The sequence below is a fragment of the Ciconia boyciana genome, chromosome 35 (assembly GCF_034638445.1).
Source record: "Ciconia boyciana chromosome 35, ASM3463844v1, whole genome shotgun sequence".
Taxonomy (NCBI): Eukaryota; Metazoa; Chordata; class Aves; order Ciconiiformes; family Ciconiidae; genus Ciconia; species Ciconia boyciana.
This window is the reverse complement of record NC_132968.1, coordinates 716,305-787,154: the sequence shown is the minus strand read 5'-3', so window position 1 is coordinate 787,154 and position 70,850 is coordinate 716,305. Positions and strand designations below refer to the sequence as shown.

General features: G+C 52.3%; 1 protein-coding gene and 2 non-coding genes across 3 annotated transcripts; 2 read left to right on the top strand and 1 right to left on the bottom strand.

The window, feature by feature from the left end:
* Positions 1–23,238: 23,238 nt before the first annotated feature.
* On the top strand, positions 23,239–23,310 carry TRNAA-CGC (transfer RNA alanine (anticodon CGC)). The gene has a single exon. It is a non-coding gene; the product is annotated as a tRNA-Ala (tRNA).
* Positions 23,311–35,647: 12,337 nt separating this feature from the next.
* TRNAA-CGC (transfer RNA alanine (anticodon CGC)) lies at positions 35,648–35,719 on the bottom strand. Its single transcript has one exon. It is a non-coding gene; the product is annotated as a tRNA-Ala (tRNA).
* A 21,919-nt stretch (positions 35,720–57,638) lies between these two features.
* LOC140645596 (olfactory receptor 14A16-like) lies at positions 57,639–58,568 on the top strand. The gene has a single exon (XM_072849053.1). It carries the CDS (start codon positions 57,639–57,641, stop codon positions 58,566–58,568), a length of 930 nt encoding a protein of 309 aa, XP_072705154.1.
* The last annotated feature ends 12,282 nt before the right edge of the window (positions 58,569–70,850 follow it).

The window sequence follows — 70,850 nt, the reverse complement described above, 5'->3', positions numbered from 1 at the left end:
GTTGGCCTCTGGAGGGCACTGGCAGGTGGGATCCCATGGGGGCAGTGTCAGAGCCCTGAGATCATCCCTAGGCCTTCATGGACCCGACCAGCCTAACGTGGGGCCTGGACCCACAACTCTGTCCATGGGCCCAGGGGCCCATTGAAGCCCAAGCCTGAGCTTCAGCCCCAGCTTGAGCTATGCTGTAGGTGTACTGGTTTCCAGACCAGCCATAGACACAGCCTTGCCTGTCCATGAACCCTGTTGATTGGGGCTTGCAGTCTCACTTCCCAGCTTGGTTCTTTATGGGGTGTACAATGAAATGACACTGTGGCCCTCCAAGTGCCACACCCCAGGTGATTCACAGAGGACTAGGGCCTTTCTTTTTCCTTTCCTCCCATCACTTGGTCATGTCTGGGGAGGAGAGGAAGGAAAAGCAGGTCAGATTTCTGGGTGACATTTGTGGAAAGTGGGCAGCAGAGCCATCACAAGTGAAATGATCAAAAGTCTCTATTAGTTGAAAACTCCTTTCTTGGAGCTCCTTTCTTGGAGGCTGAAATCTTCAGCAGGAACCTGGAAGCCCTGAGATCCCTCCATCTCCCTCTCTTTCAGTAATTAAGTTGATAGTATCCAAGTCAGAGGCTTTTTTTCAATTCTTTTTACAGCCTAAAGCATGCCCTGCTCTGGAGATGTGCCAGGAAACTTGCAGAAGAATCGTACTCTTCTGCACAAGAAGGTGGATGTTCCCAGGAATCTCAGGAGGCATGGCATAGTGACAGCTGTGTTCAGGGAGCTGGTCAAATGCCTCATCTCCATTTCTGTACCTTGGGTGGCCTTGCTTGGAGCTTGGCGGGACTCGAGACTTCCTGAGCTCCCTTTTACCCTGAATTAATCTATGATGTAGAGACCCTCACCTCCAGCATAGTCTCTTCTTGGAGGGCACGTTGCAAGGCATAGGCTCATGGAAAGGGTGGTGGGGAAGAGACTGCTGGGGCTCTCTAGTCCAGCCTCCAGGCTGGCTGCGACTTTGTGGAGCTGAAACCTGAAGTGCTCCAAAGGTGGAGATCACAGCAATGCTCCTCCTAGGCCCTTATATTTTTCCTAAGGCTCAGCCTAGAGCTCCCAAGAGGCAGTTTGTGGCTGTTGCCTCTGTCATCTCATTGGCCACTGCAGAAGCGAGCATGGCTCCATCATCTCTCCAGGTAGCTGTAGGCTCTCATTAGGTTTCCCTGTGCGTCCACTTCAGCAGGCTCTAGCGAGGCCCACTTCCCTCAGACTCTCCTCACACCTCATAGTTTATGTCCCTAGCTCCTTCTTGCTAGACCTCCTCAGGACCCGCACCTCTTTATTCTCCTTTGGAATTGTGAGACCCACTGGCTCCTATGGCATCCGCTACGGTGCCCAGGCCCTTCTCCGCAGGGAACTCCTTAGCCAGTCAGGTCCCTACCAGTGCTGCTGCATGAGTTGCTGTGCAGCTTGTGGGATGAGATAAAAACAGTTTAACAGGGAGTCACCATCCCTGGAGGAATTGAAAAGATGTGTAGATGTGGTGCTTAGGGACATGGTTTAGTGGTGGATTTGGCAGTGCTAGGTTGACAGTTTGACTTGATAATCTTAAAAGTATTTTCCCACCTAAAAGATTCTGTGATTTTATGATTCCATGACTCTGTGTTGTTACTGATGGCTGAGTAGTTGCTAGGGCAAGAGTCTGCAGATGGGTTGTGCAGGTGCTTGCAAAGTCCATGGTGGTTGAGTAGCTTTTAGGGCAGGAGCATGCAGCTGGCTCATACAAGTGCTTGTGATGTCATTTCTGTTTTTGTAGCTATTAGGGTAGAAACAAGCTCCTGGGTTGTGCAGCTGCTTGTGATGTCATATTGATATTAGTATGTGATAGGGTAGGAGTAGGCCCCTGGCTTGGGCACCTGCTTGTGATGTCATAGCTGTATTAGAAGGTGACAGGGTAGAAGGAGGCACGCGGTTTGTTCAATGTGCTTTTGATGTCACATGTCCGTGAGTAGGTGACAGGGCCAGAGCAGGAACCTTCCCAGTGCAGCTGCTTGTGGTGTCCCAGGTGCCTGAGTAGGAGATAGGGCAGGAGCAGGCCCCTGGCTTGGGCAGGTGCCTGTGATGTCACTGATGACTGATCAGGTGGCAGAGCAGAAGGAGGCCCCTGGCTTGTGCAGGTGCTTTTGAGGTACCTGTTGTCTGAGTATCTGATTGGGAATGAAAGCACATGAGGCTTGTGCAGGTGCCTGTGATGTCATATTGACCTGCATATGTGATAGGGCAGGAGGAGGCACCTGGCTTGTGGAGGTGCTTGTGATGTCATAGGTGCATGAGTAAGTGATAGGGCAGGAGCTGGCCCCAGGCTTGAGCAGTTGCTTCTGATGTCACCTGATCCCAAGTAGATGATGGTTTAGGAGCAGGCCCCTGCCCTGTGCAGCTCCTCATGGTGTCACTGATGGCTCAGTAGCTGACAGGGCAGGACGATGCCACCGGCTTCTGCAGCTGCTTGTGATGTCAGTGATGGCTGATGGCTCGCTCACTCTCCCCTGGTGGGATGGGGAGAGAATCAGAAGGGTTGAAGGGAGAAAAGTCGTGGGTTGAGACAAAGACAGTTCAACAGGGAAAGCAAAAGCCACGCACGCAAGCAAAGCAAAGCAAGGAATTGATTCACTCCTTCCCATGGGCAGGCAGGGGTTCATCTCCAGGAAAGCAGGGCTCCATCATGTGGAATGGTTACTTGGGAAGACAAACGCCATCACTCTGAACGTCCCCCTTCCTTCTTCTTCCCCAGCTTTATATTGCTGAGCATGATGTCATTTGGTGTGGAATAGCCCTTTGGTCAGTAGAAGACAGCTGTCTCACCTGTGTCCCCTCCCAGCTTCTTGTGCACCCCCAGCCCACTCGCTGGTGGGGTGGGGTGAGAAGCAGAAAAGGCCTTGCCTCTGTGTAAGCACTGCTCATCAGTAACAAAATCATCCCTGTGGTATCAACACTGATTTCAGCACAAATCCAAAACACAGCACCACAGTAGCAACTATGAAGAAAATTAACTCTATCCTGGCCAAAACCAGCACAGGCAGACACCAGTGGAGATACATCTGCCGCAGCAGACACCACTGCAGATGCCACTGCAGACATAGAGACCCTTGCAGATGCGGACATCCAAGCAAATGCACAAAAATAGTTGCAAATGACACTGCAGATGCAGAATCAGATACCAAGGAGATGCCACTGCAGTTGTAGGATGTGCTGAGATACCACTGATGGTGCCATAGAAGATAGGACAGCAGATGCCATGGAAGATACCAGGCCAGAGGCAGATACCACCGCAGATACCACTGCAGATGCAGATAGCATTGCAGATACAAATGCAGATGCAGGCAGATGTCACTGCAGATGCAGATGCCACAGCAGATGCAGATAACATTGCGGAGGCACGGTGGCAGATGCTGCTGCAGGTGAAGATACCGCTGCGGATACCACTTTACCCTACAATGCCATGGCATGCACACTGCAGGTAGCATTACTGACGCCATTGCAGATGCTGACATCATAGCAGCTGCCGATACCATTACTGACGCAGATGCCATGGCAGATACCATTGCAGGTGCCATTCTAGCTGCACGTACGATTGCAGGGGCCATTGCAGGTGAACATAGGATTGCAGGTGGTGATGCCGCTGGAGATGCAGATGCCATTGCAGATACCCTTGGAGATGCCATTGCAGATGTAGAATAAACTGGAGATGCAGACACCACGGCAGATACCATGGCAGATGGCATTGCAGATTCAAATACCATTGCAGAAACCACTGCATAGACCTCTGCACTTGACCTCAAAAGCACCTGCCATTCCTGATAATGTTGAAGATGCAGGCACCAAACCGATACAATTGCAAACACAGACGCCATTTCAGGTGCTGCAGATGTGGATTCTGCTCCAGCTACAGATACCGTTGTAGAAATCGCTGCAGAGACCATTGCTGAGGAAAAGTCAGGTGCAGGTACAATAGGAGATGCGGATGCCGTTGCAGATGCAGGTATCACTGTCGATGCAGAGGCCGTGGGAGACACCCACAGCATTACCAATGCCACTGCAGAGCAGATATCTTTGCAGGTGCAGACAGCACTGCAGATGCAGAGGCCACTGCAGAGGCCATGGCAGATTTCATTGACAAAGCCATTGCGCATACACCCACAGAGAGAATACCATGAGAAAGATACCCATTCAGCTGCAGATACGGTGCCAGACGCAATGGCAGATGCCATGGCAGGTACAGACACAACACACCCACCATTTGAGATACAGGTTCCGTCACAGACAGAATTACACATACCATTAGAGACACAAGACGAGCCACAGGCACGAGTACACCTTCCATTACACCTGGAAACACAGACACTGATCTCATGCCTGAAAGGGATACCATTACAGAGAGAGGAGCCGTTCCACAGCCAGGTAGTGATGCACATGCCATTGAAGATACAGGGAGTATTGCCATCAGCACTGGTATCTGCAATGGCATCAGCATCTTCAAGGGCATCTCCATCGGCAGTTGCATCTGAAATTGTACTTGCATCTGCAATGCCGTCTGCTGTGGTATCTGCATCTGCAATGGCATCTCCAGTGGCATCGATGCGGGTATCTTCAAAGGAATCTTCAACGGCATCTGCAATAGTATCTGCATCTGCTATGGTGTCTGCGTCTGCAATGGTGTCTGACATGGCATCTCCACCTCCAGTGGTGTCTCTAATGGTATCTGCATCTGCACTGGTATCTGCCCTGGCACCTGCACCTTCAATAGCATCTCCATCGGCACTTGCATCTGCAATTCCATTTCCATCTGCAATGGCATCTGCATCTGCAATGCATTGGCAATGTTACCTGCAATGGTGTCTGCATCCGCAGGGATGTCTGCCTTGCAGAGCTGCAGCCAACAGGACAGGGGCACACACAGCCTTCCCGATGCAGGTAACTTTGCAGATGGAGTTGCAGGTTCAAATACCATGGCAGGCACCATTGCAGATGCACCTACCATTGCTGATAACCCTGCAGATGCCATTAGCACAGCAAATCTCACTGCAGGTGCGGGTGCCACTGCAGTTGACAAAACCATTGCAGATGCCACTGCAGATACTGATCCCGTTGCAGATGTTGATAACGTTACACGTACCGATACAGAGACCAATGCCTTTACCGCTGCCATCACCAATACCATTGCAGACCCCGATACCAGCACAGAGGCAGCAATATCGTTACAGGTAGTCACACCCATGGCGAGACCATGAGTGGTGCAGAGAACCATCAGAGATACCCTTGCTGATGCTATTTCAGGTAGAGAGGGAATTACATGGACACATGCACAAACCAACCACACGTGCACACACACAAACCATTGCAAGTCCATGTGCAGAGACACAGACCCCTAGCAAGGCACACACAGCTTCAGGTGCAACTACAGGCACAGACACGGATCCCAGTAGAGGCCCAGGTACTGGCACCCTCAGAAATGCAGGTACCAATACCGTCGCAGAGACTGATGTGATTGCAGACACTGATTCACACTCACTTGCAGGTACAGGCACAAAACAGGTACAAGTCCAGACACAGGTACAGTTACACTACAATGGAGGACACAAGTACAGTCACAGACACAAGAGCACTTTCCACTACACCAACAGCAGCAGACGCAGCAAGTGATGCCGTTACCCACTTGGGTTCCATGACAGCCAGAGGAACCATTACACGTAAAGGCACTGATACACACACAGCTACCCTTACACCCAGATGTGCTCTTCCAGGGAGAGGTCCAGATACATACACCGAAAACTACACAGGCAGTCCCCGATAGGGAGATGGGGGCTGATATAGATGATATGGCTACAAACACCATGACAGACACAGGTATAGTTACAGAGATGGGCACAATTACACATAGAGATACAGGCAGAGAAAGAACTACAGCTACAGACACCGAAACACACAGATACAATTGCCCATACAGATACAGTTGGAGGTACGAATACAATTGCACTTACAGACAGCGTTGCACATACAGATACCAGTACACATACCGAGAAACACAGACAAGGCGCAACTGAACATTCCAGGGAGCATTGCAGGTGGAGATGCCACAGCAGCTGCAAAAACCATTACAGGTTTCACACCAGCTGCAGATACCTCTGCAGAAGCCAACACCTCTGCAGACAGAGACACCTTGGCAGGTGCCATTGCAGCTGCAGGCGTCCTTGCAGATGCAGATGTCATTGCAGATGTCATTGCTGAAGAAGATACCATTGCAGATGCAGAACCCATCGCAGATACCATTCCAGGTGCAAAGAGCATTGCAGGTGAACATCCTATTGCAGGTGGAGATACCATTGGAGGTGCAGATGCCACTACAAATGCCTTTGCAGATGCCACTGAAGGTGTCAACAACACTGGAGATGCAGATACCATTCCAGATACCACTGCAGATGCAGGTAGCAACGCTGATGCAGGCATCATTGCAGCAGAAGGCTTCACTGCAGATGCTATGGATGATGCAGATAGCGTTGCTGATGCCACGTCAGGTGCAGATTCCATGGCAGATGGCATTGCACACTCAACTACCATTGCAAAACCCACTGCATCGACCCCTCCGATGCACCTGCTGTTCCCAGGAAGGTTGCACAGGCAGACGCCAAAGCCAATGCCACTGCAGATGCAGATCCCGTTGCAGAAACCACTGCAGATCCCGTTGCAGATGCAGTGTCAGATACAGATAGCCCAGGAGATGCAGGTGCCATTGCAGATGCAGATATCATTGCAGATGGAGACGCCATTGCAGATAGTCACACTGTTACAAACGCCATTGCGGATGCAGGCACCACTGCAGATACTGATCCCACTGCAGATATCGATAACATCACACACGACGATACGGGCACAATTACCATTACAGATGCCGTTACCATTACCATTACAGAGGCACATACCAGTACAGAGACCGCCATACCGTTACAGTCACACCCACACCAAGACCATTAGTGGTACAGATCCCATTAGTGATAGTCTTGCTGATACTATTTCAGCTGGTGAGAGAATTACTCATGCGCACACGGAAACCAAATACACAGACACCTACAGAAACCATGGCAAGTCCATGTGCAGATACAGAAACCACGACCTACAGAGGTGCAGTTACAGGTACAGTTACAAATACAGGCAGAGCTACCATTAGAGGCACAGACACTGGCACCATCACCACTACAGGTACCGGGACCATCACCGATACTGTCACATAAACCTTTCTGATTACAGACACAGGCTGACATTGAGGTTTGGATACAATTGCAGATACAGACACAGAATATGTGAAGTCTCAGACACAATGACAGATAAAGATACAACTAACCATACGAGTACAGATGCAAGTACAATCACAGACACCGTTACACATATAACTGCAGATACAATTGCAGTTACAGATTCCGTTATACATACAATTCAAGATACATTCAGAGTCCCTCAGAGGTACCATTACAGATGGAAGTACCATTACACAAAGGAACTGATACAAATACAATTGTAGATGCAGATACAGGTACCAGTACACATGCAGATACAGGTACTTTGAACTATTATTCTATTCCATTCTGTTCTATTCCATTCTGTTCTATTCTATGCTATTCTATTCTATTCTGTTCTCTTCTGTTCTGTTCTGTTCTATACATGCAGGTACTCAAATAGATAACATTAGAGACACCGATACCCATAGACAGAGACACCAATATAGAGACCTGCAATTGCATCTCAAATTGTATCTGCATCTGTCATCTCATCCTCAATGCTATCTGCATCTCCTTGTGATGGTGTGTGTTCCCCCCGAGCCCCAACCTTTATCTCCGTAACACTGCTCCAGTGATAACCACCAGTGGTGGTCATAATAGATGTGTCTGCTCATGATGGCTGCATCTGGCTCAAAGTGGATTCAGGAGACAGATATCAACACAATAGCCAAGGATTATTGTGCAATGTGCCCACCTAACCACAGCGAAGAAACTGAAATCGGTGGCAGGTATGCAAATATGAGTCCATCATCTTACCCCCATAAATAGTGAGCAGCCCAAGAGCCCTTGGAGATCTCCTGCATGGCAGTGGGCTGCACACCAGGATCTCCTCTTGAGTAAGGATGCCTCCTAAGGTTACTCCTCGAGGCTGAGACATTCCTTGCCACAACAGATCCTCAGTAAGTAACAAAGAGCATGCTGAACTTTGACATCTTCACTAAGTGATAGAAAGGATTGATTTCGCATATATAATCTTCTGGACATAGACCGTTGACCAAGTCTGGGACTAGGATTGGATCCAGTCACACGGAGACTCCTCTCTGAGGAGTTTAGAAAGCAAGGGGGTCCTTTCTGAACCTCAGGACTCAATGGGAGGGTCTCCCTGACAGTTTTCTCTGACCCTGTCCTCTATGCACTAATTAATCAAGTGCACCTTGCCCTTGAATCTTGTTAAGCCACTTTTGCACTGAACCTTGTTAACTCACTGTTTTATATCAATAAAGTCTATTTTTGCTTCTCTCTTGAGAGTGAAGTGTGCTCGCACTTGATCCATGACAAATTGGCGTAGTCAACAGGATGGCAAGTAGTATCACCGATTATTTACAGAGGCATGGAGTGAATCCAACTCAGAAGAATGGGCTCATGACTACTGGCATAATTGGGAAGCCCTTGAAGAGCTGCACATGAGGAATGCATTAGCCCTAGGCATTCCTAGAGCTGTGATTCAAGGTCAGCCTACTGGCATTATCTTGAGTCTGATTGAAGCATTCCAGAAACGAGATAATGGTGAAAGGAAGGAGCGCATTTCAACTCCTCCTGCGCCATTCCCCAGAAAGGGAGAAAACACTTTCCTCTTCCTTAGGGAGGAATTGCAGGACATGAAGTAAAAAACTGAGTAATGTCCGGAAGGCAATTGGGCCTGGCTGTCCAGAAACTGGAGGCTTTTCAGTGGATAAGTGATATTGGCCCATACATTGGAATTGCAGTTGGTCCTCAAGGATCAATCAAATCATGGTGTAACAATCATGGTGTAAAGACGAGTCAGCCATTTCCGAGCTTAAAAACATTGCCGGGTTCACTGCTGTTGTAGTTTTAAGCTCCACATCATCCTGTTCCAAGAGAGTGACCTGGTATTTGAGCATGCGGCTCGGGGACAGCCAATGCCCCCCTTTTTGCTCCAAGACAGAAATTACCATATGTGCAACATAAACTGTAATCTTCTGCCCCATGGTTAATTCCCTTGCTTCTTAGATTAAGAGTACAGTTGCTGCCATAGCTCACAAACATCCAGGCCATCCCTTGCTGACATTATCCAACTGCTTAGAAAAATACCCAACAGCTCGTTTCCAAGTTCCTAATTTTTGAGTCAACACCCCCAAAGCAAGATGTTAGTGCTCATGTACAAACGATTCAAAAGGCTTTGCTAAATCTGGGAGTCCTAATGCAGGTGCGGACATCAAAACCTTCTTCACATTTTTAAAAGCTGTCCAACCCTCAGGTGTCCACAACAGGTGATTCTCCTGGGATCCTTCCAAAGCTTCATAAAGAGGTTTTACTAACAGTCCATAATTGAGGATCCACAATCGACACCACCCGACCATACCCAAAAATGTCCGCAATTCCCGTATCGTTCTGGGCTCTAGAACTTGACAAATTCCTTCCTTTCTGCCTGCTCCCAATCTTCTTTGTCCTTGCGAAATTTCAAAGCCTAAATATATCACAGTCTCTTTCCCAGTCTGGGCCTTGCTTTTTGATACTCGGTATCCTGCTTGTCCCAAAAATTCAACAAGCTGATGGTCACTTGTTAACAGTCCTCTCGAGTCTCTGCTGCTATCAAAATGTCATCTACATACTGCAATATTATTCTTTTTTCCACACTTCCAATTCCTTTGCCAACTGATTACCAAATATTGTAGGACTATTTTTGAACCCTTGAGGTAGCACTGTCCAGGTGAGTTGTGTCTTGCATTCAGTGGTGGGGCTTTCCCATTCAAAGGCAAATATGCCTGGCTATCTTTGTCTAGAGGTATGCAGAAGAAAGCATCCTTGAGGTCAAGTACAGTAAACCACTTCTGTTTTTCTTTTAAGGATGTCGGCAAGGTATATGGGTTAGCTGCTACTGGTTGACTGTCTTAATCTGATTCATGGCTCTTAAATCGTGAGCTAACCTGTATTCCTTGTCATTCTGCTTTTTCACTAGCAATATCAGGGTATTATATTCTGATTCACACTCTATCAATAATGCATAATTCAAAAATTTTGTTATTAATTCTTCCAACTCCTTTCTAGCTTCCCACTTGATAGGATACTGTTTTGCCTTACCAGTTTAGTTCCAGATTTTAGAACAACCTTTACTGGTTCCGCCAATTTAGACCGACCTGGAATTCCACTAGCCCATACCAAGGGTGTTACTGCATCCTCTACTTCTGCAGGAATGTCTTCCTTCGGTCTTGCTGTGTGTTCTGTAACATAAAAATTCTCGCTTCCACAGCTTTTGATTCAGGTATTATTAGCTGAGTCTCCCCATTTTATAAAAAATTATTTTGTGCATTCAATTTATTCAATATATCTCTTCCTAACAAAGATGATGGACATTCTGGCATATACAAAAATTGATGAGTTACCCATTGCTTTCCCAATTTGAATGTCAAAGGTTGTAAAAACGGCCGATTTTCTTCCACCCTGCTCCCCCAACAACACTTATAGTTTTATGATTAAACCCTCCTTGGCATATATTTAATACCGAATATGTAACCCCTGTATCAACTAAAAATTCTACTTCATCATTCCTCAGCTGTAATGTAACCAGGTGTTCAGCTGGGGTTGACTCCCCTGGTCTCCTTCAGTCCTCATTATTCAAAGTCATCAGCTTCATTGCCTGTAGCGAAAGATCCAATTCTCTCACTTTGGGCCATTCCCTTTTCCAATGTTACAGGCAGAGCAACATCATCTTAAACTCTTATTCCTTCCCTGTTTTTCCAAAGTCTACACCATAAAATTTTCCTGGATAATCCCACACTGTTTTTGCCACTCCAGATGATTTCTCAAAGCAAAAATAAATACCTCATAAGCTATTTCATCTCATTTACCTTCCCTTTTGCAAAATAACATTAATTGCAAGATGGTATTATACGGCGAGGGACTATTCTTTGGCCATTTCTCCCCACCTTCCAAAGTATACATTGGCCACCAATGATTGCAATATTCAATTGATTGTTTCCGAGTCAAAGGATCACCCCCCAGATCTTTCCAGTGTTTTAAAGTACATCCCAAAGGTGTTCTTTGTGGGATGGGTTTCTTACTCGGAAATGTACCCATCTCCCAGACGACTAGTGGTTGTGATTGTGCACTATCACAAGCACTAGTCAGAGGGACCCCAACCCTTGTTGGAGCTCCCTCTGGGATTCCAGCCCCCTGCCAGAAATCCCAACCTTGGAGACCTCAACCCCCCATCGAAGACTCCCCTTTGGGCCCCGCTCCACAGGCTTTCGCCTAGCAGAGACTTACCAACCGAGGTACCTCTTAGCCCAACCCTGCATAGCTTTCGCCGCGCCTTACGAGCAGGCTTGGTGGGACTCTAACCCATGTCCTACCTTTGGTGGGACTCTAACCCACGTCCTACCTCAAGTGGGATTCTAACCCCACGTACTGCCCAGAGTGGGACTCTAACCCACGTCCTACCTAAAGTTCTGTTACCCGTTAAAAGAATGCCTTATTACCTTGTTCCAGGGGATCTTGCTCAGAATTCTTCGGTCCAGGGATCAGAGGTTCTCCCCGAGAATCCCTCGGTGCCGGCTGGAGGTCCTGCGATCCCTCGGATCTGTCAAAATTCAGAAGCAGGGTCCCATCTGGGTCACCAAAACTGTCACCAAAATCGGGAATCAAACTCCTTAACACCAATGTAGTATTAAGAAGCAGGCATTCTTTATTACGGTGCCGGATGCACGGGGGATTGTTCCACCTAGCGTGCATACCGCAGGTTACGTCAGCCGAAACTTATATTGTCCAGTTACATACATATGCATCAAATTTCCCGGAATGATCATGCATATTCATTCTATTTCCTGGAACTAATTATCATATTTGCATGGTCATTATGCATGCGTCCTTGAGCTCCGAGGGGCTTCTGTGGGGGTCTCTGGTGGTCCTTGGTGGCCGTACAGGTGTGTCCTTTAGTTGACCCCTTCTTCTGGGCATGCGCAATCCCACTTTGCTTAATGTAACTTGCTTCCCTTCTTCATGCTGCATGGTTCCTAACAATGATTTGGCACCCTTAACACAAACCAGTTATTCTAACCACCCTCGACTCGTCAAGATGGGCTGGGGCTGTACTGGGAGCATAGCAGCATGCCCGTACTACTCCTTGTCCAATTGTCTTTGGGCATAGTAGCATATCCATAGCCATAGGTGTACAAACACAATATTAAAGCATTGTCTAACCTGCTCCTATCTCTATGTTGCTTAGTTACCAAAGAACAAACTAATCATTTTGGTTACATCTGATTACAATGGGATGGGTAAAAGCTCATGCTCAAGATAATCAACCAGCCACAAAGTGGAATCAAAAGGTAGATGAGCTAACTAAAATTAGGAAAATCACCTTAAATCCTGAGTGGTATCCATTGGGAGAATGGTTACATCAAAACCTAGGCCACACAGGTAAAGAAGCACTGCACTTTGCTGCACAGAGTAAAGGCTGGCCTATAAATAGAAAAACTTGTGAAACTATTCTTACACAATGTCCTCAGTGTAGATTGAAATTACAAGCAGATCATCCTGCTAAAGCACCACCTTTACATATCAATGAAGGGAAAACTTTATGGTCTACATGGCAAATTGATTATATCGGGCCATTCAAATCCTCTGCAGGATATCGATACATCCTTACAGGAGTGGAAGTAGTCTCCATCTTGCTTATGGCGACTAAATGTCGGAAAGCCGATGGGCGAAATACAGTGCGAGGGCTATCATTTTGGTTGTCAAATCTACCTACTCCTGATGTTATCCAGAGTGGTAATGGCTCACACTTTTCATGTAAGGAAGTGCAAGATTGGGCAAAAGAAGAGGGAATTAGATGGGTATTCCACACCCCATACTACCCTCAATCAAATGGGATGGTAGAAAGATCTAATGGCTTGTTGAAAGGGAATCTCAAACCACAGGAAGCTCAATGGGATACGAGACTTCCCAAAGTAAACAATCAATCAATTAAACAATTAACATCAATTAAACAATCGATATGGGCCTACTGGAAGCCCTGTAAGCCGAGCATTCTTTGCAATAACTGAGCTTAGCGCTCCACCTACTAGGAAAAGAGAATATCCAATGACATTACAGCCAGGACAGCCTGTGATGGTCAATTTACCATCCATCGGTACTGTGCCTATGACTTTAACTAAACCTCGTGGCCCACTTGCCTGGGAAGCTACTGATAGCAGTGGTGCAAAACACAGAATTAGTTCACGATGGATTTTTCTTTCTTCTTAATGGGGTAACCTGTTTGGACTCTCCCCACCAAAACAAGTCTCTATTTTCTCTTACAGCACCCCACTGGATGTCAGACGGAAATGCGGAGTTCATGGTACTATTCCAAACCCTAACAAACTGTTGATGTTAATGCACGCATTGTACGGGAACAACAAGGATTTCTTTGTGAGAGTAACACCATCACAGCTCAAGACATCTGTCTTGACACTGAACAAAAACGTTTGTCATATCTGATGAAGCCCCTGAAACTGTACTTGTATGTGTTGGTATAAGAACCCTTTGTGATTTTATATTTGTAGATAACATTACTGTAGATACAAGTTATTGCTCAAATATTTGTGTTTGTAACTTTACTATCCATTGAGTCAAGATTTATTGCCTACCCCCATCGGAATGAATCTTACATTGGTGAAGAAACTACTACAACACGATGACCTGTGTCAACTGCTAGAACGCATATGAAACAATGGACACAAAACTCTGATCACCGTTCATCATGATGCAGAAGAGATACATCATGTCTTGGAAAGAGCGAAGAAGGATGGAGAACACCATTGGTGGTAAACTCTTCTTGGATGGTCACCGACAGCAACAGGAGTGTTTAATCTTATGCTTCACCCAGTTGTCATTATACTGACTAACATTAATGTGTCTATTGCTTATAATTATATTGTATATAAAGGTTTGGCACATGATAAAACAAATAACCCAACTCCAACCACCCAAAACATACAAATTAATGCATAGCAAATAGCAGTGCTTCACTGTCTACTTACTGTGGCTCTATAAGTGCATAAATGATCAATATACTATTTATGGCACAGAGGCAAAGGTGACCATACCACCACTCTGTGAGAATAAGATGAATTGACTATAGTCACGGGGTGGAGTGTGACGGTGTGCTTCCCCTGCCCCCGACCTTTATCTCCTGCAACCCTGCTTAGGTGATAACCACCAGTGGTGATTGTAATGGATGCATCTGGTCACGATGGCTGCATCGGCTCAAAGTGGATTCAGGAGACAGATAACAACACAATAGCCTAGGGCTATTGTGCAATGCACCCACCGAAGAAACTAAAATCTGTGGTCGGCATGCAAATATGACTATGGGTCAATCATCTTATCCCCATGAACAGTGAGCAGCCCAAGAGCCCTTTGAGCTCTCCTGCACGGCAGCGGGCTGCACGCCAGGATCTCCCCTTGAGCAGGGACGCCTCTCAAGGTTACTCCTCGAGGTTGAGAGATTCCTTGCCGCAACAGATCCTCGGTAAGTGACTAATAGCATGCTAAACTTTGAAATCTTAGCTCAGTGATATAAAGGATAGATTGCACACATATAATCCTTTAGATAGAAACAGTTGACCAAGTCTAGGACTAGGAGTGGATCTAGCCGCACCTAGACTCCTCTCTGAGAAGGAGTTTAGAAAGCAAGGGGATCTTTATCTGAACCTCATGACTCAATGGGAGGGTCTCCCTGACACTTTTGTCTGACCCTGTCCTCTATGCAGTAAATAATCAAGTGTACCTCGCCATCGAATCTTGTTAAAACACTGTCGCAGTGAACTTTGTTAACTCCCTATTCTGTATCAATAAACTCTATTTTTACTTCACTCTTACGAGTGAAGTGCACTCTCACTCCATCCGCGACACAAGCCCAGCCAGCATGGGTTCAGGAAAGGCAGGTCCTGCTTGACCAATCTGATCTCCTTCTACGACAAGGTGACCCACCTAGTAGATGAGGGAAAGGCTGTGGATGTTGTCTAGATAGACTTCAGTAAAGCCTTTGACATGGTTTCCCACAGCATTCTCCTGGAGAAACTGGCTGCTCATGGCTTGGACAGGTGTACTCTTCGCTGGGTAAAGAACGGGCTGGATGGCTGGGCCTAAAGAGTGGTGGTGAATGGAGTTTACTCCAGTTGGTGGCTGGTCACAAGTGGTGTTCCCCAGGGCTCTGTGCCAGGGCCAGTTTAATATCTGTTTAATATCTTTCTCAATGATGTGGATGAAGGGATCAAGTGCACCCTCAGTAAGTCTGCAGATGACACCAAGTTGTTTGGGAGTGTTGATCTGCTTGAGGGTAGGAAGGCTCTGCAGAGGGACCTGGACAGGCTGGATCGATGGGCCGAGGTCAATTGTATGAGGTTTAACAAGGCCAAGTGCCAGGTCCTGCACTTGGGCCAGAGCAACACCCATGCAACGCTACAGGCTTGGGGAAGAGTGGCTGGAAAGCTGCCAGGCAGAAAAGGACCTGGGGGTGTTGGTTGACTGCCGCCTGAATATGAGCCAGCAGTGTACCCAGGTGGCCAAGAAAGCCAATGGCATCCTGGCTTGTATCAAAAATAGTGTGGCCAGCAGGACTAGGGAAGTGACTGTTCCCCTGAACTCGGCACTGGTGAGGCCGCACCTCGAATACTGTGTTCAGTTTTGGGCACCTCACTACAGGAGAGACATTGAGGTGCTGGAGCATGTCCAGAGAAGGGCAACAAAGCTGGTGAACGGTCTAGAGCAGAAGTCTTATGAAGAGCGGCTGAGGGACCTGGGGTTGTTTAGCCTGGAGAAAAGGAGGCTGAGGGGAGACCTTCTCGCTCTCTACAACTACCTGAAAGGAGGTTGTAGCGAGGTGGGGGTCGGTCTCTTCTCCCAGGTAACAAGTGATAGGACAAGAGGAAATGGCCTCAAGTTGTGCCAGGGGACGTTTAGACTGGATATTAGGAAATTTTACTTCACTGAAGGGGTTATCAAGCATTGGAACAGGCTGCCCAGGGAAGTGGTTGACTCGCCATCCCTGGAAGTATTTCAAAGACGTTTGGATGAGGTGCTTAGGGACATTGTGTAGTGGTGGTCTTGGTAGTGTTAGGTTAACGGTTGGACTCAATGATCTTAAAGGTCTTTTCCAACCTATACGATTCTGTGATTCTGTGATTCTGGCTGTCAGGTAACTTACATCTAATTGCAGCCAATGTGGTCCTGACAGCTCAGCATTTGAGTTTCCATTTGAGTCCAAGTCATTCCAATTCACACTTCCTCCAGCTTCACTCTGACACTGGCTGTTGTGTGACACAAGAGACCTGGCTCTCCAGGCAGCATGGGCAAAAGCTTCATACTTGAACTGGAACTTTTCCCTTTGCTGGAAAATTGAATGCAGCAAGCTTGAGCCAAGAGGCCCAAGGAACAAAACTTCCCATAGGGCCAACTACTGAAAACCTCCCACAGGCTGTGGGACTTCACTGACAGAGAATTTGTGAGTCTAGACAATACAGCATCCCCTAGTTTCCCCTCTCTCTTGGCTCGCGGCATTTATGTACTGAATCTGCTTTGCCACTTGGAAACTGTGTCCTCGAAAAACTCACTCAGAATATATTTTAATTTCTTTCTTAGCCCAAAGGAATATGCAGCACTGAAGTGTGTTTCCATATGTGGAGCAGCCTTGCACAATGTCTGCTCAAAGAGGAGAAACATCTCAGCCTGCAATTGGAAAGGGGTGAAGCTGTGGGGGATTAATGTGTTGCTTCAGACGATATTTGGTATGCATACAATACAAAAAGGTTGTGAAGGTGAATGAGCATGAAAGAAAGAGGAAAACTGCCCATCCAATGGAGCTCTGCAGACGGAGGATGGAGCCGTACATAGCATGAGGTGATACAAGTGGGATCAGCATGAAGAGAAGGCTTTTGTAGGGAAGGCGTTGCAAGGGAGTGCCTTGACTTCACCCAGCTAAAAAACAGATTGGGCGGTGTGCTGAAGTGCCGGGCAGAAGTGCTAAAAGGCTACAAGACCTTCGTTGAGAAAAGGTTGGAGGGATTTGGGTTGCAGAGATTTGAGGTAGTCCTTTCAAGGTGTAAGCAGGCTGAGCTTTGGAGACAAGGAAAAAGAAAGAAGCTCGCAAGGATTTTTTGGCATTAGTTGTACCCTCTCTTCTCCTTGTTATCAGGTGAAGATTACAATATTGTCCTTAAGTCAGCGATGCTCCATATCTATTTACCCTCCTTTTTTGAGGAGGGGGAGGTGGAAGAGAGGAGTAGTTTCTTTTTGAAGCAAAGGTGGCCAACGGACAGATCCTGGGTTAGTGAGAAGGCACGTGGAGGAGGAGGAGGTGAGGTAGGAGGCAAGAGGAGGCAAGAGCAGAAATCTGGAGGAGGTGTCGGAGGAGGCATCAGGAGACAATAAGAGGCAAGAGGAGGCAAGAAGAGGAGGAAGCAACAGGATGCAACAGTAGGAGGAAAAAGGAAGAGGAGGCAAGAGGAAAAAAAAGGGAGCACAGGAGGCAACAGGAGGCAAGAAGAGGAGCAGGAGGAGGAGGAGAATGCAACAAGAGGCAAAAGGAGGCTGCAGGAGGAGGAGGAGGCAACAGGAGTCACCTCTTGTTTCCTTGTCCTCCTTTTGCCTCCTGTTCCCTCCTCCTACTCCTCTTGCCTCATATTTTCTCCTCCTTATAGTACCTCCTGTTGCTTCCTCCTGCTCCTCCTCCTCCTCAACCCCCTGTCACCTCCTCTTCCTCCTTCTGTTGCCTTCCCTTGCTTCCTCTTGCCTTCTTTTCCGCATCCTGTTCCTGTTGCCTATTGTTGCCCTTTGTTGCATCCTAGGCCTCTTTCTCCTTTTGGCTCCTCATGCCTCCTGTTGCCTCCTCCTCCTCTCCTCCTCTTCCTCCTCCTTTTCTTCCTCCACCTCCTCCTCCTCCACCTTCTCTTCTCCTCCTCTTCCTTTTCCCCTTCCTCCTCTTACTCTTCCTTCTCTTACTGTTGCCTCCTCTTGCCTCTTTTTGCCTCCTCCTCCTTCTCTTCCTCCTCTTCTGGCCTCCTGTTGCCCCACCATCCTCTTGCCTCCTGCTGCCTCCTCCTTCTCCTCCTCTTCTTGCCTGTTCCTCCTCATCATCCTTTTCCTCTTGCTTCTTCTTGCCTCCTCTTTCCTCCCCTTCTTCCTCCTTCTCCTCCCTGCTCTGCCTCCTTTTACCTCCCTCTCTTTCTCCTGCTGTTGCCTCCAGCAGCCTCCTTTTCCTCCTCTTGCTCTTGCCTCCTGTTGCTCATTGTTGCCTCCTCCTCTCCTCCTCCTCCTTCTCCTCCACATTCTCCTCCTCATCCTGTTGTCTCCTCTTGCCACCTGCTTTGACCTTTCCTAATTCTCCTCCTCCTCCTCCTCCTCTTTTTCCTCCTCTGCCTATTACCTTCTTTGTCTTCCTCCTCCTTTTGCCTCCTGTTGCTTCCTCCTTCTTTTCCTCCTCATCTTGCTTCCTTCTCTTGCCTCTACTTGCCTGCTTATTTTCTTGCCTCCTGTGTCCTCCTGCTACCACCTGTTGCCTCCTCCTTCCCTTCCTTCTCCTCTTCCTATTGCCTCCTCCCGCTCCTTTTGCCTTCTGTTGCCTCCTCTTCCTCCTCTTGCCTCCTGTTTCCTTTTGTTGCCTTCTCTTCTCCTGCTCCTGGTGCCTCCTCTTGCCTCTTCCTCCACCTCCTCCCCTTGTCTTCTCCTGTTCTCTGCATCTCCTTCTCCTCCTGCTTTTCCCTCCTCCTTTGTCCTCTTGCCACCTCCTCTTCCTCCTGTTGCCTTCTGTTTCCTTTTCCTCCTCCTATTGCATCTGGGTACCTTCTCTTTTTCCTCCTCCTCCTCTTGCCTCAAGTGGCCACCTCTTGCCTCCTTTTGCTTCCACCTTCTCCTCTTAACTCCATTTGCCTCCTGTTGCCTCTTCCTCCTCCTCCTCTTTCCTCCTCATTCATCCTTTACATTTTGTTATGTCCATCTCCTTTTCCCTCCTCTTGCCTCCTTTTGCCCACTCTTGCCTCTTACTGCCTCATTCTCCATTTGCATCCCATTGCCTCCTCTTCCTGTTGACTCCTCCTCCTGCTTTGCTTGTGGCCTCCTTTTGCCTCCTCCTCCTCCTGGTGCCTCCTCTTGCCTCCTCCTCTTTTTAATCCTGTTGCTTCTGTTGCGTCCTTGTCCTCCTCTTGCCTCCTCCTTCTCCTTCTCCTGCTGCCTCCTGTTGCCTCGTCCTTCTTTTGGAAGAGGCTGAGGTACTGAATGCCTTCTTCACCTCCTCTTTTACTAGCAAGACCAGCCTTCAGGAATACCAGGTGCCAGAGATGCCAAGTCTGGAGCCAGGCAGACATAGCAGCCCTGCTGGAAGAGGATCAGGTCAGGGAATTCTTACGCAAACTGGTTATCCATAAGTCCATGGGCCCTGATGGGATGCACCCATGAGTGCTGAGGGAGCTGGCAGATGTCATTGCGAGGACACTCCCAAGAATCTTTTACCAAGCATTGAGATGGGGATGTGCCCGAAGACTGGAAGAAATCAAATGTCACTGCGATTTACAAGAAGGGCAAGAAGGAGGACCTGGGGAACTCGAGGACAGTTAGTCTCTCCTCGAGCCCTGGGAAGGTGATAGAGCAGCTAATCCTGGGAAATATTTCCAGGTAGATTGTGCTGGTTTTGGCTGGGATGGAGTTTATTTTCTGCATAGCAGCCCGTATGGTGCACTGTTTGGGATTTGTGACCAGCACAGAGTTGATAATACACCAGTGTTGTAGCTATTTGTGGAAGAGTGCTTTCACAGCATCAAGGCCTTCTCTGTAGCTCTCTCTTCCTCCCCAGAAACTAGGCTGGATCTCTTGAAGAGGGAGGACCACGGGACGGCTTTTAGCAAGGCAAAGATTTACAGTGTGCATTGGTGTCCATGTCCAGGTTTTGGTAGCGAGGAGACTGCATGTGTAGCCTTTGTGAGAGAGACCAAAGGCTGCCTCCATGCCAGACAGGGCTGGGTCCAGCCAGCTCCAAAAGGGACCCACTGCTGGCCAAAACTGAGCCCAGCAACAAAGCTGGTGGAACTTGTGTGAAAATGTATTTAAGAAGGGGCACAATTGCCAGACTGGGATAGGAGCTAGGGGGAAAAAAAGTGTGAGAAACAGCCCTGCAAACACCATGGTCGGTGAAGAAGGAGGAGGAGGAGGTGCTCCAGGCACCAGAGCAGATATTCCCCTGCAGCCCATGGAGAATACCACAGCAGAGCAGGTATTTTCCTGCAGCCTATGGAGAAGACCATGGTGGTCAATGGAAGCCCTGCAGTCCGTGGAGGATACAATGCTGGAGAAGTTGGGTAATTCCTGAAAGAACTGTGGCCTGTGGAGAGCCCAGAGTGGAGCAGGCTCATCTTGAAGGACTGTAGCCTGTAGGAGGGACCCCATGGGAAAAGTGTGAGAAGGAAGGAGCAGCAGGAGGGAAGTGTTCTGGACTGACCACAACCCCCATTCCCCATGGCCTAGCACTGCTCAGAGGGGAGGAGGTAGAAGAGTTGGGAATAAAGGAGTGAAGTTGAGCTGGGGAAAAAAGGGTGGGGAGGAGGCCTTCCATGGGGAAGGAGATAAGGTCTTCCAACAGCCCCATACTTCTTCCACCCTCAGCCTTTGCCGTTACACGTGTCTGGCCGGCGCACCTGCTTGACCACTGTCATGTTTCTACTAAAGTCCCACACACATTTTGGCATGCCCAGTGTAAGCTGGCCTCCACCCAAATCTGGAGCCCACCTGGCCATGGAGGCAGGGAGAGGACGGGTCCCTCTGCCCAGGGCTGAGAATGGCTCTTCCCTGGGAACCTCCCCGAGGAATGCTCCTCATGTGTGTCAGCCTGTGGCCTGGCAGGGGTGGAATTGGGACAAGGGCTGAAGCAGCTCAGCTGGCAGAGCATTAGACTGAAGATCTAAAGGTCCCTGGTTCAGCCCCGGGCTTCTAAAGCAGATTCCTCCCTTAGTCTTTTGCAGAGCCTGTCTGCCTTCTTCCAGCCTACCCTGGCCCTCCTTGCTCCTTCACCTCTTGCCAGGGCACTGCCCCTGCACTGTAGCTGCAGATCTGCGGGTTGGAAGGAGCCTTCCTCTTGCTCCACAAGTCCCCAGCCTTTCCCTCAACAGGACTCTCCATTCAGTGCTTCTTTGAGGTGGTCTCCATCTGTCCCTCCTTCCCTGCTCCACAGCAATTGGGACCTTTCTTTTGTGGGGTGTCTGCAAAGACCTTGTCTCTCTCCTCTTTGTCATTCTTGATGGTGCACAGACTGCTCCCAACCTCACACACATCCTTCACCTGGACCTCAGCTTCCAGACCAGAGCATACAGCCCGTGGAGGAGGCCACTGTCCCCCCAGACCCAGGGAGAGGCACTCCCTGGAGCTGAGGCCTGAATGGCAGCATCCTCCCTCCAGAGGTCTGTCACAGCGAAACCTCTGATGTGCCAAGGTCAGCTGACAAAGCCATGCCCAAATAGACTCACCCACCAGACTGCACTGTCTAGACCAGCTGCAGCCCCTCACAGCCATCAGTCCCTGCACAGAGGAAGAAAGACCTGCTCATGAGCTCCAACAAGCTGCTGGGCTCCCTCTTGCAACCTCTTGCTGCTACAGAACCCTGCTCGCCCCTCAGGAACACAGTGACAGCTGTGACCCAGGACATCTCCCTCTGTCTCCAGTATCAGCCTCTCCCCAGTCAGGCCAAGGAATGGCACATACTGGACTACAGTCGCACAGCAACGTGCATGTTCTAACCCTGTGCAGTTCTGCTGCCTCATCACTGGCTCCTCAGGGATGCACCTCCAGAGAAGTCTGGCTTTTGTTGTGACTGAGCGCAAGTAAGAGGCAGTGAGAGGGAGAGACCTTCCAAGCACAGTTGCTGTCTTGTCAGCTTTGAGCACGACCTTGAACATGCTTGGCTGCAGGGGTAGTGCCTGCAGGATTATCACTGCTCCAGAAGAGTCCTTCTAGGCCTTTCTTGAGCAAGAATGGGAGAGTGGTTGCTGAGGATGGGGTTTGGGGCAATGTGTGCAAAGCAGAAGAGGTGAGCAGTCCATCCCCTTAACTCCACTCAACCACTCCAGAAGTTCACAGGGACTGTGGTCTGGTGTTGCTTCCCCCAAACACTCTATGCCAGGCAGAGGCTCAGCAGGGAAAAATCTATGGCATTGGGCAACACAATTGTCCCAGCTGTGCCACCATGAGGACACCATCCCTGCATGTGGTCAAACCATCAGCCTTTGAGTTAGCAGCTGAACACACTCACCCACCCTGCCACAGAGACCCCAGCCAGGGCTGTCCCAGGGCACTGCTTTGCTGCCAGGACAGTCATCAGTGCTGAAGGAATGGGAAGGTCCCTGAGCCCAACCCACATGCCCAGCCCCATGGAGATGGAAGCCTGCTCTTCAAGTCACCTCCAGGGATGCTGGGGAACAGAGGGCTGCAGGGGGAGGCCTGTGCCTGGAGAAGGGGATATAAGATTTCTGCCACCACGTCCCCTCCACAGCATGCCCTGGGATGCCATCGGAGCCTGCGGGCACCTCACACCAGGCAGGGCATTTCCCTCACCCTGTTGCACTGCTCCTGCTGTGGAGTTGGGGACAGATGTGGCACAGAGGGGTGTTGCCCTGGGTGGCAGAGGAGGCTCAGGCGAAGGGGGTTTCTCCTCTCCATCGACCCACCCTGGAGTGGGCCAGAGCGTGGGAGCAGCACCTGCAGCAAGAGCCTCCTTCTGCCCCATTGCCCTACAGAGGCGTTGAAGGGGCAGCACTCTGCAGTGCAGCCCTGTGCCAGGATCAGGCCCCAGCACAGAGGCAGTCCCAGCTTCCCCATCTCAGAAGGGTTCAAGTGCTCTTTTCTGCAGAGGGTCCCTGGGCACGCAGTGGACAACAGGACCGTGCTTGTCATAGACACATCATGGGAGGAGAGTGTCTCTCCTGCTGGCAGGTGCCAAGGGGATGTAGCTCAGCGGCAGAGCGCCTGCTTCGCATGTGGGAGGTCCTGGGTTCAATGCCCAGCATCTCCAGGGGTGCTTTTGCCCTCACTCTGCTTTTGCCTTCCAGCCTGCAGCAGAGGAGCCTTTCAGGGAAGGTCCAGAGGGATGTAGAGACCCACCAGTGGGAGCAGCGAGGGTAATTTGGGCTCCACATCCTGCCCAAGTGTCAAACCCTTCTCACGGCCTGGCTCCTGTGTAAGAGGTTTTTCTGCCCATGGCTCCTGGGGCTTGTGAAAGCCCTGGCCAAGGGAGAGGGACCGGAGCTCCGCTCCTGTCAGCACCTGTTTTAAGGGAGGGACACAAAATCTTCTCTGCCATAGAAACGTGCCCACATGAGCATCCTCCTGTATGGGTTCTTCTCCAGGCCATGGCTTTTGGCTGCCGCACACGTCGTGTGGGGCTTCTATCTCCATTCCCCTGGCCCTCCAAAAGCACTGAGGGAAAGGTGCCCTCATCCCCCCTGCTCCTATCCCTCCTGTACCTCACACTGCCCTGACACAAACCCAAACTGAGAGCCCTGGGGAAGCAGCAGGAGGGCAGGGCTGGGGGCTGAAGGGGAGCACGAGCAGGGGGGTCCCAGGGCTGCCGTGGGGCCTTACAGCCCCTGCTCAGGAAGAAGGCAGCTCTGTGTCTGTGACAAGACTGCTCAGGGTCTGCGAAGGCCCAAGGAGTGGGAAGAGCCCATGGAGACTGGGGTCCTGGCAGAGCATGAGGACAGGCAATCTCAGCGCGTGTGTCCCAGAAAGTGGCTCTGCACCCTGTGCTGGTGCAGGGGGGAGCAGAGCTGCATCCTAACCATTGTGGGAGATAATCCGTGGGCCATGATACCCCCTGGGGATGGCTGGGGTGTTCAGGGGACTCAGCCACCTTAGGGCTCACTTCTGTGGGGCCACAGCCCAGGACTGACCCTGACATAGCAGCTCTGGCAGGGCCTCTGCACTGGGGGACCAGCGTGGCCCAGGCAGGGCATGGGAGAAAGAGCAGCTGGAAACCCGAGGGTGAGGAAATGGATGTTCCCGCTGGGGTGCACCACGACACCTACCAGAGCGCCATTTTGACTAGAAACTGCCCATGGCCAGCAGCATGGAAATGTCTCTGTCAGCAGGATTATATCCCAGGGACCATGGGCTCTCACAGCCCCACAGCCTGACCCCGAGCATGCTGTCCCTGAGATGCGCCCCTTGCCTACCACGGTGTCATCGTTCTCTGTGCCCTGTGATCAGCCTCAGGGAGGTGACCCAACACCTGGGCAGGCAAGCCCCAGCTCTGGCTCAAAGCCCTCAGAGTCTTTTAATAAGAACCAATATGGACACACAGTGTAAAAGTGGGAATAAAAACAGAGGAAACTCCAGGCGGTTTCTGCTGCCGGTGGTAAAGGGAGATATTTCCCTGGTGCTCACAGCTCTCCCAGCTGCACAGAGCTCTTCTCCCTCCTGGCTGCACCCAGCTGCACAGCAGGGATGGGCTCTCCTGGCCTGGGGCTCAGGGACTGTTGTGCACCAAGCTGCGGTGTCACAGCCTTTGTGTCTTCATAGGGATGTGCCACAGACACCTCTTCAGCATCATCATAGCCCATGCTCCCCAGGGACAGGGACGAGGTGTCTCCTTCAGCTCCAGGGACCCCAGCACTTCTCCGGGAGCGCAGGCTGCCCCTGCAAGCAGCAAGGCAGGACATTGCAGTTCACCCCATGGGGTCTGTACATCACCTTCCTCCCTGCTCCTCACCACATTCGGCTCCTTCTCCCACCCACAGTCCCTATAAGGAAAGCTCCCACAGCAGTTTCCCCCTTCCCAGGAGGTTTGGGTGTCAGGACGGTAGTGACATGGGTGGCACCAGGGATGGCACCCCAGGAACCAGCAGCGCTATCTTTCCCTCTCACCTCCTAGTGCATCCCTGGGCCCTGCTCCCTCCTCTGGCACCCTGGGCATTTCCCAAGCTCCCTGCTCATGTTCAGCACCCTCCTCAAAGTCAGGAACCTCCTTGACATCATCATAGCCATCTGCTGGGTCGTCTCCAGGCACAACAAGAACATCTGAAAGGAGAGGGAAGTTGGTTACAGTGAGAAGTTATGTCCTGCAGAGCAGAGGATGGGACGATGCACATGGAAACACAGGGCTGAGACACTGGTGTTGGCAGCACCACAGGAGACCCCCATGTCCTCCCCATCTCTGATGGTGACACTCCGTGACACCTCTGTCCATCACATGTCTACAGGGAGACCATTCCCTTCCTGCATCCGTTACCTGGTGCTGATCCCAGACCATCCTTCTCCTCGGTGTCCCCAGGGTAGGGCTGCAGCTGGGTCAGGGACTCCTCTGCATAGGAGCCTGGAGAGATGCACAGCAGGTGTTATGGAGCGAGCCCCACTGACCTGTCTCATGGTCAGCACTGCTGGGGAAGGGGGACCCACAGAGCTGGGGCTGCATGAGGAGGAGGGCGGGGAATTTACCAGGCTCCCCCAGGACAAACACTGTCTCAAAGGTGCTCCCCGAGCTGTGCTAGGACAGCCCCTTCCCTCACTCCTCAGGTGTCACATGGGGTGCAGGGGCAGGAACAGAGGGGCTGGGCAGCTGGGACGGGAAAAGCTCCTCTCCTGGACACACACCCTGGATGCTCTCCCCACAGACAACACGGCCCCAGCGCTGCAGGGACCACAGTGTGGGGGGCTCCAGTGGATCATCTCTGGGTTGGGCCAAGGGAAAGGGTCCTGCAGATGTTCCTCCAGGGAGGACCCACACCCACCTGAGCGACCAAACCTTGCCTGCTTCTCCCACACTGGGCTGTAACCGATCTCCTCGTACACGGCCTCGGGAAAGAGCTCCTGAGCTCTCCGGGAGCCTGGGGACAGAGGCAGGGCTGGCCCAGGGAGAGGCAGAGGGGTGATGGGATCCCACTGTGCTCCCCCAGACCTGTTGCTTGGGCCAGCCCAGGACTGCTCTGACAGTGCAGCCCCACTGCACTGTCCAGGCACGGCTGCTGCATCCGCAGTGAGGGCAACGTTGCTGTGGAGATCATCATGGGCAGCATGACCCTCGCATCATCCTTTCAGAGACAGCGCTCATGGTCCTCTGGCCCCTGGGTCATGCCCCCCTTGTCTGACCCTGGAGCAGCTCCCATGTTTCCTCTCCACCTGGAGCTGCTCCCTATCTGCCCCATGGGTCTACAGCAGGGCCCCTGCCCTGCCATGTGGTGGGCAGGGCTGGGCAGAGGGACAGGCTGGGGACCTGACACCACGGAGATGGACCCTACTGCCCCACAAACCTCCTGTCATCTGTGCTACCCCAGAGCCCCTTCCAGCACTACCCAGAGCACTTCCAGCCTTGGCCATCCCCAGTCTGCCATTTCTCTCCTTGCCCCAGTGCTAGCCCCCCATGCCTCTGAGCTCTCTCTAACCCTTGCTGCTGGTGCCCCACGGCCAGGCAGTCAATGGGGCGGTGCATGGGACAGGTGGCAGCACACAGTCTCATCCTCCAGCTCTGCCTGTGCCCCTCACGGACACCCCACAGCACCCCACAGCCCTTCCAGGAGGCATCTCCCCCTGGGACTGCTGTGGAAGGACCCACCTCTGCGTCCCGACCTGGCCCTTAGCACTTGCCCGGCCAGGAGAGCCAGGAGCAGGCAGAGGAGGGCCCCCAGGATGATGCAGATGATGATGGGCATGGAGACTCTCCCGCTGCTGGTCAAACGGCCCCGCATGGGACCTGTGTGGGCAAGAACATTGCAGGGGCAGCACCAGGCCTGGGAAAGGAGGGGGCAGCACCAGCCCTGACTTCAATCACACAAGGCAGCAGGGGGTGGAGGGCCCCAGGGGGGACTCATGGGCAAGCTTCCACCCTGCTGAGTAAATTGCAACCCTCCCTGACACCACCACCACCTCCCCAGTGCCTCCACCTGGGAGTTTCCCACCCCAGCAAGCAGCCCCTTCCATCCAGCTGTGGGTCACAGCCTGGCCCCAGGGATACCCAGCCTCAGGCAGGAGGACAAGTTACCTGCTCGGGTTGGGGATGCTGCTGTCCTGGGTGTAGCTGCAGAGGAGGAAAAGGAGAGCTGGGCTGAGAGGGTGGGTGTGCAGGTATCGGGGAGCCTCCTCCCCAACACACCGCGTGTGTGTCTGTAGATGTCCCTGACACATCCCACCCAAAGTGCCCCTCCAGTAGTGCCAGAAAGGGTGACCGGGACAGGGCCCAGGGCCTCTGCTCTGGGCAGCAGGCAGGATGGCACAGGCAGCCCAGGGGATAGCCCTGGGGCTGCAGGGCCCCATGGGCAGTGCCCAGAGGACACCCAGTTCCACCGAGGCTGCTCCCTGCCTGGCACCAGGCTCCTGCACTCTGCAGGAACAGTCTTGCTCGCGGGAGGTCAGGGGCCATGCCAGGACCAAGGGGGTGAAAGGCCTTCCCCAGCTCCCCGCCAATACTCCAGCAAGGGGTCCCAGCCCTGCCCCTCACCTGAGCAGCGCACGGCAGCGTCTTCCTTATGCCGGCAAGCACCGCCATCCCCGGGCCGGGCCCAGCAGTCCTGCAGGGATGGCTCCGTCCCGCGGCACTCCACCTGCTCCAGCCAGATGGGGCCTTGCCCCATCCCAAATGCAGCCTCATTCAGGGCAGACACCGCAGGACCACAGCCCAGCTGCCTGCACGCCATCTCGGCATCCCGCATGTCCCAGGAGTCGTCGCACACCGTCCCCCAGGAGCCACGGTGCCACACCTCCACTCTGCCCGAGCACCCGTCCTCGCCTCCCACGGCACGAATCTTCTCCCTGTCTGGAGAAGGCAAAGACCTCCCATGGCACTGAGACAGCAGGCAGAGCCCTGCCAGACAAGAAGGGTACACAGAGGAGCAGCTCAATACCTGTGCAGCTCGTGGAGTTGGGGCATGGGGCCAATGGCTCCGGGGATATTTCTGGGCGTGCCCCTGAAGAAAGAAACACTGAAGTGAAGGGGCTGCTGTGTGGGATCATGCAGAAGAGAGTGAGGCTGAGCTCTACTTGTGCCTCCCTGTACCATCTCGGTCATGGCAGCAACTGAAGCCCGGTCATTCAGGGGACACGCGCAGGACTGGGGGGGCCCTGATTGCTCAGCCCCTAAAGGTCCCTGGTTCACAGAGCAGCAGTAGCGTGTCTGTGGAGGGGAGTCTCTTCTGAAGCCTGTCTGGTCTCTTCTGAGACCTCCCCTGGAGATGCCTCTGCCTCCCCCAGGTGCTGCTGGCAACCTGGGTGACAACTGCTGCTGGACTTGTGTGGCTGTGGTCACGTTTGTGCCACCGGCAGCAGAAGGGTCTGACACAGAAAGGAAAAGGCCCTCTGTGTTTGGCTGTGCATACAGGGGAGCAGGAGCTGGGGTGACACTGTGCCCGAGTGGCTCAGAGTTACCATTGCAGGTGATGTGGATCTCCTCTCGCAGGTCTTCGCATGACTGTGGGTCCCAGGGAGCGGAGGGACACTGCCAGAAGGAGCTGGTTTTCTTCCCACACTGCACATTATCCAGCCACGCAGGGCCAGACACCCTGCCATAGGGCAGGCGTGTTTCCAGGGATCCTCCATCCCCACAGCCCAGCTCTTTGCATGCCAGCGACACCGTGTCAAGAGTCATCGAGTTGGAGCAAATGCTTCCCCACGTCCCGTTGTAGAAAACCTGCAGGCGCCCGGAGCAGCCGTCACTGTTCTGCAACCTCAGGGCCACGAACTCTGGGAGGAAAGGCAGGAAGGGGGAAGAGGCTGGTCTGGGGCTGTGGGAGCCAGGACACCTCTGCACTCCCCAGGCCCTCAGCCAGGCAGGGGCAGGGCCAGCACGTGCCCCTTGCACCCAGGGGCACAGAGAAGTCCCTGATGCACAGACACCCCTGCCCTTCCTGCTAACACTTGGGGATGGCTGAGCTCCCCAGGGACCCCCAGTGGGACTGAGGGTGCCCGTGCATGGGTGTCCACAGGCTCATGCCAGGGCTCAGAGGCAGCCAGGGACAGCCTTGGCCATGCCTGGCTCTCCCCACGTCCTGGCCTCCCCAGCAGCAGGCTCCCACCACAGCTGCCAGCACAGACCTGAGCAGATGACTCCCGCATCCTCTTTGTGCCCGCAGTCGTTGGGCTACCCAGTGCTGGTCCCTGGCCACTGCAGCACCCAGAGCATTTGGGATATGGCGAAATGCTCCCGGGCGCTGTTGGCTGCTGCAGCCTGCTCTGCCCCACCAAGCTCAGGGCCCAGCGTGAAGAACTCCTTGGTGCCACCAGAAATGCACACCCTTCCATGGGGGTCTTGGGCTGTTGGGGTGCTGCTGGTAGATGAGACATGTCACAGGGCAAAGGTAGTCAGGCTGTACGTGTGGTCAGTGTCTGTGCCAGCCTCCCGCTCCGGCGCCTGCCGGGAAGAAGGTCCTCAGGCATGACCAGAGTGCACTGCTGGGCACGCGTGTCCCTGGCCAACAGCCGGGCAGAGGGCGGAGAGTGGAAAGAAGAGCAACCCTGGGCTTACACGAGCTCCCAGTGCAAGGGCAGGCACAGAGGAGAGCCAGCAAAGTGCTGGCAAACCCAAAAGCGCAAGGTAGCCAGAGGCTGGGACAGACATGAGAGGCTGGGCAGTGAGGTAGCACTCCTGGACATGCTTTTGCCCCCCACGTGCTGGCCCTGCCCCTGCCTGGCTGAGGGCCTGGGGAGTGCAGAGGTGTCCTGGCTCCCACAGCCCCAGACCAGCCTCTTCCCCCTTCCTGCCTTTCCTCCCAGAGTTCGTGGCCCTGAGGTTGCAGAACAGTGACGGCTGCTCCGGGCGCCTGCAGGTTTTCTACAACGGGACGTGGGGAAGCATTTGCTCCAACTCGATGACTCTTGACACGGTGTCGCTGGCATGCAAAGAGCTGGGCTGTGGGGACGGAGGATCCCTGGAAACACGCCTGCCCTATGGCAGGGTGTCTGGCCCTGCGTGGCTGGATAATGTGCAGTGTGGGAAGAAAACCAGCTCCTTCTGGCAGTGTCCCTCCGCTCCCTGGGACCCACAGTCATGCGAAGACCTGCGAGAGGAGATCCACATCACCTGCAATGGTAACTCTGAGCCACTCGGGCACAGTGTCACCCCAGCTCCTGCTCCCCTGTATGCACAGCCAAACACAGAGGGCCTTTTCCTTTCTGTGTCAGACCCTTCTGCTGCCGGTGGCACAAACGTGACCACAGCCACACAAGTCCAGCAGCAGTTGTCACCCAGGTTGCCAGCAGCACCTGGGGGAGGCAGAGGCATCTCCAGGGGAGGTCTCAGAAGAGACCAGACAGGCTTCAGAAGAGACTCCTCCACAGACACGCTACTGCTGCTCTGTGAACCAGGGACCTTTAGGGGCTGAGCAATCAGGGCCCCCCCAGTCCTGCGCGTGTCCCCTGAATGACCGGGCTTCAGTTGCTGCCATGACCGAGATGGTACAGGGAGGCACAAGTAGAGCTCAGCCTCACTCTCTTCTGCATGATCCCACACAGCAGCCCCTTCACTTCAGTGTTTCTTTCTTCAGGGGCACGCCCAGAAATATCCCCGGAGCCATTGGCCCCATGCCCCAACTCCACGAGCTGCACAGGTATTGAGCTGCTCCTCTGTGTACCCTTCTTGTCTGGCAGGGCTCTGCCTGCTGTCTCAGTGCCATGGGAGGTCTTTGCCTTCTCCAGACAGGGAGAAGATTCGTGCCGTGGGAGGCGAGGACGGGTGCTCGGGCAGAGTGGAGGTGTGGCACCGTGGCTCCTGGGGGACGGTGTGCGACGACTCCTGGGACATGCGGGCTGCCGAGGTGGCGTGCAGGCAGCTGGGCTGTGGTCCTGCGGTGTCTGCCCTGAATGAGGCTGCATTTGGGATGGGGCAAGGCCCCATCTGGCTGGAGCAGGTGGAGTGCCGCGGGACGGAGCCATCCCTGCAGGACTGCTGGGCCCGGCCCGGGGATGGAGGTGCTTGCCGGCATAAGGAAGACGCTGCCGTGCGCTGCTCAGGTGAGGGGCAGGGCAGGGACCCCTTGCTGGAGTATTGGCAGGGAGCTGGGGAAGGCCTTTCACCCCCTTGGTCCTGGCATGGCCCCTGACCTCCCGAGAGCAAGACTGTTCCTGCAGAGTGCAGGAGCCTGGTGCCAGGCAGGGAGCAGCCTCGGTGGAACTGGGTGTCCTCTGGGCACTGCCCATGGGGCCCTGCAGCCCCAGGTCTGTCCCCTGGGCTGCCTGTGCCATCCTGCCTGTCGCCCAGAGCAGAGGCCCTGGGCCCTGTCCCGGTCACCCTTTCTGGCACTACTGGAGGAGCACTTTGGGTGGGATGTGTCAGGGACATCTACAGACACACACGCGGTGTGTTGGGGAGGAGGCTCCCCGATACCTGCACACCCACCCTCTCAGCCCAGCTCTCCTTTTCCTCCTCTGCAGCTACACCCAGGACAGCAGCATCCCCAACCCGAGCAGGTAACTTGTCCTCCTGCCTGAGGCTGTGTATCCCTGGGGCCAGGCTGTGACCCACAGCTGGATGGAAGGGGCTGCTTGCTGGGGTGGGAAACTCCTAGGAGGAGGCACTGGGGAGGTGGTGGTGGTGTCGGGGAGGGTTGCAATGTACTCAGCAGGGTGGAAGCTTGCCCATGAGTCCCCCCTGGGGCCCTCCACCCCCTGCTGCCTTGTGTGATGGGAGTCAGGGCTGGTGCTGCCCCCTCCTCTCCCAGGCCTGGTGCTGCCCCTGCCATGTTCTTGCCCATACAGGTCCCACGCGGAGCCGTTTGACCAGCAGCGGGAGAGTCTCCATGCCCATCATCATCTGCATCATCCTGGGGGCCCTCCTCTGCCTGCTCCTGGCCCTCTTGGCTGGGCAAGTGCTAAGGGCCAGGTCAGGACGCAGAGGTGGGTCCTTCCACAGCAGTCCCAGGGGGAGATGCCTCCTGGAAGGGCTGTGGGGTGCTGTGGGGTGTCCGTGAGGGGCACAGGCAGAGCTGGAGGGGATGAGACTGTGTGCTGCCACCTGTCGCATGCACCACCCCATTGACTGCCTGGCCGTGGGGCACCAGCAGCAAGGGTTAGAGAGAGCTCAGAGGCATGGGGGGCTAGCACTGGGGCAAGGAGAGAAATGGTAGACTGGGGATGGCCAAGGCTGTCAGTGCTCTGGGTAGTGCTGGAAGGGGCTCTGGGGTAAGACAGATGACAGGAGGTGTGTGGGGCAGTAGGGTCCATCTCTGTGGTGTCAGGTCCCCAGGCTGTCTCTCTGCCCAGCCCTGCCCACCCCATGGCAGGGCAGGGGGCCTGCTGTAGACCCATGGGGCAGATAGGGAGCAGCTCCAGGTGGAGAGGAAACATGGGAGCTGCTCCAGGGTCAGACAAGGGGGGCATGACCCAGGGGCCAGAGGACCATGAGCGCTGTCTCTGAAAGGATGATGCGAGGGTGATGCAGCCCTAGATGATCTCCAGAGCAACGTTGCCCTCACTGCGGATGTGGCAGTCGTGTCTGGAGAGTGCAGTGGGGCTGTGCTGTCAGAGCAGTCCTGGGCTGGCCCAAGCAACAGGTCTGGGGGAGCACAGTGGGATCCCAACACCCGTCTGCCTCTTCCTGGGCCAGCCCTGCCTCTGTCCCCAGGCTCCAGGAGAGCTCAGGAGCTCTTTCCCGAGGCCGTGTACGAGGAGATCGGTTACAGCCCAGTGTGGGAGAAGCAGGCAAGGTTTGGTCGCTCAGGTGGGTGTGGGTCCTCCCTGGAGGCACATCTGCAGGACCCTTTCCCTTGGCCCAACCCAGAGATGATCCACTGGAGCCCCCCACACTGTGGTCCCTGCAGCGCTGGGGCCATGTCGTCTGTGGGGAGAGCATCCAGGGCGTGGGTCCAGGAGAGGAGCTTTTCCCGTCCCAGCTGCACAGCCCCTCTCTTCCTGCCCCTGCACCCCATGTGACACCTGAGGAGTGAGGGAAGGGGCTGTCCTAGGGCAGCTCAGGGAGCACCTTTGAGACAGTGTTTGTCCTGGGGGAGCCCGGTAAATTCCCAGCCCTCCTCCTCATGCAGCCCTAGCTCTGTGGGTCCCCCTTCCCCAGCAGCGCTGACCATGAGACAGGTCAGTGGGGCTCGCTCCATAACACCTGCTGTGCATCTCTCCAGGCTCCTATGCAGAGGAGTCCCTGACCCAGCTGCAGCCCTACCCTGGGGACACCGAGGAGGAGGATGGTCTGGGATCTGTACCAGGTAACGGAGGCAGGAAGGGGTTGATCTCCCTGTAGACATGTGATGGACAGAGGTGTCACGGAGTGTCACCATCAGAGATGGGGAGGACATGGGGGTCTCCTGTGGTGCTGCCAACACCAGTGTCTCAGCCCTGTGTTTCCATGTGCATCGTCCCATCCTCTGCTCTGCAGGACATAACTTCTCACTGTCACCAGCTCCCCTCTCCTTTCAGATGTTCTTGTTGTGCCTGGAGGCGACCCAGCAGATGGCTATGATGATGCCAAGGAGGTTCCTGACTTTGAGGAGGGTGCTGAACGTGACCAGGGAGCTTGGGAAATGCCCAGGGTGCCAGAGGAGGGAGCAGGGCCCAGGGATGCACTAGGAGGTGAGAGGGAAAGATAGCGCTGCTGGTTCCTGGGGTGCCATCCCTGGTGCCACCCCATCACTACCATCCTGACACCCAAACCACCTGGGAAGGGGGAAACTGCTGTGGGAGCTTTCCTTATAGGGACTGTGGGTGGGAGAAGGAGCCGAATGTGGTGAGGAGCAGGGAGGAAGGTGATGTACAGACCCCATGGGGTGAGCTGCAATGTCCTGCCTTGCTGCTTGCAGGGGGCAGCCTGCGCTCCCGGAGAAGTGCTGGGGTCCCTGGAGCTGAAGGAGACACCTCGTCCCTGCCCCTGGGGAGCATGGGCTATGATGATGCTGAAGAGGTGTCTGTGGCACATCCCCATGAGGACACAAAGGCTGTGACACCGCAGCTTGGTGCACAACAGTCCCTGAGCCCCCGGCCAGGAGAGCCCATCCCTGCTGTGCAGCTGGGTGCAGCCAGGAGGGAGGAGAGCTCTGTGCAGCTGGGAGAGCTGTGAACACCAGGGAAACATCTCCCTTTACCACTGGCAGCAGAAACCGACTGCAGTTTCCTCTATTTTTATTCCCGCTTTTACACTGTGCGACCATATTTGTTCTTATTAAAAGACTCTGAGGGCTTTGAGCCAGAGCTGGGGCTTGCCTGCCCCGGTGTTGGGTCACCTCCCTGAGGCTGATCAGGGGGAGCAGAGAACGATGACACAGTGGTAGGCAAGGGGCACATCACAGGGACAGCAGGCTTGGGGTCAGGCTGTGGGGCTGCGAGAGCCCATGGTCCCTGGGGAATAATCCTGCTGCCAGAGACATTTCCATGCTGCTGGCCATGGGCAGTTTCTAGCCAAAATGGCTCTCTGGTAGGGGTCGTGGTGCACCCCAGTGGGAACATCCATTTCCTCACATTCAGGTTTCCAGCTGCTCTTTCCCACAGGCCCAGCCTGGGCCACGCTGGTCCCCCAGTGCAGAGGCCCTGCCAGAGCTGCTATGTCAGGGTCAGTCCTGGGCTGTGGCCCCACAGAAGTGAGCCCTAAGGTGGCCACAGTGCCCTGAACACCCCAGCCATCGCCAGGGGGTATCATGGCCCACGGATTATCTCCCACAATGGTTAGGATGCAGCTCTGCTCCCCACTGCCCCAGCACAGGGTGCAGAGCCACTTTCTGGGACACACGCGCTGAGATTGCCTGTCCTCATGCTCTGCCAGGACCCCAGTCTGCATGGGCTCTTCCCACTGCCTTGGGCCTTCGCAGACCCTGAGCAGTCTTGTCACAGACACAGGGCTGCCTTCTTCCTGAGCAGGGGCTGTAAGGCCCCACGGCAGCCCTGGGACCCCCCTGCTTGTGCTCCCCTCCAGCCCCCAGCCCTGCCCTCCTGCTGTCTCCCCAGGGCTCTCAATTTGGGTTTGTGTCAGGGCAGTGTGAGGTACAGGAGGGATAGGAGCAGAGGGGATGAGGGCACCTTTCCCTCAGTGCTTTTGGAGGGCCAGGGAATGGAGATAGAAGCCCCACACGACGTGTGCTGCAGCCAAAAGCCATGGCCTGGAGAAGGACCCATCCAGGAGGATGCTCATGTGGGCACGTTTCTATGGCAGAGGAGATTTTGTGTCCCTCCCTTAAAACAGGTGCTGACAGGAGTGGAGCCCCAGTCCCTCTCCCTTGGCCAGGGCTTTCACAAGCCCCAGGAGCCATGGGCAGAAAAACCTCTTACACAAGAGCCAGGCAGTGAGAAGGGTTTGAGCCTTGGGCAGGATGTGGAGCCCAAATTACCCTCCCTGCTCCCACTGGTGGGTCTCTACATCCCTCTGGACTTTCCCTGAAAGGCTCCTCTCTGCAGGCTGGAAGGCAAAAGCAGAGTCAGGGCAAAAGGACCCCTGGAGATGCTGGGCATTGAACCCAGGACCTCCCACATGCGAAGCAGGCGCTCTGCCACTGAGCTACATCCCCTTGACACCTGCCAGCAGGAGAGACACTCTCCTCCCGTGATGTGTCTATGACAAGCACGGTCCTGTTGTCCACTGCGTGCCCAGGGACCCTCTGCAGAAAAGAGCACTTGAACCCTTCTGAGATGGGGAAGCTGGGACTGCCTCTGTGCTGGGGCCTGATCCTGGCACAGGGCTGCACTGCAGAGTGCTGCCCCTTCAACGCCTCTGCAGGGCAATGGGGCAGAAGGAGGCTCTTGCTGCAGGTGCTGCTCCCACACTCTGGCCCACTCCGGGATGGGTCGATGGAGAGGAGAAACCCCCTTCCCCTGAGCCTCCTCTGCCACCCAGGGCAACACCCCTCTGTGCCACATGTGTCCCCAACTCCACAGCAGGAGCAGTGCAACAGGGTGAGGGAAATGCCCTGCCTGGGGTGAGGTGCCCGCAGGCTCCGATGGCATCCCAGGGCATGCCGTGGAGGGGACGTGGTGGCAGAAATCTTATACCCCCTTCTCCAGGCACAGGCCTCCCCCTGCAGCCCTCTGTTCCCCAGCATCCCTGGAGTGACTTGAAGAGCAGGCTTCCATCTCCATGGGGCTGGGCATGTGGGTTGGGCTCAGGGACCTTCCCATTCCTTCAGCACTGATGACTGTCCTGGCAGCAAAGCAGTGCCCTGGGACAGCCCTGGCTGGGGTCTCTGTGGCAGGGTGGGTGAGTGTGTTCAGCTGCTAACTCAAAGGCTGATGGTTTGACCACATGCAGGGATGGTGTCCTCATGGTGGCACAGCTGGGACAATTGTGTTGCCCAATGCCATAGATTTTTCCCTGCTGAGCCTCTGCCTGGCAGAGAGGGTTTGGAGGTTTCAAAAGCAGACCACAGTCCCTGTGAACTTCTGGAGTGTTTGAGTGGAGTTAAGGGGATGGACTGCTCACGTCTTCTGCTTTGCACACTTCACCCCAAAACCCATCCTCAGCAACCACTCTCCCATTCTTGCTCAAGAAAGGCCTAGAAGGACTCTTCTGGAGCAGTGATAATCCTGCAGGCACTACCCCTGCAGCCAAGCATGTTCAAGGTCATGCTCAGAGCTGACAAGACAGCAACTGTGCTTGGACAGGCAGTCTCTCCCTCTCACCACCTCTCACTTGCGCTCAGTCACAACAAAAGCCAGACTTCTCTGGAGGTGCATCCCTGAGGAGCCAGTGATGAGGCAGCAGAACTGCACAGGGTTAGAACATGCACGTTGCTGTGCGACTGTAGTCCAGTATGTGCCATTCCATAGCCTGACTGGGGAGAGGCTGAGACTGGAGACTGAGGGAGACGTCCCGGGTCACAGCTGTCACTGTGTTCCTGAGGGACGAGCAGGGTTCTGTAGCAGCAAGAAGTTTCAAGAGGGGAGCCCAGCAGCTTGTTGGAGCTCATGAGCAGGTCTTTCTTCCTCTGTGCAGGGACTGATGGCTGTGAGGGGCTGCAGCTGGTCTAGACAGTGCAGTCTGGTGGGTGAGTCTATTTGGGCATGGCTTTGTCAGCTGACCTTGGCACATCAGAGGTCTCACTGTGACAGACCTCTGGAGGGAGGATGCTGTCATTCAGGCCTCAGCTCCAGGGAGTGCCTCTCCCTGGGACTGGGGGGACAGTGGCCTCCTCCACGGGCAGTATGCTCTGGTCTGCAAACTGAGGTCCAGGTGAAGGATGTGTGTGAGGTTGGGAGCAGTCTGTGCACCATGAAGAATGACAAAGAGGAGAGAGACAAGGTCTTTGCAGACACCCCACAAAAGAAAGGTCCCAATTGCTGTGGAGCAGGGAAGGACAGACAGATGGAGACCACCTCAAAGAAGCACTGAATGGAGAGTCCTGTTGAGGGAAAGGCTGGGGACTTGTGGAGCAAGAGGAAGGCTCCTTCCAACCCGCAGATCTGCAGCTACAGTGCAGGGGCAGTGCCCTGGCAAGAGGTGAAGGAGCAAGGAGGGCCAGGGTAGGCTGGAAGAAGGCAGACAGGCTCTGCAAAAGACTAAGGGAGGATACTACTGCAGAAGCCCAGGGCTGAACCAGGGACCTTTAGATCTTCATTGTCATGTTCTGCCAGCTGAGCTGCTTCAGCCCTTGTCCCAATTCCACCCCTGCCAGGCCACAGGCTGACACACATGAGGAGCATTGCTCGGGGAGGTTCCCAGGGAAGAGCCATTCTCAGCCCTGGGCAGAGGGACCCGTCCTCTCCCTGCCTCCATGGGCAGGTGCGCTCCAGATTTGGGTGGAGGCCAGCTTACACTGGGCGTGCCAAAATGTGTGTGGGACTTTAGTAGAAACGTGACAGTGGTAAAGCAGGTGCACCGGCCAGACACGTGTAACGGCAAAGGCTGAGGGTGGAAGAAGTATGGGGCTGTTGGAAGACCTTATCTCCTTCCCCATGGAAGGCCTCCTCCCCACCCTTTTTTCCCCAGCTCAACTTCACTCCTTTATTCCCAACTCTTCTACCTCCTCCCCTCTGAGCAGCGCTAGGCCATGGGGAATGGGGGTTGTGGTCAGTCCAGAACACTTCCCTCCTGCTGCTCCTTCCTTCTCACACTTTTCCCATGGGGTCCCTCCTACAGGCTACAGTCCTTCAAGATGAACCTGCTCCACTCTGGGCTCTCCACAGGGCACAGTTCTTTCAGGAATTACCCAACTTCTCCAGCATTGTGTCCTCCATGGACTGCAGGGCTTACATTGACCACGACGGTCTTCTCCATAGGCTGCAGGAAAATACCTGCTGTGCTGTGGTATTCTCCTTGGGCTGCAGGGGAATATCTGCTCTGGTGCCTGGAGCACCTCCTCCTCCTCCTTCTTCACCGACCATGGTGTTTGCAGGGCTGTTTCTTACATTTTTTTTTCCCCTGACTCCTATCCCAGTCTAGCAGTTGTGCCCCTTCTTAAATGCATTTTCACACAAGTTCCACCAGCTTTGTTGCTGGGCTCAGTTTTGGCCAGCGGTGGGTCCATTTTGGAGCTGGCTGGACCCAGCCCTGTCTGGCATGGAGGCAGCCTTTGGTCTTCTCTCACAGAGGCCACACATGCAGCCTCCTCGCTACCAAAACCTGGACATGGACACCAATGCACACTGTAAATCTTTGCTTTGCTAAAAGACGTCCCCTGGTCCTCCCTCTTCGAGAGATCCAGCCTAGTTGCTGGGGAGGAAGAGAGAGCAACAGAGAAGGCCTTGATGCTGTGAAAGCACTCTTCCGCAAATAGCTACAACACTGGTGTGTCATCAACACTGCGTTGGTCACAAATCCCAAACAGTGCACCATACGGGCTGCTATGCAGAAAATTAACTCCGTCCCAGCCAAAACCAGTACAATCTACCTGGAAATATTTCCCAGGATTAGCTGCTCTATCACCTTCCCAGGGATCGAGGAGGCGCTGACTGGCCTCTAGTTCCCCAGGTCCTCCTTCTTGCCCTTCTTGAAAATAGCAGTGACATTTGATTTCTTCCAGTCTTCGGGCACTTCCCCCATCTCAATGCTCGGTAAAAGATTCTTGGGAGTGTCCTCGCAATGACATCTGCCAGCTCCCTCAGCACTCATGGGTGCATCCCATCAGGGCCCATGGACTTCTGTATGTCCAGTTTGCGTAAGAATTCCCTGACCTGATCCTCTTCCAGCAGGGCTGCTATGTCTGCCTGGCTCCAGACTTGGCATCTCTGGCACCTGGTATTCCTGAAGGCTGGTCTTGCTAGTAAAAGAGGAGGTGAAGAAGGCCTTCAGTACCTCAGCCTCTTCCAAAAGAAGGAAGAGGCAACAGGAGGCAGCAGGAGAAGGAGAAGGAGGAGGCAAGAGGAGGACAAGGACGCAACAGAAGCAACAGGATTAAAAAGAGAAGGAGGCAAGAGGAGGCACCAGGAGGAGGAGGAGGCAAGAGGAGGCCAGAAGCAAAGGAGGAGGAGGAGTCAACAGGAAGAGGAGGCAATGGGACGCAAATGGAGAATGAGGCAGTAAGAGGCAAGAACGGGCAAAAGGAGGCAAGAGGAGGGAAAAGGAGATGGACATAACAAGATGTAAAGGACGCAAGAGGAGGAAAGAGGAGCAGGAGGAAGACGCAACAGGAGGCAAATGGAGTTAAGAGGAGGAGGTGGAAGCAAAAGGAGGCAAGAGGCGGCCAGTTGAGGCAAGAGGAGGAGGAGGAAAAAGAGAAGGTACCCAGATGCAATAGGAGGAGGAAAAGGAACCAGAGGGCAACAGGAGGAAGAGGAGGTGGCAAGAGGACAAAGGAGGAGGGAAAAGCAGGAGGAGAAGGAGATGGAGAGAACAGGAGAAGACAAGGGGAGGAGGAGGAGGAAGAGGCAAGAGGAGGCACCAGGAGCAGGAGAAGAGAAGGCAAGAAAAGGAAACAGGAGGCAAGAGGAGGAAGAGGAGGCAACAGAAGGCAAAAGGAGCGGGAGGAGGCAATAGGAAGAGGAGAAGGAAGGGAAGGAGGAGGCAACAGGTGGTAGCAGGAGGACACAGGAGGAGGAGGCAAGAAAATAAGCAGGCAAGTAGAGGCAACAGAAGGAAGCAAGAAGAGGAGGAAAAGAAGGAGGAAGCAACAGGAGGCAAAAGGAGGAGGAAGACAAAGAAGGTAATAGGCAGAGGAGGAAAAAGAGGAGGCGGAGGAGGAGAATTAGGAAAGGTCAAAGCAGGTGGCAAGAGGAGACAACAGGATGAGGAGGAGAATGTGGAGGAGAAGGAGGAGGAGGAGAGGAGGAGGCAACAATGAGCAACAGGAGGTAAGAGCAAGAGGAGGAAAAGGAGGCTGCTGGAGGCAACAGGATGCAAAAGCAGGAGAAAGAGAGGGAGGTAAAAGGAGGCAGAGCAGGGAGGAGGAGGAGGAAGAAGGGGAGGAAAGAGGAGGCAAGAGGAAGCAAGAGGAAAAGGATGATGAGGAGGAAAAGGCAAGAAGAGGAGGAGAAGGAGGAGGCAGCAGGAGGCAACAGGATGGTGGGGCAACAGGAGGCCAGAAGAGGAGGAAGAGAAGGAGGAGGAGGCAAAAAGAGGCAAGAGGAGGCAACAGTAAGAGAAGGAAGCTTAAGAGGAGGAAGGGGAAAAGGAAGAGGAGGAGAAGAGAAGGAGGAGGAGGAGGAGGAGGTGGAGGAGGAGGAGAAGGAGGTGGAGGAGGAAGAGAAGGAGGAGGAAGAGGAGGAGAGGAGGAGGAGGCAACAGGAGGCATGAGGAGCCAAAAGGAGAAAGAGGCCTAGGATGCAACAAGGGGCAACAATAGGCAACAGGAACAGGATGCAGAAAAGAAGGGAAGAGGAAGCAAGGGAAGGCAACAGAAGGAGGAAGAGGAGGCAACAGGGGGTTGAGGAGGAGGAGGAGCAGGAGGAAGCAACAGAAGGTACCATAAGGAGGAGACAATATGAGGCAAGAGTAGGAGGCAACAGGAGGCAAAAGGAGGACAAGGAAACAAGAGGCGACTCCTGTTGCCTCCTCCTCTTCCTGCAGCCTCCTTTTGCCTCTTGTTGCATTCTCCTCCTCCTCCTGCTCCTTTTCTTGCCTCCTGTTGCCTCCTGTGCTCCCTTCTTTTTCCTCTTGCCTCCTCTTTTTGCTCCTACTGTTGCATCCTGTTGCTTCCTCCTCTTCTTGCCTCCTCTTGCCTCTTATTGTCTCCTGATGCCTCCTCCTACACCTCCTCCAGATTTCTGCTCTTGCCTCCTCCGACACCTCCTCCAGATTTCTGCTCTTGCCTCCTCTTGCCTCCTACCTCACCTCCTCCTCCTCCACGTGCCTTCTCACTAACCCAGGATCTGTCTGTTGGCCACCTTTGCTTCAAAAAGAAACTACTCCTCTCTTCCACCTCCCCCTCCTCAAAAAAGGAGGGTAAATAGATATGGAGCATAGATGACTTAAGGACAATATTGTAATCTTCACCTGATAACAAGGAGAAGAGAGGGTACAACTAATGCCAAAATATCCTTGAGAGCTTCTTTCTTTTTCCTTGTCTCCAAAGCTCAGCCTGCTTACACCTTGAAAGGACTACCTCAAATCTCTGCAACCCAAATCCCTCCAACCTTTTCTCAGCGAAGGTCTTGTAGCCTTTTAGCACTTCTGCCCAGCACTTCAGCACACCGCCCAATCTCTGTTTTTTAGCTGGGTGAAATCAAGGCACTCCTTGCAACGCCTTCCCTACAAAAGCCTTCTCTTCATGCTGATCCCACTTGTATCACCTCATGCTATGTACGGCTCCATCCTCCTTCTGCAGAGCTCCATTAGATGGGCAGTTTTCCTCTTTCTTTCATGCTCATTCACCTTCACAACCTTTTTGTATTGTATGCATACCAAATATCGTCTGAAGCAACACATTAATCCCCCACAGCTTCACCCCTTTCCAATTGCACGCTGACATATTTCTCCTCTTTGAACAGACAATGTGCAAAGCTGCTCCACATATGGAAACACACTTCATTGCTGCATATTCCTTTGGGCTAAGAAAGAAATTAAAATATATTCTGAGCTAGTTTTTCAAAGACACAGTTTCCAAGTGGCAAAGCAGATTCAATACATAAATGCCGTGAGCCAAGAGAGAGGGGAAACTAGGGGAAGCTGTATTGTCTAGACTCACAAATTCTCTGTCAGTCAAGTCCCACAGCCTGTGGGATGCTTTCAGTAGTTGGCCCTATGGGAAGTTTTGTTCCTTGGGCCTCTTGGCTCAAGCCTGCTGCATTGACATTTCCAGCCAAGGGAAAAGTTCCAGTTCAGGCATGAAGCTTTTGCCCATGCTGCCTGGAGAGCCAGGACACTTGTGTTACACAACAGCCAGTGTCAGAGTGAAGCTGGAGGAAGTGTGAATTGGAATGACTTGGACTCAAATGGAAACTCAAATGCTGAGCTGTCAGGACCACATTGGCTGCAGTTAGATGTAAATTACCTGACACCCCTGTGACTTCAGAGGATCTCTAGTTGGCAGAGTTCCTCACAGCCCTCACTGGGGGCAAGGTGTCAGGGAGAGGGGAGCACGTTTCCGTTTCCCACATCCCAGGACAGTGCCCAAACCATCCTCCCCTTGGCCTCTGGCATCTCATTTGTTGAGATGCAAATTGGCTGGGGCTTCTAGCAGTAAACCTTCAACAATCCTTCAGGTGCTTGGGTGATTTCCCTAAGACGATCAGTATCTAAAAAAGGAGAAAAAGCAACACAAAACAGCCTACAAACAACCCGCCAACATGAATCTGCCTAAATCTCAATAGCTGCAACATAGCAGTTTGCATCTGTGATAGCCACTCTGGGCAATGCCTGTTCACTCAGTAGTTGCAGTGTAAGCCAATGTAAGTTGCCAATGTAAGTTGGCAACCTGAGGCAGGGCATGCGCTTCTGTGTTTGTTGCAAAAAGGAACTGGGAAGCAGTGACTGCCAGAGACAACATGGAGGTTTTCCCTCATCTGCCTGAATTCACACTTGGTTTAGGGGCTGCATTCCTCGTGAAAGGGCAGGAACAGGTTCTTTGAGAGGGCCAAAGTACTCTTCTTACAAGAACCTCCTCTGATTAGAAAGATGAGTTGCCACAATGAGGTGCCTATTTCTGTGGAATGAAAGAGAAGGTTCATTTGCTCACATTAGATTATGATGAATGAAGTTCTTCCCAGTAGTACCTGGCATAGGTGTTAGCCAAGTCCTGCTTTCAAGCACCAGAAAGATGGGCCAGACAGGAAAGCCCCATCATGCAAAAAAGCCTTTAGGGGAACGCATCGTGCCATAGACTCTTTCTTCACACTGAGGAAGAATGGACATGAAACAGGATTAGTGGTCTCAACTCCCTGAAGCATTTGCTTTCTGATGAGCCTGTTCTGTCCCTGGACAGTGCATCTCTTTCCACTGAGCAAGAGTGGCCAGGAGTTACTAGCTTGGTAGTTGAAGGCACTGCAAAGGGTCTGTTAGACAGGAGACTTACAAGCTGATGTGAACTTGGGAGAGAAGGGCAGGGAAAAGTGAATTCCAGAGAAGAGCTACCTGAGCTGTCTAAGCCAGATGAGGAAAGGCGATGTTGCATGAGGAGGAGGCGAAAAGGACAGGGGTGATGACCGCTGGCTGAACATCTTTTCCTCCTCTCCTTCAGTTTCTGAATGCATTTGGGCTGCCTCCCTGCAGCAGCACAGCACCTGGACCTCAGTATTCCCATCTGAGTTCTCAGGGCTCCCTATTCAGCACTGCAATGAAGACAGAGTTGTGTCCCGAGGGGGAGTGGGGGCTGAGGCAGGGCAGGATCATGATCAAGCACAGGTTTCCAGTAAATGCCTGATACATGCCTGCTTGCCTGCCCAAGGAACATCTGTGGCTGAAAGAGAGAGCACTTTGCCCACGCCTCCTCTTTGGGTATTAATAACGGTCGGCTCAGACAAAACACTGTCCCGATGATTCCCTGTCTCAAACTGGATACCTTTTATAGCGACATGGAGATGGCCAAGGCAGGCACCTAGGCAGCCCAGAGAGTTCCTGGGATGGAGGAGCCCATTTACTGAGTGATCCACCCAACCTACACTGGGATGCCTTGTTCCTGAAGGTGCTTCCATGGGCAGGGTGCCTCAGATTCACTGCTCTCTGCAAATCACATGCCACGTTGATGGCTGAGAGACAACTGTGAGATAGCTGGGGGATTGAGATTGATCCCTACGATACAAGAAGATGGAGAAAGAGACAGAGAGAGATTCAGAGAGCTGAGAAAATAAGGGACATGTATTGGCACACTGGCCCCATACACTCTGCCCCAACCTCTTCACGTCCACTGAGGTGTGTGAGTGCCCACTAGCTTATGCCCCACAGCTCTGACTGTAGTGACAACCACGCTGCCGGTATCTCTGTTCAGCAGTGTCAAGGACACAGGGAGGGTCTCTAGAGGAAAGAGTGAGCTGGAATGAGAAGACATGCAGGACAGGACTGTACCAAGCCACATGGTCTCGCTTCATAGTTGCCACTGTGCAAAGAGCCACTGGCACGTTAAGCCCACCTGCCTCAGCAAATCCAGCACCTACCTGTAATCCCCAGCATGATGTGATAACCTTTCCTTGGAGGGAAATGGAGGATGAAAGGCAAGGGCTGGGTGCCATCCTCTGCCTCTTCCCCATTCCATCCTCCCCTTTCCAAGTCTGCTGCAGCCCCTGACCCGTGACTCAGCCATTGCTCTGCCCTCACACACTGTCAGCATCTCCTTCTGTGAGTCTTCAGCAGCACCTGAATGTCACCAGCTCTGCAGTGCCTGCTGGGTTTAGAGAAGAGTCTCCTGAAGGTTCCTGCTGCAGCTCAGAGTTCTCTTTGTGTCGCAGAAAGTGAGCATTGCGCAACTGAAGCCCTGTGGGGATGGAAGCCCTGAGCTACCCTCCTGTGGACCTCTGTGCTCTTAGGAAGAGGGGAAATGAGCCAGAGGAATGAGCCATGAGCTCTTCACACTCATGGAGCAGAACTCCAATGAGATTTGTGTCACAGCTTCTCCTTCCAGACTCCAGGAATGGCCAGTGGGGAGAAAGGAGGCATTTCCTCCAAGCTGAGGAGACTGGCAATGTGGGACAGGATGAATCACCCTCAGGGGTGCCAGGCTCTGCCCGTTGAGGAGAGAGGAAAGCCAAACCTCTCCCAGGGGCAAAGGTGCCTAACTTGCTGGGGGCTAAAGGGAGCTCAGCTACTGATCTAGACTGCCAGTTAGGATTCCACCCTCTTAAAGGAATGCTGCACAGGGTTCTCCTTTGCTCTGGCTTTAGGGCAAGGGGAGCAAGAGGCCATGATACCTCTCAGCTCTGTTGACTTGCACCTCATGACACGTAGACTCCCTGGTCTCTCCACTGAATGCAAAGGGAGAGAGGGACCCTGGGACGTCATCTGGGGTAAGCAACTGCCTAGAGCATGGTATCCAGTGAAGTCAGACTTGGTGGTGAGTGCTGTGTCCAGTGGGTTCTTGAAAACCTCAAAGCATGGACATTCCATAGCCTGCCTGGGCAACCTGGTCCAAGGTCTGTCTGTCCTCACGGTCAATGTTCTTCCTGTTCCAGGTCAGCATCTCCCCTCTTTCAGGTTATGACCATGTCTTTTGTCTTTCTGACGTGCACCTCTGTAAAGAGCCCAGCAGCTCTGCCTTTTCAGTAACCTCCTCTTAGGTTCTGGAAGGCTGCTGGTACATTCTCTTCAAGCTGCCTCTTCATCAAGCTAAACAAGAGCCACTTGCCTCAGCTTGTCCTCACAGCTCAGGTGCACTATGCCCCTGACCATCTAGTGGTCTCTGCTGAGTTCATGAAAGCTTCTATGTGTCTGTCTTGTACAGGGTGGTGGGGTGCTGGGTGCAGTATTCCAGATGTGATCGGATGAGTACTGGTCTAATGAGCCTGTCTATTGCCTACTCTCCTGTTGATACAACACCAAGTGCTGTTAGCCTTCCGTGCTGTCAGGACTCACTGCTGAATCCAGGCTGACCTACTGTTCACCAAGGTCTGCAGATCCTTGTCAGCAGAGTTGCTACCCAGTCAGTCCATCTGCTCTATCTGTCACCATTCTAGAGCGTTAGTCTGTGCCATGTTTCCTTCTGTCAGGATGGATGGGGACATTTCTTTTTGGTCTAGTCCTCCAGTGCCAAAGGGATTGGCATTGCTGTCTAGCTCCCTGGAAATGGCAGTCTGCCTGTTGAACACATTGACTACATCCCTCCGGTTTTGTGTCATCCAAAAACTTGACGAGGTCCATCCTGAATCCTTCTCCGGTCATAGGTAAAGCTAGTAACCAGGAGAGGTCTCAGGGCAGACTCCCAGAGAGTTCTGTTTGTAGCTGGCCTTCGGGTAGAGTGTGGACTATTCCCCATTACCCTTTGGGACCACTAATCCAGCCAGGTTTTCATCCAGTCTTGTATACCATCCAGGCCATAATGTCCCAGGTTGGAGACAAGGACTTCTGAGGACCAGAATGCTCAGAGAGACTCTTTCTCCAGGCCTGCAGACTGAGCTGACACTGGCTACTCAGGGGGTCAAAAGTGGCTTGTCTTCTTCCAAGTCTTCAGCAAAACAAACATCAGGAAACCCTTCTCTTTTATCTTCCCTCAGGCCTACTTCTCTGCTTGGCTTCATGGACTCAGTTCAACAGCTCTTGAAGTTTGGGGGTTGTCAGAGGCCTGAGGGAATTAATTAACGTCAGTGACCCTGATCAGCCTCAGCTGATGCCTTCATCCACAGTCATGGCCTAGGAGCTCTAGGCCTTAAGTCCCTACCCTACCCTGTGCTGTAGGAGTGCTGGTCTCCAGATCAGCCTCTGACTCTCCCATGCCCATGCCCATGCCCATGCCCATGCTCTCATCTGGCCACAGAGCCCTTTGATCTGGACCTCCACTGCAGACCGACTTCCTGGCTTGATCTTGGCACTGCCTTATCACTATGGGCCTGCTTGGCCATCGCTGGACCTGAACCTCATCCTAATCAATGGATTGACTTCCTGGCTTCACTGCAGGCCACCATCCCCAGGCCTGTCCTGCTTGCCTTGCTCAGATACTGTGGGGCTGGGGCCTGGCTGGAGAGGCACCTGTGCTGCCAGCCATGGTGTCTCCCTCAGCTTCCAGCTCTCCTTCCTGTAGGGAGCAGCGCCGCTCTTGCTGCTGCCTGACAGAGGAGTTCTCTTCTGTCCAGCTACAGACATCTTTATTACAACACCTGTTCCTGGCCTCATCATCTAGCCTCACTTCTGATTCAGCAGGAAGAAAATACCCCCACAATACCCCCAAAGCTATTCAGGAAGTAGAACTCATCCCACTTCATGTGGACAGCTGCAATCACTCTTGAATCATTTGTTTCTCTGCAGGGACCATCTTTCTTCCTCCAGATGAACACATGGTCCTCTTGGCCAATGGAAAAAAGATTAGAAAGCAGGTCACTTATCAGATGAATCTGAAAGCAATAGTCTAAATTAAGTTAAAAATCTCAGGTCTGAACTCACTCTATATTAAGATGTAAGCTCACATCTGGTCTCTAAATTCAGCATGTGATGTGAGGCCCTTTTCTGTGGTCACTGGAGAGGGATCCGTTAAGTGCTGAGCATATAGTCACCCACCTTAGGACGTGATGAATCACAAAAGGGAAATTTTTCTCTTCCCATGGGTAGCAGAAGGAAGCAAGAGGAGTATCTCAGAAAAGGTGATCTGGGAGGGGTTCATCTCAGATAGTTGTAAATGTCTCCACAGAAGCCATTTGCAATGAGTCAGTCTCATAAATCCAAAGAAGGATGTCCTTTCAAGGTAAAATTTGTCTGAGCTGACTGAAAGGGGTTTTGTCTTTGGTTCACTGGCAACCCACAGAACATGTACTAGCCTCCTGGCTGTACAAAAGAAAGAATTGGTTTGAACTGGATCAGAATAGTTCTTTGTTCATTTAATAAAGTCCTCAAAGTGAACTTGGATGCTTCTTAATTTATCTGCATTTTCAATTCAATGACTAAAAAATAATAAAACTCATTCTTCGAGCAGCTCAAGTGCTAGGGAGGTGGATACTTATTTAGGGATTCTTATCCACATAAGGAAGTGTGATATTTACTGTCCACATCCAGTACAGGGAGGAGACTCTGGTCCTCAGGCCATGCTGCTCATAGTGCATACCTACTATGTCTCCTGGGTCTCATCTGGCCTATGAGGATTCCCTCAATACAAGAAAGACATTGAGGTGCTGGAGTGTGTCCAAAGAAGAGCAACGAAGGTGGTGAAGGCTCTAGAGCACAAGTCTGATGAGGATCAGCTCAGGGAACTGGAGTTGTTTAGCCTGGAGAAAAGGAGGCTCAAGGGACACCTTCTCGCTCTCTACAGCTACCTGAAAGGAGGTTGTAGTGAGGTGGGTGTCAATCTCTTCTCCCAAGTAACAAGCAATAGGACAAGAGGAAATGGCCTCAAGTTGCGCCAGGAGTGGTTTAGATTGGATATTAGGAACAATTTCTTCACTGAAAGGGTTGTCAAGCATTGGAACTGGCTGCCCAGGCTGCCCAGGGAAGTGGTTGAGTCACCACCCCTGGAGGTATTGAAAAGATGTGTAGATGTGGCGCTTAGAGACATGGTTTAGTGGTGGACTTGGTAGTGCTAGGTCTACGGTTGGACTCGATGATCTTAAAGGTCTTTTCCAAGCGGAATGATTCTATGATTCTATGATTCTCTGCAGCCCAGAGACATAGTCCTATATTTCTGTGATTCTTCCACTCAGAGGACATGAAATCAAGTGAGGGCTGTAATGTGTGCTTTGTTTTGTTTTGTAGGCTGACAGTAAGGAGGTTCTGTATGCATGTATGGCATGAAATACAGTTTGGCTTCTGCATAGAGTAGAGGAAGCAGCAGCTGGCACGATCTTGTTCCTAGGCCTTATAAGGAGCATCTCGTGGAGTGATCTGCGCCTTTACTTTAAGGAGCGCATTCCTGAATGAGCTATGCCCACAGCTGCAGCCGGAGATTTCCCTTGTGTGAATGAGGTGAAGAAGGTGAACAGTCTGGAGAACATGCCCTTAGAGCAACGCAAGGACCTCCCATATTTGCTGCATAGCGGCACGAGTGGAGAGTCCGTCAAACCGAAGCTATCTACCTAAAAATGTGAGAGCCATTAGTGCACAAATGACTTTGGGTAGGATGTATCACAATAACATGCCTAAGACAGCTAAGCTAAATGTCCACCTGTGATTCCAAAATCTCTTCAGTGAAGAAGCATTGGTGGCACTCTGCCAGCTTGGATGGGATAGGATTCATCCCACTAACTTTGGCATTTAAGACTACACTCATCCATCTTATTTTTCTGGCTTAGTAACATGTGTGCCAGCTTGATGTAACAACCTATGTATTTCCCTGTGTCCATGGCTTGAGAGGGAAGTTATTTAAACAACACAAGAAAACTCTCTCAGATCAAAGGCAAAACCAAATGTCTCACATGGAATGACAATCCCATCTTCTCATTTACATGAATGAGCAAATCCTGGTTTTGATTCTCTTTCCAAAAGAGCATCTTTGTCTTGCAAGCCACGAGTGAAAAGTAAGCCAGGAAAATTACTAAATGGCAACAATTTGACAAGAATTAGAGAAGAGGAGGTGTTTCTGTTTAGTTTTGGAGAGACCTTAAGGTGCAGCTGTAATCCTCATGTCTTCAAAGGATGGTCCCTGCTGAGCAAGAGTCCTTCGCTTGTGCAAATTACCACATGTTGCCCAGCATGTGGCTCAGTGCACCTGGAACTAGAGATTGAAAAATTAAGCTGCCAAGTTAAGCTGCCAAGTCTATGCTAAGTACAGTTCTCCTGAAGACCACTATAGGAGGGGATGATATCACCCTCTGGAGTGCTGATTCCTCCCCACTATCAAAGGAGGCCAGGCAATGAGCTCATCTTTTCAGACACTAAAGATACAAAAGCCTATGTTTGAATAAGCTAATTCCACTGAATTGCTAGATTAGCTGCAGTATTGGGTCTGAGAGCATTGTGTCAAGGCCTGGACATTTATTTCACCACAGGTGATCCAGAGACAGGGGCATTGTTACTCAAAACTACTTTTCTGACCAGTATTCTAGATTTTGTAGCAAATTAGAAGAAGGGTACTTTGAGACAGTTACACTGGACTTAATTTCAGGCATGTGTTTGTTCTCAGCAGGAGGTTAATGGAGACATAAGTGCCACTTGGTAGAGAAATAAAGCCATTATTATTCTCTTTATTGTGTTCCACCTATTTTCAGTCATTTCCTAAAGACCAAGAGGCTCAACAGAGATGCACTTGCACTTGCAAGGGGAGCCCTGAGGGACAAATTGACATCAAGCTTCTGCATTGCAGCCCTCTGGGAGATTTGCAGAGGTTAGACATTGTTGTCCAAGGCCTGTCTCCTTCCGCTCCAACAGGAAGCAGATGTCCTGAGGCTTCCGCGTTAAAATGTCAACATTGTGAAGGCCTCTCTACCTATCTCAGCTGCAGCTAAAATAAGGCAAGGTGCCTCTGTTTTCATGATGGAATTGTTCCTCTAAAGGTAAGAGAGAGGAGTCTCATTCTTCAAGGCACTGGGAGTCTCCTCCTTGATGACATTGAAGAAGACATTCCCTCTCCCTGAGTACAGGCAGGCTCTTAGTCCACCTTTCTCCACAGGGCTCATGAAAGTAGGACCTCCTTTGCACTCAGTGTGGGCAGCCCAGCCCCGTCCTCTGGCACTCTTCGGCAGAGCACAAGCCTCTGCCCATCAGCCTCTTCCTGATCGCCCGAGTTCTCAGTGGACTGGATGACCCTGCACTTGTCTAAGCTGGGCCCCAAATCCCTTCTCATTTCAACCCATTTCTTCATTTCCCAGTGCACACAGCAGGTGTAGAGCAGGGGCTGATTGAACCCACTGCTCTCTCCATTTCCTCACAAGTCTCCCTGGAACAATGTACTCATGTCTTTGCACTTCCAGCCAACGTATCACTTTGTGATGAGCTGTCACACAGAGATGTTTAGCCACTCTTCCCACATCTCGAGACCCATTTTGACCACAGCACATTGTTTGTAAAGGGCTCTCATCGGGGGACGTGAAGAACGTGGAGAGCGTGAGTAATTGTCCATACTACATACATCCACCTGTATCAGAAGAGTGAAACCGTATACATCACTGAGAGTGATGGTTTATTCACAAGCAGAGTCCTTTTATAACTGTAAGGTTGCAGCTGTTCCTGGTGGGAGTCTCTGCAGGTCCATCTATGAGTGCACCTGGAGTCCTGCTCCAGATGTGCCCCAGCTGTGGGTGGCTCCCCTTCTGCATGAGGCCAGACTAGGGGAATGAGGGACCCATGAGCAGCCATCACTCAGTAGATCCCACCATCCTTTGGGCACATTAACTGAAGGGGGATTTAGCAGACGGGTGGGACAAGACAGTCTCCAGAGATCCCTCCCAAACCCTACTGGTGTGATTCTGCGATTCTGTGAGTGATCTGTTTTGAGCCAGTGCACCTGAAGGGATTTTCTAACCTGGATGATATTCACACTCACTTTTGGCTCTAGTTAAGATCTGACCCACACTTTGACTCCACATGAACTGTTCTTTCTGTCAAAAACAAAAGCATTTTTCCTTTCACACCTGGATTCTGATAGTGACTCCCAGACACCTTGTCCGCCTTTTTCCTCTACAACATGACTTGCTTCCAGAGACTGCTCCCCTGACTGAAGGGAGCTGAGGCTCCTCACTGGTGCCTACCCAATGCTGGTGGCAGCTGAAGAAGTGTATCCTGATCAATCTACGCAGGTACAGTCTGGAGAGCCAGGCCCGGCAAGGAGTTAGAGCCCTTTTTGCCAAGTTGCTCCATGCTGTTCCTCCACGAGTTCCTCAGCTCTTGCAGCGCTGAGGCCTATGGTCAGCAGGACCTCGTGAGTCTTGTGCTGCCAGTGGGAAGGAGAAAGCTAGTAAGCCTTCTCCAGCCCATCAGTCTCTCTAGGAGAAGACCCAGCTCTGCCTTAGGCACTCATTCTATCCAGCACCTGGACCCACATCCTCATGGGCTCCCCATTGCATGCACCCAGACATTGGAGTCCAGGATGTTTGCAGCCCTGCTCCAGTTGCTGGAACACAGACCTCCTATCCTACTCACTGGTGATTCCAGCTTGAAGTTCGCTACCAATCACACATGCCCACTAAGAAGAGGGAGTGCACCTACACAGAAGGTAGTTGGAAATAGGCTCTGATGAGAGCACAAGGCAGTGAGCAAGTGCAGGGCTCCATCAGAGAAGCGTACGGACTAGCAACCTGGCTACACGCAGACGGCCCCTTTCTTCCCTTCCCTCTGTTTTTCCATTTTGTTGCCCAACAACTTTGTTAAGGATTCTCTTTTCCCTTAGACTTTTTCAAAGGATTTTTACATGACTACAACCATCAGGAACTTATCTGAGTGTCTTAATTTCAGTATTACAAGTAATAGAGAGATGAGGTTGCTGTGCACATCAAAGACAAGAGAAGGTTTAAAGGGAAAATGAAGGAGACCGTTGCAGTAGCTCTGTGAGTCTGTAGAACAGATGCTTAAAAATTAGTCATAGAATCATAGAATCATTTAGGTGGGAAAAGACCTTGAAGATCATCGAGTCCAACTGTTAACTTAACACTACCAAATCACAACTAAACCATGTCCCTAAGCACCACATCTACAAGGCTTTTCAATACCTCCAGGGGTGGTGAATCAAACACTTCCCTGGGAAGCCTGTTCCAATGCTTGACAACCCTTTCAGTGAAGAAATTGTTCCTAATATCCAATCTAAACCTATCTTGGCGCAACTTGAGGCCATTTCCTCTCGTCCTATCACTTCTTACTTTGGAGAAGAGACCGACCCCACCTCGCTACAACCTCCTTTCAGGTAGTTGTAGAGAGCGATGAGGTCTCCCCTCAGCCTCCTTTTCTCCAGGCTAAACAACCTCAGTTCCCTCAGCCGCTCCTCATCAGACTTCTGCTCTAGACCCTTCACCAGCTTCGTTGCCCTTCTCTGGACACGCTCCAGCACCTCAATGTCTTTCTTGTAGTGAGGGGCCCAAAACTGAACACAGTATTCGAGGTGCGGCCTCACCAGTGCTGAGTACAGGGGGACAATCAATTCCCTCGTCCTGCTGATGTCACTATTTCTAATAAAAGTAGGATGCTCTTGGCCTTCTTGGCCACCTGGGCACACTGCTGGCTCATATTCAGCCAGCTGTCGACCAACACCCCTAGGTCCTTTTCTGCTGGGCAGCTTTCCAACCACTCTTCCCCATGCCTGGAGTGTTGCAGGGGGTGGCGTGAGCCAAGTGCAGGACCCAGCATTAGCCTTGTTGAAACTCATACAGCTGGCCTTGGCCCATCAATCCAGCCTGTCCAGATCCCTCTGTAGAACCTTCCTACCCTCAAGTAGATCAACACTCCCGCCCAACTTGGTTTCGTCTCCAAACTTACTGAGGGTGCACTCAATCGAGGGTGCACTCAATCCCCTCATCCAGATCATTGATAAAGATATTAAACAGAACTGGCCCCAACACAGAGCCCTGGGGGACACCACTGGTGACCGGCCACCAACTGGATTGAACTCCATTCACCACCACTCCTTGGGCCTGGCCATCCAGCCAGTTTTCTATGCAGCGAAGCTTATGCCTGTCCCAGCCATGAACAGGCAGTTTATCCAGGACAGTGCTGTAGGAAATGGTGTCCAAGGCGTCACTAAAGTCCAGGTAGACAACATGCACAGCCTTTCTCTCATCCCTGATCCATCTTGTTATAGAAGGAGATCAGGTTGGTCAAGCAGGACCTGCCTTTCATAAACCCATGCTGACTGGGCCTAATCACCTGGTTGTCCTGTATGTGCCACGTGATGGCACTCAAGATGATCTGCTCCATAACCTTCCCTGGCACCAAGGTCAGACTGACAGGCATGTAGTTCCCCAGGTCCCCATTCTCACCCTTTTTTAAATTGGCATCACATTTGGTAAACACCAGTCAACTGGGACCTGCATGGTTTAGCCAGGATTGCTGATAAAAGATTGCAACTAGCTTGGTGAGCACTTCCACCAACTCCCTCAGTACACTTGGGTGGATCCCATCTGGCCCCATAGACCTGTGTGTGTCTAAGTGGTGTAGCAGGTCACTAACCATTTCCCCTTGGATTGTGGGGCTTCATTCTGCTCCCCGTCGCTGTCTTCCAGCTCAGGGGGCTGGGTACCTGGAGAACAACTGGTGTGTTTGGTGCACATGACCTGTGTGGAATGGTTGAGGGATATGGGCTTCTTTGGCCCAGAGCTGGGGAGGCTCTGGACAATATGGGAGTAGCCTGAGAGTGCCAGAAGGTTGCTTTCAGAGATGGCAGAGCTCTTCTTTGTAGTGGGAAACAGCATGAGAAAGAAATAATGCCACAAAGTGCAGCTTGGGTCATCCAGAGTGGACATGAGGAGAAAGAAATGTCACTCCAAGGGAGTGCTGTTGTGCAAGAGGTCACCCTGGGTCAGCCCAAGGCTTTGTGTATTAAGGAAAAATCAGGGAGGCTGGAGAGATTCCAGTAAAGGCAGGAAGATGCTGAGGTGAGAGCAAGGTGCAGTAGCAGGGTGGGTGCCTACAGCCTGCAGGGAAAGAGGCAGAGGGGATGCAACACCATAGGACAGCCTGTGGGGGAGATGAGAGCGGGATGTAGAAAGGCTGAAAGCCCCCAACAGAGAGGAGCTCTTTCTGCTGTTGGCAATGGCTGTTGTCTCTGCCACTGATGCCTCTGAGGAGACACCTTATCCTTTTAGCATTAGGGCCTCATTGCCTCCTTGTCCATATCCAGGAGCCTGGGAGGTGTCGCAGCAGAGTCCTGCCCTTGGCATCACACATCCCCACATCACACGGCCCCAGCAAGAGCCCTGAGCACCATGTGAGGGACAAGATCTCCCTTCCCAGGGGCTGGGGGTCAGTTGGTTAATGGGGTCAGGGCTTGGTCCTTTGCCTTAATGGGATGCATTAAGGTTTACTTGGCATCAGAGCCACCTTTACATTTCCTTTACCTGCCATCTCTGCCTCCAGTTTTCTGCTCTAACCACTCCCCACGGAGGTTTTGTCAGTAATGTCCCTCAGTGGGACCTATTAAGGCTCAAAGAAACTTTGCAGTTTGCATCCGACTTCTTCAAAGGTTTCCTCAACTTCTTCTCAGTGTCTGAGCTTCATGGACTTGGCCCCAAAGCCACCAGAGAGGTCATTACAACTCGTTGGGCTGGTCCTCTGCTGTTGAGCTGTTCCAGGCTCCTGGGATGCAGGGAGTGCATGGCAAGCAGGAAGAGCTGCAGAGAGACAGCTGTGCCCAGGAGCAGCTCCTCTGCAAAGCACCGCAGGGCTGAGGGCACTGCCTGCAGGCACTGAGTGGAGACAAGCAGGGCAGAGAGAGGCTAAAGGCGGTCTGGGCTGGGTGGATGGCTGAGAGCTCACTGGAGGAGCAATCTTCACAGCCTCTCCACCGTAAGTCTCTCACTGCACGGCAATAGACACGAGCTTCCTGGAGGGGTGTGATAAATCTGTCACAGCCTACAGAGATCTCTCTCCAACGTAGAGGAGTAGGACCTGCTCCCGAGCAGGGCTTCCCTGCTGCACTGTCAGAGGGACAGGTAATGACAGTTGCCTTCTCCCAGGGATGGCTGCAGGGGTGTGAAGCCGGGTGTGCAGGCAGGGCTGCCCAGGGCTGTCCTGCAGAGCAGGGTCCCTGCGCCCAGGGGGCTGTGTGCCAGGGCAGGGACTCTGACGCTTGCCAGGGCCAGCACTCAGCCTGCCCGGGTGGCTCCGCACAGCTCTGCAGGGAGAAGCTGTGGGTGGAAGGAGCGGCCCCCATCAGAGCACGGTCCCTCTGCTGTGGAGAGGGTGCTGCGTGGGTCAGGGCTGCTCACAGCTCCACATCACTTCAGGACATTGCCAGAGGCAGATTTTCAAGAAGCACCTCAAGGCAGGTGCTACGTGGAAGGAAAGGTGCTTTCTGAAGCCTGTGCTTTCCGTTTCCTGCTGAGTTTGTGGGGGAACATAGCAACGGAGCTCTGAGGTTTGCCCAAGAGACTGAGACCTCTACAGCATTAGACTGAGAGGTCAGTAGGTCTGTGAGGAAGCTGATTCAGTCCCCTCACCAGTTCCTTTGCCTAATGAGAGCCCCATCACTTGTGTGGAATCCTCCTGGTTTATCTGACCTGCTCCTTCTCTGAGATGCTCCTGGGCAGTGTCCTGCTGCCAGGAGGGCTCTGCAGGGCAGACCTGAGCACAGAGCGGGTGGGATGTAGTCTGTGGGCACTGATAGGTAGCAGACATGGGGAGAGAGAAGCAGCTCCTGGCAGGGACAGATCCAGGCAGCAGAGACACAGACGGGGAGTGAGAGCAAAGTGCTGACAGCAAAGGCTGGGAGGGGGGAATTGGGCATCTCCCTGTCAGCCCTTCACTGAACATGTTTTTCCCCTACCAAGTCTGTCAGTCTCCTCTCCCACCCAGCAGAGCCTCTGCCCTCAAGGCGCTGGGGTCCAGGGCAGGAGCTGCCTCCTCTGCAGCCTGAGCTCCAGCAGAGGAGACTCTCCTGAGTGCCCATCTCTCCCTCCCTGGCCTTGCCTCACTTGGCAGAAGCCCTGGGGTATTTCTCCTGCTTTCTCCACCTGCCCCTGCTGCTGCTGTTTTCAGGCTCTCTAGGGATGGGCTTTGCAGCAGCAGCTCAGCAACTGCCCCTGCACGTCTTGCCATGCAGCTGTGTCCATGGGAGCAAGGTGCCCAAGGCCTCTTCTAGCCTGGGGGGGTCTGGGCAATGCAGTCCATAGGGTGGGGATAAAGCTGGCTCTCTGTTCAGGACACCCCATCTTCAGGGCATCCAGAAGCTTACAGCCCTTCCCTTGGGAGGGGACTGTGGAGATCGTCTGCATTTTGCAAGTGGCTTATCCAGTTTCCTTTCCAGTATCCAGTTTCCTTTCAGGGCAAGAGCTGAGTGTGAGCATCCTGTGGCTCAGAGAGGTGTGAGCCAAGGGCAGCTGAGAGCAAGACTGAGGGACAGACCATCTCTCCTCCCTATGCACTAAGGGTCCAGCCCTTTGCCTGCCAGGGCTCTCAGGGTAGCACTTGTAGTGTAGCAGAAAGGCCAAGGATGCCTGCCTTCCACAAACCCCCTCAGGTGGGACAAGGAACAGGAACAAAAGAAAACAAACCAACCCCCCACAGATCTCCTCTGCAGTCGGGTGAGTTGGGAGGGACAATTGTGAAATGTCATTGATTTCTTGCGTGGATTTAAACAGAGATCACTCCTGGTTTCTCTCTGCCTGTTGGTGCACAGCAGGACCGAATCCTTTGGTGCCCACAGCAGAATCCCCTGCTCCCCATTGGGCCCTCAGCCAGCAAGAAAGAGAGTTGCAGCCAGGCAGCTGCATGAAGGTCTTTCTGGAAGGAGAGAGAGAGGCTGGCGGGGGGTGTTTCTGTGAGAAATGGAGCAGGATTTGCTGAGAGTTGTGTGTCCTAACTCTTCACTGCCTTTTCCTCCTTGGACAGGCCCCCATACCCAGACAAAGGAAATGTCCAACAGCAGCTCCATAACCAAGTTTCTCCTCCTGGCATTCGCAGACACACAGGAGCTGCAGCTCTTGCACTTCTGGCTCTTCCTGGGCATCTACCTGGCTGCCCTCCTGGGCAACGGTCTCATCATCACTGTCGTAGCCTGTGACCACCACCTCCACACCCCTATGTACTTCTTCCTTGTCAGCCTCTCCCTCCTCGACCTGGGCTCCATCTCCACCACTGTCCCCAAAGCCATGGCCAATTCCCTGTGGGACACCAGGGCCATCTCCTACCAAGGGTGTGTGGCCCAGGTCTTTTTCTTGTTCTTTTTTATATCAGCTGAGTATTTTCTTCTCACTGTCATGGCCTACGACCGCTACATTGCCATCTGCAAACCCTTGCACTATGAGACCCTCGTGGGCACCAGAACTTGTGTCCACACGGCAGCAGCTGCCTGGGGCAGTGGGTTTCTCTATGCTGTGCTGCACACTGCCAATACATTTTCACTACCACTCTGCAAGGGCAATGCCGTGGACCAGTTCTTCTGTGAAGTTCCCCAGATCCTCAAGCTCTCCTGCTCAGACTCCTACCTCAGGGAAGCTGGGCTTATTGAGGTTAGTGTCTGTTTTGTATTTGGATGTTTTGTATTCATTGTGGTGTCCTATGTGCAGATCTTGAGGGCCGTGCTCAAGATCCCGTCTGAGCAGGGACAGCACAAAGCCTTTTCCATGTGCCTGCCTCACCTGGCCATAGTCTCTCTGTTTATCAGCACTGGCATGGTTGCCTACCTGAAGCCACCCTCCATCTCCTACCCCTCCCTGGACCTGGTGGTGTCAGTTCTGTACTCGGTGGTGCCTCCAGGAGTCAACCCCCTCATCTACAGCATGAGGAATAAGGAGCTCAAGGATGCCCTATGGAAACTGACCCAATGGACGTGGCGACACTGACAACAGTCTGCCTCCCAGCAATTCACATTTCCCGGAGCTTATCTTAGGTCAGCAGTCTGCTTTTTTCCCTGAAAGAATTCTACTTACATATAATTTTCTAGGTTGTTACTTCTAGTCTTGCAGCTTTACCTGTTGGGTGTGACCCTAGCACCACATTATGTCAGCTGTGACCTGTCCAACAGCAGCTCTTCAATAAAAGGGCATCTCCTGGTTGCAGTGCCTGAAGGTTGGGCTCTTCCTCCCAAGTGGCTGCCACTAAAATGTCCAAGGAATTGGTGTTTTAAAAAGTCTTTTCTCCTTATGTTCCCCCTGTGTTTGTGGTTTAGATCACATTACAGTTGGGTTCCACTGGACCAGAAGTTCTGGTTTAAAAGGCTTTCTTGTTGGTGTAAGATGGTGCATGATCTCCCCATTCCCTCCTCAGGCTGCTTCACATATGTCAGGACTCATGGCGTATAGCCGTCTTTATGGAAATGAATTTGGAGCAGTCAGGAGAGGACAAGGGCTCAAGACGTGCCCTGGGGTGGGAGTGAATGGAGGCACACAAAGTGAAACACCCTCAAACACCCCAAAAGCAAAGCACGAAATCAAGGTATGCACAAAGAAGGACTCTGCAGTGCCATGGGAGTCAGTGTGGACCCAGTGGGCATGGCAAAGGGAGACTGGAGAGATGCAGGAGGTGCCTGAGGAGCCCCAGGGCCAGGACTCTTGTGCTGTCCTAGGGAGAGGGGCTGGTGGGGCAAGAGAAGGGTGCAAATGCAGTTGGGGTTAGGGACAACCTACAATATGAATGCAGCAGAGCTAGAGATTGACTGGCCTCTGTTTCCTCTTGCCCTTTTGGACAGCAGCAGCCCTGGGGCTGATGGGGAGGCTGACCCCCCTGTCTGACCTCCAGGAGCTGCTGTGCCCTTCAGAGCAGCCGGAGCTGTGTCTGAGTGCCCAGAGTGCTGCAGCCCCCTGTGGTGGGCACTGCCATGGGGCCAGGGGAGGTGTGGAGAGCTGGAGCTGGGGCTGGGCTGGAAATGTCCTGGAAGAGGAAACACCAGTGTAGAGCTAAGCTGTGTGAGTGTGCAGGAGAAGGGCACACAGCAGGGTGCTCACAAGGCAGAGCCAGGTGACAAAATGAAGGAAGCAAGGCACCAAAGGTGCAGAAGAGAGGGGCTCGGTCTGTGCCATGCTCCCTGCACACCCAAGGGAGGCTGCCCTAGGAAAATTGTCCCAGACCGGTCCCACACACCAGCCGTTTCCATCTCTGGCCATACACCCCAGCCCTGAGAAGGGACCTTTGCTGTACGGTCACCTCCGTCTTCTTCCGAGGCTCAGTGATCCCCAACTCCACAGCCATGATTAATAAAGAGGAAACCAGTTTCCTACTGACACTCTTTACACACCAAGTTCCAGAGCTCTTGCCACAGCTGCTCTCTCAGCCAAGCCCATTCTCAGACAGCTCCAGCTAGAGCAGGTGCTCATGGCCTTGTCTTGACAAATACTGAAACTGTCCAGTGATTCAGATCCCACCAGCTGGCCTGGGTCCTTGCCCCAGTGTTTGACTCTGAGGGATTTCTCAAAACCCCAGCTCTGTCAGCCTCTCCTTGTCCATAACGTGCTCCAGGCCCCAACCATCCTTCTGGCCTCTGCAGGACTTGCTCCAGTCTGTCAGGGTCTGTATTGTGTTGGGAAGCCCCATACTGGGTGCAGCAGTCCTGGGGTGGTCCTGTGCTGGGTTAACATTGACCAGCAGCCAGACAACCACCCAGCTGCTCACTCACTCCCCCAGCTGAACAGGACAAGGGGAGAAAATAAATCAGAAAAGCTCATTGGTCAAGGTGTGTGTGGGTAAAGAGGCCAGAAATGTTGGCACTGTGGTAGGTGTTCGGTTTGGTTTGACCCCAGGCAGCAGCTAAGCACCCACAAAGTCATTTGCTCACTCTCCCCTACCCCCACCACCCCCAGCAGGATGGGGGAGGGAATTGGAAGTGCAAAAGCAAGAAAACTCATGGGTCAAGACAAAGACAGTTTAATAGGTGAAGCAAAAGCTGTGTCTACAAGCAAAGCAAAATGAGGAATTCATGCACTACGTCCCATCGGCAGGCAGATGTTTAGCCATTTCCAGGAAAGCAGGCCTTGGGAAGACAAATGCCTTGATCAGAAATATCTCCCCTTTTTCCTTCTTCCATTGAGTTTGGGTGTTGTTTTTTTTTTTTTTCTGAGCCTGCCATCATTTGCAATGGAATATCCCTTTGGTCATTGTGGGCCAGCTGTCCCAGCTGTGCCCCTGCCAACTTCTTGTGTCCCCCCAGCCTACTTGCTGCAGGGCCAGAGTGGGAAAAAGAGGAAGCCTTCATGCTCTGCAAGGACTCTTCAGCAATAGCCAAAACACTGTTGCGTTCTCAGTGCTGTGTTAGTAACAAATCCAAAGCACATCACCCTGTGGGCTGCTATGAAGAACATTAACTCCATCCCAGCCATTTACAGGTCATACATCAGGGTGAGGAATGAACAATGTCTCAATTAAATGATCTGAGGAAATCAGTGGATCACAGGACCTGGCTCTTCTGGGGGACTCCGTTTCCTCGGTATTCAGTGGTCAAGGGAGACAGCAGGATGCAAACCTTCCAGGAGGTTTCTTGTGCTGTTTGTGGAAACGTTCTTAGCAGAGCTGCCAAAGAGTCCCTTCAGTCTTCTGCTCACCTGGACCTGGCACTCCCAAAAGAGGAAGAGCTGGTCAGGCATGTGAATACCAGTGTCAGCCTTGGCTGTGGTGACCATGAAATGCTGATCTCCCGGATCTCCAGGGAGGTGGGGAAGGAGGGTAGCAGAGCACAGAGCCTGGACTTCAGGGCATGAGAAGATGCCCTATGGAGGGCACTGGTAGGTGGGATCCCATGGGGGCAGTGTCAGGGCCCTGAGAGCATCCATAGGCCTTCATGACCCTGACCAGCCTAACATGGGGCCTGGACCCACAACTCTGTCCATGGGCCCAGGGGACCATTGAAGCCCAAGCCTGAGCTTCAGCCCCAGCTTGAGCTATGCTGTAGGTGTACTGGTTTCCAGACCAGCCATAGACACAGCCTTGCCTGTCCATGAACCCTGTTGATTGGGGCTTGCAGTCTCACTTCCCAGCTTGGTTCTTTATGGGGTGTACAATGAAATGACACTGTGGCCCTCCAAGTGCCACACCCCAGGTGATTCACAGAGGACTAGGGTCTTCTGCTACCTTTCTTCCCATCACTTGGTCATGTCTGGGGAGGAGAGGAAGGAAAAGCAGGTGAGCTTTCTGGGTGCCAATTGTGGAAAGTGGGCAGCAGAGCCATCACAAGTGAAATGATCAAAAGGCTCTATTAGTTCAAAACTCCTTTCTTGGAGCTCCTTTCTTGGAGGCTGAAATCTTCAGCAGGAACCTGGAAGCCCTGAGATCCCTCCATCTCCCTCTCTTTCAGTAATTAAACTGATAGTACCCAAGTCAGAGGCTTTTTTCAATTCTTTTTACAGCCTAAAGCACCCCTGCTCTGGAGATGTGCCAGGAAACTTGCAGAAGAATCATACTCTTCTGCACAAGAAGGTGGATGTTCCCAGGAATCTCAGGAGGCATGGCATAGTGACAGCTGTGTTCAGGGAGCTGGTCAAATGCCTCATCTCCATTTCTGTAACGGTGCCTTAGATGCCTGGTTCATGTGTAAACTCTCTCTGCAAATGCTGACATTTACTGCGCTACCTGTTCTGAGCCCAGAGCTGGCCCTGCTTGGAGCTGGGCGTTGGACTCGACACTTCCTGAGCTCCCTTTTACCCTGAATTGTCCTGTGATGTAGGGACCCTCACTTCTAGCTTAGTCTCTTCATGGAGGGCACGTTGGAAGGCACAGGCTCATGCAAGGGTTGGTGGGGAAGAGACTGCTGGGGCTCTCTAGTCCAGCCTCCAGGCTGGCTGCGACTTTGTAGAGCTGAAACCTGAAGCGCTCCAAAGGTGGAGATCACAGCAATGCTCCTCCTAGGCCCTTATATTTTTCCTAAGGCTCAGCCTAGAGCTCCCAAGAGGCAGTTTGTGGCTGTTGCCTCTGTCATCTCATTGGCCACTGCAGAAGCGAGCTTGGCTCCATCATCTCTCCAGGGAGCTGTAGGCTCTCATTAGGTTGCCCTGTGCCTCCACTTCAACAGGCTCTAGCGAGGCCCACTTCCCTCAGACTCTCCTCACACCTCATAGTTTATGTCCCAAGCTCCATCTTGCTAGACCTCCTCAGGACCCGCACCTCTTTATTCTCCTTTGGAATTGTGAGACCCACTGGCTCCTATGGCATCCGCTACGGTGCCCAGGCCCTTCTCCGCAGGGAACTCCTTAGCCGGTCAGGTCCCTACCAGTGCTGCTGCACGAGTTGCTGTGCAGCTTGTGGGTTGAGATAAAACCAGTTTAACAGGCAAAAGAAAAAGATAGAACCAAACATAAACCAAAACCAACAGGCAACGCATGGGCAATCACTCACCACCTCTCACAAGCAGACTGATGCCCAGCCAGCCTCCCTTTAACAGACACCTTGAATGACAAAAACCACCTCCTTCTTCCTCTGCCCCGGCTCTTCTTGCTGAGCATGACATCATCTGGTATGGAACATCCCTTTGGTCAGCTGGGGTCAGCTTTCTGGGCTGTGTCCCCCTGCCAACTCCTTGCCCACTCCCAGCCTACTCACTGGGAGGGAGCAGAGTGTGAAACAGAGAAGACCTTGACACTCTGCAACCACTGCTCAGCAACAGCCAAAACACTGGTGTGTTATCAACGCTGTTTGAGGCACAAATGCAAACACATAGCACCATAGGGGCTGCTACGAAGGAAGTTAACACCATCCCAGCCAGACCCAGTACACTTGAACTGGGGGCCCAGAAGTGGACACAGGAGTGTCCAGGTGGTCTAACGAGTGATGAGCAGGGGCAGATGATCTCTTCCCTCACACTTTTGGTGAGGCTTCTCTTTATACACTCCAGGACACTGCTGGCTGCCTTTGTTATCAGGTCGCACTGGGTTGTGTAGATCACTGCTGGATCCTGTTTTGCCCTCTGTTCCCCAGCTTCACTAGGGCCTTTTACTCAGATCTAGTCCCTGGCCAGGCAGTCCCCAGCCCCTGCCACTGCAGGCCGTTAGTCTATCCCAGGCACAGAGCCTGGCCTTTGTTCTTCTTCTAGTTCATGAATTTCCTGGCAGGACAGTCCTCCTGCCTGTCTCGTTTCTCCTGAATGACATCCCGAACACACAGGAATGGTCCTTCCAGTGTAGTGTCATTGACAAATGTGGTGAGAGTTTCTTCCTCTGGGTCATGGACACACATGTTAAACTGCACAGGGCCCAGGAGAGTCCCTTGTGCTGCCCCACAATGCCCCAGGATGTGCCAGTGGCCTTCAGGTAGGCTATGACCCCTTCACCACTGCTCTCTCAGCCTCATCACCCAACTGGTGTTTTACCCAGCCGTTTGTTGACCCATCCAGGCTCTAATGGCCTAACTTGGGTACAAGAATATTGGGGAGACCATGCCACAAATCTTGCTTAAGCTGAGGTGAACAACATCCACTGTTCTCCCCTCACGCACAAAGGCAGTTACTTCGTCATGAAGGCAAGCAAGTTGACGAGGCATGATTTACCCTTTGGATGTCCATGCTGACTGCTTGTGGAAACATGCTTCTCTTTCAGGGTCCCAGACATGTCACCCAAGAGCATTCCAGCTGATGGCACACTCCTCACCAAAGTGAGCTTGTACAGCCTTTGGTTCCCTGGGTTGCACTTTTGGTCTCTTTCAAAGGCGGGTGCAACATAGGCTTGTCCTCACTCACAAGAGACCTCTACCAATCCCATGGCCTTTCCAAAGGCACATTCCACAGAAATATCAATCTTCCCCTATAAGTTCATTACCACTATTCTGCCTGTTATATGGTGTATTTAATTTCTCTCATCTTTCATATACTTTCCCCTGTCCTGACACAAAGACCATTTCTAAAGTCATCTTTTCAGATGCAGACTGCCTCGACAAAGGCCCTTGACATTATTCTCCAGTTTCCTCCTTGCCTTACTCTTTTTTCATTTGGATACCTCTCACCTATGCTGCTGCTTTGAGCTTCAGGGACTAAAAGCTTGCCTGTCTTTTGGTAGCGTAATTGTCTGTCTTTAAGAGCCAACTCTAATTATGTTTATATCTCCCTTTTTGTATCTATCCATCTACAACATTTCTCATAAGATTATGCCTTGTAGAAAGTCAGCCTCATGAGAGGCAGCTTGTACTTAGCATATGGCTGAGGACTGTGTTTTATTGTTCATGAAACTTCATCATGCTTTACTTTTCTTTGCTTGCAAAGAGGAAAATTCCTTCTGTGCCTGTGTGCAGCCGGTTCTCTAAGGAGATCAGGTGGGAGATGGTGCCATGGAGCTGTAACATTCAGCTCCCAGAGGTCAATGAAGTCTGAGGTAAGGCAAAGTGAAGCAAGGCCCAGGTGGCCAATGACAGAAATGGTGAGGCTGGGGAGGTGAGGAGCAAGGTTGTCCATGGAGTGTCAGACCTCAAGGGCCTGCTTCTCCTGCCTGTCCAGAATTCCTGAGGAGACACTCTGCATCAATATCAATTGGAGAATGCTGCTATCACCTCTTCTTTAATCTGAATTTAATAAAATTCCACATTTAAAAAAATATTTTTTATTACGCACACTTTGAAATCTTCCTCTTAAACTACCCTATGAAATGTTTCCAATTAGCTGTACAAGTCTTGAAGACGTGAAGAAAATTACAGGAAGGCAACTAGCTCATTAAGGCTTTCTGTATTTTAATGAGCCCCATGGTGTATGTGGCCCTGGGTCTGTGAAGCTCAGATACTGAGAGGAGACTGAACAAACCTCTCAAGAAGTCAAAGCCAGAAGAAAAACCTTGAAGCATTGATTGGCCCCACTGAGGGGGACAAAGCCTCCCAAGGACTCGTTAGAGCAGATAACTGGAGGCTCTGATTGCAGGTAGGCAAAGGCAATCTGCAGGGGGCTGTAATGCTGAGAAAAGCCTTGGTTTGTTTTATGAAGCAGCAAGGCCAAACCCTGACCCCCAGGCCGTGGAATAACTCAGAATAACTCAGGTTAGAAGTGACCTGAATGTCATCTCAACCAACTCTCTTGCTTGAGGCAGGGTGAACTAGATGAGGTAGCTCAACTGCTCCACTCAGCTTGCCAAAGGAGCTGAAGGTGAGCTCCATCCCATCGTACAGGGAGATAATCCAGATGTTCAACAGTGTTGGCCCCAAGTGCTGGTAACAGAGATAATGACTGGTTGCAAGGAGGATTCTGTACCAGTGGTGACGTCTGAGCCTGATCGTGCAGTCATCCTCCCATCCACCTCATTGTCTGCTTCTTTAGTCAAGATATCACCAATCTGGCTCTAAGGAAACTAGGGGCGACCATGTTAAGGCCTGGCTAAAATCCAGCCATGTAACCTCTCTGATGGCTCTTGCCTTTCCAAGGCGTTTGAGAGAGGTGTCACAATGAAACCAGCCAGCTCCACTAGCACCCCTCTGCACCAAAAACCTTCTCCATATCTCACACTTCCAGGAGAGTGCCCAGGACACAGCACACACCGGTCGATGTTTTCTGGGCCTGTTCAGAAGAGAACCAGAAGTGGTTTCTCCCAGCAGGCCGACAACTCCATATGGCTCTCTGTGCAGCTCACAGCTTTTCTGAGCATTTCTCTCAGTCTCCCACTCCTCTCCATACTTTCTGATGCTCAGGCTGCAGATGAGGAGCTTGAGCAGGGGCCTGAGGATGGTGTAGAAAACGTGCTTTGTCAAACTCTCTCAGGGCGGCTTTTCTGGGCATCACACAGACAAGGATGAGGATGCTGTAGAAAACGGTTTCACGGGTGAGGTGAGAGCAGCAGGTGGAGAAGGCCTCCTGCCTGTCCATGCTGGGTGGGAGAGCTGCCCCAGGGTGGCAGCTCTGATGCACGCACAGAATGAAATGTGAAGAGGAAGGGGAGGACTGCATCTAAAAAGCAGGTTATGAAAGCAAAGAGCAGAAGTGTCATGGTGTCACTGCAGGAGAGCTCCAGTGAAATCACAGAAGTGGTCCACTCCACTGGGGCCACAGACCTGTATCTGGGACAAGAATGAAGTGACTATTGTAGATGACAGAAATCCCCTAGCCAAGGTGTAGCTGCCTTCTCAAAGCAGACCTTCCAGTTCATGAGTCTTGCAGAGAGAAGCAGGTGGCCACAGCCCAGTACTCATCACAGGATGTGGCCACCAGCAGGAAACACTCAGTACATGCCAAAGGTGCAGAAAGTACTCCTAACACCGCTGTCAGCAGAGATGGTGTTGTCTCCAGTCAGGTCAGCAGCATGGTCACGTCAGGGGCATAGTGGTGGAGCTATAGCAGGCCTTCAAGTTGTCCACCACCAGCACAATGCTGAGGGTGTTCCCAACACCAATCACGGGGCAGGTCACGAGAGAGAGGGGAGGACTTGTCTAAGGGTTGGGGACATTCCCTATTCGCAGTACGGGTGACTGAACTGATGGTGTTTGATTGTCCCATTCCCCTTTCTCCATTGAAGGTTTTATGTCCTTCTTGTCCCATCTCTCCTGGTAGGACACCTAGGAGGGAGAGCATTTTTTTCCTATGCTAGTTGCTGAAAGCAATTGTGAAGGAAGTTCAGAGAGGTGAAACACAAAGGGGTGTGTGCCTCTGAGTGTATTCGTACTCCCTAGATGTGCTCTGTGACGTCTGAAAGGTGAGAAATGCCGCCTTCTAGATGGCAATGCTGCTCATGCTTGCAGGAATGCTTCTGACTGCACAGGTGAGATGATACTCCACAGGCGAGCTTCTTTCATACTGTGTATTTGAAGGCACAGGCCAGAAAGGCAAGGGAAGGTAATGTAGAAGACCAGGAGCATTTGTAAAGAACCTATCCAAGGCAGCTGAGATGAATCTCACTGGGAGAGTGGGGGTTGTTCCTGGAGTAACACACTGAAATTTCAGGGCTCTGTCAGGTGTCCACCCCTGATCTGGCTTCGTGCACTCCTCATACACACAGGGGTGTTCCGAGACAGGAGTCCTTCCTTTGCAGATGTAGAGGCAGCAAATTGCAAGAGTTGTAGTGTCTCCCTGGCCTCCTGTTGCCACTGCCAGAGGCTGGGAAGCACCTAAGCCCTGCAGTGTATCGCCCTGCTTTGCACTCGTTTGAGAGGCCCCAAGGCATGAGGAATGGACACAGGATCCTCGGGTCAAGGAAGCACATCCCAGTGCTGCATTCAGGTGGTTTCCCAGGCGCATTACTCTCCGTGTGAAGTGACCTCAAGACACTGTCTTTCCCACAGGCCTTCACGGCAACCCCAAGAATAGCTGATGGCGCTTGTGCTCACTCAGGTTCATCTCGCCACACGCACACAATGTCTTTAGTCTCATCTCCTAGAATCATAGAACAGTTTGGGTTAGAAGGCACCTTTAACGATCATCTACTCCAAGCCCTCTTCCATGGGCAGAGACATCTTTCACTAGACCAGATAGCTCAAAACCTCATCCAAGCTGACTTTGAACACTTCCAGGGATGGGGCATGCACAACTTCTCTGGGCAACCTCTTCCATTCCACCCTCATCGTAAAAAAAAATTCTTCCTTATGTCCAATCTAAACCTAACCTCTTTCAGTTTAAAAGCCTTGCCCCTTGTCCTGTCACTACAGGCCTTTGTAAAAATTGTCTCTCCATCTTTTCCATGAGCCCCTTTTATATATGGAAAGGTCGCAGGGAGGTCTCCCCGGACCCTTGTTTTCTCCAGGCTGAACAACCCCAACTCTCTCAGCCTGTCTTCATAGGAAGAGAGGCTCTCCTCTGGACCTGCTCCAACAGGTCCATGTCTTTCTTGTACAGGTGGACCCAGAGCTGGACGCAGTGCTCCAGGTGGGCTCTCAGGAGAGCGGAGTAGAGGGGGAGAGTCACCTCCCTCAGCCTGCGGGCCATGTTTATTTTTAGGCAGCCCAGGGTACAGTTGGCTTTCTGGGCTGCAAGAGCACATTACCGGCCCATGTCCAACTTTTCACCCACCAATATCCCTAAGTCATTCTCTGCAGGGCTGCTCTCAATCCATTCATCTCCCAGTTTTTACTGGATTTTTTACTGGGGATTGCCCTGACCCAGGTGAATGGCCTTGCACTTGGCCTTGTTGAACTTCATGAGGTTTGCACGGACCTACTACTCAAGCCTGTCCAGGTCCCTCTGCATGTCATTCCTCCCCTCAACTGAATCAACTGTCCCACTCAGCTTGGTGTCCCCTGCAAACTTGCTGAGGGTGCACCCAATCCCACTGTCTATGATGTCATTGATGAAGATATTTGTCGTGGTTTAGCCCCAGTCGGCAACTAAGCACCACGCAGCTGCTCGCTCACTCCCCCCTGGGGGATGGGGGAGAGAATCGGAAGAGCGAAAGTAAGAAAACTCATGGGTTGAGATAAAAACAGTTTAATAGGGAAAGCAAAAGCCGCGCACGCAAGCAAAGCAAAGCAAAGCAAGGAATTGATTCACTCCTTGCCATGGGCAGGCAGGTGTTCAGCCATCTCCAGGAAAGCAGGGCTCCATCATGCGTAATGGTTACTTGGGAAGACAAACGCCATCACTCCAAATGTCCCCCCCTTCCTTCTTCTTCCCCAGCTTTATATACTGAGCATGGCGTCATCTGGAATGGAATAGCCCTCTGGTCAGTTTGGATCAACTATCCTGGCTGTGTCCCCTCCCAGCTTCTTCTGCACCTGGCAGAGCACGGGAAGCTGAAAAGTCCTTGACCAGTGCAGCAACCACTAAAACATCTCTGTATTATCAACACTGTTCTCAGCACAAATCCAAAACATAGCCCCATACCAGCCACTATAAAGAAAATTAACTCTATCTCAGCTGAAACCAGGACAATATTAAATAGTACTGGTCCCAGGACGGACCCTTGAGGGACACCCCTCGTTATAGGTTTCCACTTGGACATTGAGCCAGTGACTATAACTGTTTGCATGTGGTCAGCTAGCCATTTCCTTCTCCATCTAACAGCCCATCCATCAAACCTATGCCTCTCTAATTTAGCAGCAAGAATGTTGTGGGGGACCATATCAAAGGACATACAGCAGTCTAGGTAGATGATATCCGTAGCTCTTGCCTTGTCCACTGATGCAGTTACTCCATGGGAGAAGGCTGCCAGATTAGCCGGGCCCAATTTACCCTTTGTGCAGCCATGTTGGCTGCCTCTAATCACCTCCCTCTTTTCCATAGGTTTTGAGATGTCTTCCAGGAGGATCTGCTCCATGATCTTCCATCTGTACAACACAAACACGGACTTCTGAGCTACTCATTCAGTGTCCCACTGTGGAGGGATGAACAACCTGTATGAGCAGGGCTGAGAGTCTGTCGTGGTTTAGGCCCTGCCGGCAGCTAAGCACCACGCAGCCACTCGCTCACTCCCCCCCGGTGGGATGGGGGAGAGAATCAGAAGAGCAAAAGTAAGAAAACTCATGGGTTGAGATAAGAACAGTTTAATAACTGGAACAAAATAATAGTAATAATAATAATGAATTGTAATGAGAAGGAAAACAACAAGAGAGAGAGAGGAACAAAACCCAAGGGAGGGGGAAAAGGGAAAAAAACCCAAAAAGATACAACCGCTCACCACCCACTGACTGATGCCCAGCCAGTCCCCGAGCAGCGATCACTACCCCCCGGCCAACTCCCCCAGTTTATATACTGGGCATGACATCATATGATAGCCTTTGGTCAGTTTGGATCAACTCTCCTGCTGTGCCCCCTCCCATTTCTTGTGCACCTGGCAGAGCATGGGAAGCTGAAAAAGTCCTTGATCAGTGTAAACACCATTTAGCAACAGCCAAAACATCAGGGTGTTATAATATTATTCTCATAGTAAAATGCAAAGCACAGCACTATAACAGCTACTAGGAAGAAAATTAACTCTATCCCAGCCGAAACCAGGACAGAGTCCGGTGCTGGAAATGGTGATTGTTATGGGCTGGTCTGGGACGGTTGCCTTGGGGCAGCTTCCCTGGGGTGTACAGTGAACACGGGCACAGACCACAGCCTGCTCTGCTGGTCCTGCCTCTCTCCCGCAGGAGGTCTGGCTGTGCATGGACACTGCCGCGTGCTCACACCCTGAGTACTCAAACAATTTAGCTGTTCAATCGTGTTTTCCTCTTGAGGGCACTTTCCTGGGCTTGTTCTTGAGAGAAACTTTGGAAGAAAATGTCAGCTTTCAGGCACTGCCATCAGGAGATCCCCTTGGGTGATGGAA

Coding starts and splice junctions, on each gene's coding strand:
- LOC140645596 (XM_072849053.1), top strand. CDS start 57,639: ATGTCCAACAGCAGCTCCATAACCAAGTTTCTCCTCCTGGCATTCGCA.